Source organism: Denticeps clupeoides, chromosome 3, assembly GCF_900700375.1.
Source record: "Denticeps clupeoides chromosome 3, fDenClu1.1, whole genome shotgun sequence".
Lineage (NCBI taxonomy): Eukaryota > Metazoa > Chordata > Actinopteri > Clupeiformes > Denticipitidae > Denticeps > Denticeps clupeoides.
This window is the reverse complement of record NC_041709.1, coordinates 26030709-26102157: the sequence shown is the minus strand read 5'-3', so window position 1 is coordinate 26102157 and position 71449 is coordinate 26030709. Positions and strand designations below refer to the sequence as shown.

General features: G+C 40.6%; 4 protein-coding genes, 1 long non-coding RNA gene and 1 other non-coding gene across 15 annotated transcripts in view; 2 read left to right on the top strand and 4 right to left on the bottom strand.

Annotated features, from left to right (window-relative positions):
- The first annotated feature begins 17912 nt into the window (after positions 1-17912).
- LOC114786965 (uncharacterized) lies at positions 17913-18848 on the top strand. Its single transcript, XR_003749271.1, has 2 exons — positions 17913-18065; positions 18417-18848. It is a non-coding gene; the product is annotated as an uncharacterized LOC114786965 (long non-coding RNA).
- Positions 18849-23944: 5096 nt separating this feature from the next.
- Positions 23945-31717, bottom strand: odad3 (outer dynein arm docking complex subunit 3). 5 transcript variants are annotated; one of them, XM_028973878.1, is made up of 13 exons: positions 31599-31717; positions 30961-31073; positions 30523-30600; positions 30277-30441; positions 29880-29981; positions 29415-29540; positions 29141-29263; positions 27561-27716; positions 27314-27474; positions 26997-27153; positions 26764-26913; positions 26493-26577; positions 23945-24211 (listed from the first exon to the last, which is right to left on the bottom strand). In XM_028973878.1, exons 1-13 carry the CDS (start codon positions 31642-31644, stop codon positions 24081-24083), a joined length of 1593 nt encoding a protein of 530 aa, XP_028829711.1. In that variant the 5' UTR covers positions 31645-31717; the 3' UTR covers positions 23945-24080. The 5 variants fall into 5 exon arrangements, with proteins under 5 accessions (XP_028829711.1, XP_028829712.1, XP_028829715.1 ...); XM_028973879.1 differs by having other exon boundaries at positions 30277-30438; XM_028973882.1 differs by lacking the exon at positions 30961-31073 and having other exon boundaries at positions 31599-31689.
- Positions 31718-36201: 4484 nt separating this feature from the next.
- Positions 36202-36365, top strand: LOC114787243 (U1 spliceosomal RNA). Its single transcript, XR_003749373.1, has one exon. It is a non-coding gene; the product is annotated as a U1 spliceosomal RNA (small nuclear RNA).
- Positions 36366-37921: 1556 nt separating this feature from the next.
- slc44a2 (solute carrier family 44 member 2 (CTL2 blood group)) lies at positions 37922-58071 on the bottom strand. Of its 3 annotated transcripts, none has more exons than XM_028973553.1 (22): positions 57922-58071; positions 52186-52234; positions 51591-51664; positions 51393-51477; positions 50792-50876; positions 50554-50664; positions 50370-50430; positions 49626-49755; positions 49451-49534; positions 49092-49204; positions 48358-48489; positions 48110-48209; positions 47931-48023; positions 47480-47564; positions 46743-47005; positions 45162-45256; positions 44912-45015; positions 44077-44150; positions 43924-43994; positions 43448-43533; positions 42057-42141; positions 37922-40735 (listed from the first exon to the last, which is right to left on the bottom strand). In XM_028973553.1, exons 1-22 carry the CDS (start codon positions 57998-58000, stop codon positions 40257-40259), a joined length of 2538 nt encoding a protein of 845 aa, XP_028829386.1. In that variant the 5' UTR covers positions 58001-58071; the 3' UTR covers positions 37922-40256. The 3 variants fall into 3 exon arrangements, with proteins under 3 accessions (XP_028829386.1, XP_028829388.1, XP_028829387.1); XM_028973555.1 differs by having other exon boundaries at positions 37922-38291; XM_028973554.1 differs by lacking the exon at positions 57922-58071 and adding an exon at positions 53205-53314.
- An 8916-nt stretch (positions 58072-66987) lies between these two features.
- On the bottom strand, positions 66988-70276 carry acp5a (acid phosphatase 5a, tartrate resistant). The gene is made up of 6 exons (XM_028974888.1): positions 70124-70276; positions 69372-69462; positions 68997-69196; positions 68665-68789; positions 68236-68581; positions 66988-67742 (listed from the first exon to the last, which is right to left on the bottom strand). Exons 2-6 carry the CDS (start codon positions 69460-69462, stop codon positions 67482-67484), a joined length of 1023 nt encoding a protein of 340 aa, XP_028830721.1. The 5' UTR covers positions 70124-70276; the 3' UTR covers positions 66988-67481.
- Positions 70277-71430: 1154 nt separating this feature from the next.
- ilf3a (interleukin enhancer binding factor 3a) overlaps positions 71431-71449 on the bottom strand; it is a 13249-nt gene continuing 13230 nt past the window's right edge. For all 4 annotated transcript variants that reach the window (XM_028973867.1, XM_028973866.1, XM_028973865.1 and 1 more), the window contains exon 20: positions 71431-71449. This exon is cut by the window's right edge and continues 421 nt beyond it. The gene's annotated coding sequence lies outside the window, so the exon portion shown is untranslated.

Below are 71449 nucleotides of genomic sequence, written 5' to 3'. Positions count from 1 at the left end.
AGATCCCTGAAGCTGTAGTTGTTACGGTGGTGGTGGCTGTGGTGGCCCTCTCGTTCGCATTTAGCAGTTGTCAGGAACCAGGATTTATCTGCTTCTCTCTTTACTGGAGTTTGCTGGTGGTCTGTGTGCTTGATTCTGTGTCTCGGAGAAAACAAACAGAAGCAGCGGCAGACAGTGGCATTGAAAGTGAAAGTGAAGTGATTGTCACATGTGATACACAGCAGCACAGTGCACACAGTGAAATTTGTCCTCTGCATTTATCCCATCACCCTGAGTGAGCAGTGGGCAGCCATGACCGGCGCCCGGGGAGCAGTGTGTGGGGACGGTGCTTTGCTCAGTGGCACCTCAGTGGTACCTTGGCGGGTCCGGATTCGAACCGCCAACCTTCTGATTATGGGCCCGCTTTCTTAACCGCTAGACCACCACTGCCCCGACTGATACTGAAATATGTGGTAATAGTAGTATATTGGTGCTACAGTGGCCCGGTACCCTAACTAAGACGGCCTAACTAGGGTGAATTTAACACTGTCTGTGTCTAACAGGGTGACTGTGTGATAAACTGGACTTTATAATTGACAAGTGGAAGTGAAGTCATTGTGATTCTCAGCACAATTTATTATTATAATTGTGTCAAAGTGAAGGAAAATGAGTGTCGGGGACTTTAACAGAAGGCCCAAGAAAACAGATTTTCAGTTTGGATTTAAACACTGAGACTGTGTCTGAGTCCCTGACACTGACAAGCAAGTCGTTCCACAACTGCGGAGCTCTATATGAGAAGGATCTGCTCCTAGCTGTGACCTTCTGTAATTTTGGTACCAGTAGTGACTCCGTTGATCAAAGGGGGCGTGGCGGGTCATACAGAACTAAAGGTTCACTTAGGTATTGCGTGGCGAGAGAATTTAGAGCTTTATAGGTCAAAAGTAGGATTTTGTAGTCAATCCTAAATTTGATGGGTAACCAGTGCAGTGATTATAAGACTGGGGTGATGTGGTCAAATTTCCTAGTTCTAGTTAGAACTCTGGCTGCAGCATTCCGTACTAGCTGGAGTTTACTCATGCACCTACTAGAGCATCCAGACAGTAATGCATTGCAGTAATCAAACCTTGATGTAATAAATGCCTGGACCAACTTTTCTGCATCGTGCATTGAAATTATATTTCTTATTTTTGCAATATTTCTAAGGTGAAAGAATGCTATCCTAGTGACATTATCTACATGCGAATTGAATGAGAGAACACACAAATAAGCCATCCTAGATCTTTACTGACAACAAAATCACAATCCTCCCAGACCTGGACAAAATTATCCGGCAACTCCTGGACAGTCTGTGGTGCCACATTGGTGGATGGAGCCAGACATTATTTTCCAGTTTTGCTCAATTGGATTAAAGTCTGGGAACAGGCGGGCCAGACCATAGAATCAGTGCCTTCGTCTTGCAGGAACTGCTGAAACACTCCACGTCTCCTGATGTACTGGCCTGTCTCCTTGCTCTGGACACTACGTTGACAGACACAGCAAACCTTCTTGCCACAGCTCACATTGTTCCATCCTGGATGAGCTGCACTACCTGAGCCATTTTGTGGGTTATAGAAGTATAGGAACTGAGAAGTGGTCTGTGGTCTCCACCTGCAATTGTCCTGCTAATTGTCTCTAATTTCCAGCTGTTGTTTATTCCATTTGCACAACAGCATGATTGTCGGACCGTTTGATTTCACAGAAGTGTGGTTGACTGACATTGTGTTGTTTGAGTGTTCCCGATATTGTTTGGAGCAGTGTATAAAAAGAAAAAATATTTATGTGCATGGTAGGCAATGGCATGCAGAACCAGGCAGAGGTGGCCCAGCGGGTAAGGAAGTGGACCCGTAATCAGAAGGTTGCCGGGGCCACCGAGCAAAGCGACGTCCCCACACACTGCTTCCCAGGCACCTTTCATGGCTACCCACTGCTCACCAAGGATGATGGGTTAAAAGCAGAGGACACATTTTGTTGTGTCACCATGTTCTGTACTTGCTGAGAATCACAATGACTTCACTTCCACTTCTGCCAAAAAGCTTTACTTGACTTCTACAGCTGATGCAAAACACTGCAGCACACACCTTGTTTTATTATACACTAGGGCTGCACGATTTGGGGGAAAAAAGACATATTGCAATTATTGAGATCAATATTGCGATATGCGATTGCGATATGATAAAGGGCACTTGCTTGTATATCAATGAAAAGTTGCATACAAATTACTAATAGTGTAATGTTTAATTTCAAAGTGAAAATACAAACTACTTATAACAACTTGAAATGCCCAGTGCTTTCAAAAAACAATATTCTACTAAATTAAATAATCACAAAAAAGTATTTACTTTAAAAAACATTATTGTCGAATGACAAACCCTGGTAAGGCTAAACAACTGTTTTGATTATATTTGGATATTATAAAATCCCGTATTATAGTTCTTACGTTGAAACAAAACGTTGTTTGGAGGCTGACTTGAACACAGGGATGCATAGCTTCGCTAGCTTAGCCTAGCTTAGCTAAGGTTAAGATTTGTAAACTGAGGTGAATTTCTTTAGGAAACCTTCAAAGTTTGAGAAAAGTTAACTAAACAGCTAAGAACAGTCTAAATAGTTAATGCCTACGTTTAGCCAAAACGTTGTTTGGAGGCTGACTTGAACACAGGAATGCATAGCTTCGCTAGCTTAGCCTAGCTTAGCTAAGGTTAAGACTTATAAAACGGGATTTTATAATGGCCAAATATATTCAAAACGATTGTCCAGCCTTACCTATGAAATGTAATCCCCGGGATCTGGTTTGGAGCATACAGCGGTTTGTACAGCCCCAAGGAGAGACATTTTTATGCACTTCTCTCCATAGACATGTATATGCTTCATTCCACAGCAGAGCCTATCGCAATATGGCGGCGACGTTGACGTACGTGTACCCATATGTCTATGTGAGTCACGAATCTGAGGTCTCCATTGAACCGAATCGAAAGTCATGTGACCAAACACGTCACATTTAAATCGCATCTTTTTGCGTTCATGTAATCGCACAGACTGACATCGCGATTACGATTGCGATTAGATTAATCGTGCAGCACTATACACATTTACTAATTGGAATGATGTGTGTAAAAAAGTGTGGGCACTTTTTACCTGTGTGGTGCATGTTAGTTTATGACTTTTCTTCACGGGCGCCGACGACACATCACTTATACTGAATACACATCCCCCCGTTGCAGTCATTAGCTAAGCTTTCTCAATTAAACACAACACATTGTAGGTTATCAGTTTCATTTATTTATTTACTTCCTGTTAGCCACCCTAGCGAACAGTGAGGTACCCACTGCTTCAGCTTCAGTATCCATTTATAGTTCCACACAATTATGCATACAAGATTCATGTTTTCCTGGTCAGGCAGCATAAATCTTCTCCAAGGAAATACGCATCCTGGGAGAACATGCCTTTATAGGCCAGCTTGAGACATGGGAAAATGGTGTTCGGGGGGGTAAGTGTTTGTCTTCTGTGTTTATTTTGTTAATGTATAAGTGTTCTTTGTATGATCTGAGACATGTCCTTTGTCTTATGAAATGGTAAATTGTGGATATGTTATGTTGATATATAGAAATCTAGAGTTGACCTGATTATGATTGAGGAGTTTTAGTGTTAGATTCACAAGCTGTGAATCTCTCTCTCCAAATTCAAGATTTGTTTGTCAGTACAACTGTATACACAGTATAACCTGTATTGTAATACCCCCCCCCATAGTGCAGTCATAAAAAAAAAACAAATATATATATATACACACATTAAACTAAACTATACCAACTAAAACTTAAATATTGTACAGGTTATCTCTATAGGAGAAAAGAATAACTTTTCTGAGAAATGAACAGGTTGAACAGGACATAAATGGACAACATCATGTAGGATGCTTGTGAGTGGATATGTTGGATATTTCAAACAGGACAGACAAGACGAGACAAACGTGCAGGAATGTGCAAAATTAGTTGAGATGTGCAAAAATAAGGTGCATAAGCCTGGAAGTACTGTTGTTGAGTTATCAGTGTTCTGGTGATAGCATTGAGAGCTCTGACTGCTTTGGGGAAGAAGCTCTTGCAGTGTTTGGCAGATACAGTTCTGATGCTGCGGAACCGTCTGCCAGATGATAGGAGGGAGAACAGGGCATGTGAGGGGTGGTGAGAGTCCTTAATTATGTTTTCCGAGCTCGATGGATGAGGTGTTTCTCATAGAGATGGGTGGATGTGGAACCCCGATGATTCCCTCTGCTGTCTTCACTATCCGCTGCAGGGCCTTCTGCTCAGTGACAGTGCAGTTATCGTAACAGACAGTGATGTAGCAGCAGAGAACACTCTCAATGGTCCCCTGGTAGAACGATGTGAGGATGGGAGGAGGGAGGTTCTTCAGCTTTCTGAGGAAGTGCAGACGTTGCTGGGCTTTCTTAGTGATTGAGGTGGTGTTGAGGTTCCAGGAGAGGTCGTCTGTCATGTGCACACCCAGGAACTTCACACTGCTGACTATCTCAACAGCAGTATGTTTCTTCCTGAAGTTGACAACCATCTCTTGGTGACATTGAGAGTCAGGTTGTTGCTCCGGCCCCAATCCACCAGATGTTTTATCTCCTCTCTGTAGGCAGACTCATCGTTGTTGGTGATGAGCCCCACAAATGTTGTCATTTGTGAACTTGATGATGTGGTTCGAACTGTACTGTGCAGTAGGGCTGCACAATATATTGAAAAATTATTGTTATCGCGATATTAGTATACGTGATATCTGTATCGTAAAGAATTAATGCTGTGTCTGAAATCGCATACTATATACTGTAGCGAACGGGCTCCATGATGGGGAGAGAAGAGACAGCAGCCCACTAATTCCCCCAACGGTGGGTAAAATCTTGCCTCACTAACCCCACAGGTGGCCCTTATGCAAATTAGGCCAGCCCTATTGGCTGCCAACGCTACAATACTATATTGTAAATTAAAAACAGTATGCGAGGCGAGTAGTACGTCCAAATTCGTAGTATTCGAAAAACAGTAGACGAGATGTACCCAGAGGACCTACTACTTTCAGCCGAATTCTGTAGTAGGCATTCGATGGACAGTTCACTATCCCATAAGGCAGCGGGAGAGGCGGTGTCATATTCGAAACATGGCGGGAAACGGCTCTTTTCAAGTGTAAGTACCTTAAAGGAGAACGTTGTTCATTGTGGTTAAATTACACTTGTGAGAAAATGTCCTCTGTAAAGGTAAAAAAAATAACATCAACGAGTATGTCCGAATTCCATTCATACTACCCTCATTCATTCTATATAGAACATACTGATTTAACGGTAGCACAGTACGAACAAATTCAAGTAGTATGCAATTTTGTATAATGGTAGACAGTTGTTTGTATAGTTGCATGTAGTATAGACATGATTTTAGATATGTGACCCCACCTGTGAAAATTAGATTTGGGGATTTTAGCCAGATTATGAAAAATGGATGTAATGTTTGAAATGTAATTTCTAACAGGTTAACTAGCGAAATTTGTGGTTTTATTCACCTTACCTTTCCATTTTCCACTGGAAAATGGGATTACTTTGGGATTACTTTATGTGCAAAAACAAATGGTGATTTGGGTGTTATTATTTTAGGAACTATTGTTCCATCATTATAAAGTGCATAAGATCAATGAGCATCCGCGGAAGTCACGTCAGGTAAAGCGCAGGTAGAAAAATGGAGACCTTAATGATGGGTGTGAGTGCTATGGGCCTGTAGTCATTGAGGCAGGACACAGTTGACTTCTTTGGCACTGGGATGATCTTGGCGGTTTTGAGGCAGGTTGGTACCACGGCTGAACTCAGCGATGTGTTGAAGATATCTGTGAAGATGTCTGCAAACTGGTTAGCACACTCCCGTAGCACCGACCAGGTATGTTGTCTGGTCCTGCTGCTTTCGTGTGTTGACTATGCAGAGGGTTATCCTGACGTCTCCCGTGGAAAGACAGAGGACCTGGTCGTTGGGAGATGGAGTCCATTTCTTTGGTGGCTCCCTGATCTTTGCCTCAGACCATGCGAAGAAGTCTTTTGTCATATGTATATACAGGGAGTGTAGAATTATTAGGCAAATGAGGATTTTGTCCACATCATCCTCTTCATGCACGTTGTCTTACTCCAAGCTGTATAGGCTCGAAAGCCTACTACCAATTAAGCATATTAGGTGATGTGCTTCTCTGTAATGAGAAGGGGTGTGGTCTAATGACATCAACACCCTATATCAGGTGTGCATAATTATTAGGCAACTTCCTTTCCTTTGGCAAAATGGGTCAAAAGAAGACTTCACAGGCTCAGAAAAGTCAAAAATAGTCAGATATCTTGCAGAGGGATGCAGCACTCTTAAATTGCAAAGCTTCTGAAGCGTGATCATCGAACAATCAAGCGTTTCATTAAAAATAGTGAACAGGGTCGCAAGAAGCGTGTGGAAAAACCAAGGCGCAAAATAACTGCCCATGAACTGAGAAAAGTCAAGCGTGCAGCTGCCAAGATGCCACTTGCCACCAGTTTGGCCATATTTCAGAGCTGCAACATCACTGGAGTGCCCAACAGCACAAGGTGTGCAATACTCAGAGACATGGCCAAGGTAAGAAAGGCTGAACACAAGCTGAAACATCAAGACTGGGCCAAGAAATATCTCAAGACTGATTTTTCTAAGGTTTTATGGACTGATGAAATGAGAGTGAGTCTTGATGGGCCAGATGGATGGGCCCGTGGATGGATTGGTAAAGGGCAGAGAGCTCCAGTCCGACTCAGACGCCAGCAAGGTGGAGTACTGGTTTGGGCTGGTATCATCAAAGATGAGCTTGTGGGGCCTTTTCGGGCTGAGGATGGAGTCAAGCTCAACTCCCAGTCCTACTGCCAGTTTCTGGAAGACACCTTCTTCGAGCAGTGGTACAGGAAGAAGTCTGCATCCTTGTTCACCTGATCTGAACCCCATTGAGAACCTGTGGTCCATTATCAAATGTGAGATTTACAAGGAGGGAAAACAGTACACCTCTCTGAACAGTGTCTGGGAGGCTGTGGTTGCTGCTGCACGCAATGTTGATGGTGAACAGATCAAAACACTGACAGAATCCATGGATGGCAGGCTTTTGAGTGTCCTTGCAAAGAAAGGTGTCTATATTTTTTTTTTTTTCGAATGTCAGAAATGTATATTTGTGAATGTGTAGATGTCTTCCAAAAACATTCAACTTTGATATGAGTTTTTTTGGGTTCATTGAGAACATGGATGTTCAATAATAAAATTATTCCTCAAAAATACAACTTGCCTAATAATTCTGCACTCCCTATATATTGATGCCTATGATGGACTGTTTTTTTTGTTCAGTATGTTTTTGGTTTGAATATTTTTTTTACACTTCCCGCACTGTAAATAAACCTGCACCTTTTTTCCTTTTACTTCACCTGGTGTGTATTTGTAGTCCTAAAGAACACAATTTCTTTGGTCTTTTGGATATTGAGCTAGGTACAAATTAATTGGAAATTTGTGATTGCTAGTTTGTCATCAGAGTTAGTTGGACAGGTTGGGAAAACGCTACTACCCATAATGGCAGTAGCAGGCTAAAGCTATTTTATTTCAAAATAAAATGTTAGTCGTTTCAGTGTCTTTTATAATATGGTATGTTGTCAGTATTGCCAGATCCTAAATGTTGAAGTATATTACCAGCAACTTAAAATAATTTTATTTTGAGAGAAATTATTGTTATTATTATCTGCTTCAATAAAACCCTCAAACCCTTCGAGCGGCGAGGTTAAACCGGGTGATGGCGTGTCACCTTACACACACTCAGTCCATGTGTACTTTAAGAGTATAAAGATCATGATGTAATAGTGGATTAAATCATATTTATTTACAATTTCAGGGGTAGCATGGATTTATGGGGGCTGAAACAGAGCGCAAACTTGAGGGACTGCGCATGCGCAGTTCCGCTAGGTAGCACAACTCGATAGGCAGTATGTTTCGACAGAACACCTGTGTTATGCGTGGTCCATGCAGTGTGGAATTACCAAAATTAGAGAGAAGATAGAAAGGGGATAGCCTAACATATGAAACAGGAAAAGACCCACATGTAATCCATTTATTTTAAAAAAGTAACTGTATTCTCATTTACATGGTAACTGTAACGAAATACAGTTACTCATATTTTGTATTCTAAATTTGTAACGCCGGTACATGTATTCTGTTACTCCCGAACACTGTCTATATTAAATGATCTCGCAGAGCGGATGTAATTGTACACAAGGCCATATGTGGCCCATGGGTCACGGGTTTGACACCTATATGTTACATTGCACATTGATTGGCTATAAACGTGATGATCTATAAATATTGGTCACCCAAAACAATTATATTCTGAATACAGTAGTAGATGGAAAACCATTAGTCCATTAAAAACGCATCAATTTATCAGTGAGTGCTCAGTAACACTTAGTAGTAGAATGTTCCGGATAGGGGTATCTGATAAATGTCGTGAAAGTACATATATGATTATTTAATACAAACAAAATTGAACAAATATTAGGCATTAGAGCCACAATAAATCACTGTACTTTTAATTGAAGGTAACTTTTACTTACACTTATTTGAAGGCAAATACTTTTACTAAATATAGAGTATATTGGAGTACAATTTTTTCCCTGGGTAAGTCTGCTTTGTACATGGTTTGTGCACTTCATCCTGTACGTCCTGTTTGAAATGTTCTTTTCAGCCTTCAATGGCCTGATCTGTTTTTTTAGATTGTTGATTATCTTGTTATGCATCTAGTTTATTTCTGCGGCTTAGCCTTTTGGTTAAGTCAATGCATTTAACTTCTTTCTCTTTTAACATACGATCTTTCTCTTTCAGGCAGGCCTCCAGTTGTCTTTGGCGCTACAACATGGACTGTTTATTGACTATTTCTGACTTTTTATCGTCAGAGGATTCCACAATTCTCCACTGGTGTATATTCTGTGGATTCTGAAGTACATCTTCGAGAGCTCTGCGCTTGTGCTTTTCTTCGTATAGGGCTCTCTCCAGAGAGCCAATTTTGCACTTGAGCTCTTCAACGCAAGAGGCTGTTATAGAAAGCTTGGCATTTTCTCTGCACCATTCCACTTTCTGTTTTTCAAGGAGAATGATTGTTTTCTCATCACAATTGTTCTGTGTTGAGGCCTTGTTTAGCTTAGATTCACAAAGCTTCAGCGTTTTTCTAAGCTCTTCCATCTCATTATTACGCTTTGTCAGGGCTTTCTCCAGGTTAGCACAGATGTTTTTCTCATGGTCAAGCTATTCATTTTGACTTCCAGTCTGTTTTATCAGAGTATCTATGTGAATTTGCATGTTCTTTTCCTTAGTATGCAATTCAGCGTTTTTAGCCTTTAGCTCATTGAACTGATCTCTAAGCTTTTTTTGTTCTTCTAATAAAACAAGAAGGTCCTTCTACCGTTTCTCAGATAAGTGATTTACCCTAACCAAATCATTCTCCTTTGTGCTGATCAACTCTTTCAATTTCTGAATCTCCTCAGTGGCACCATTCATCTGTTCTTGCAATTCAGCAAATTTACCTTGACTCACTGCCAAATTTTTGCTTTGCTGTTTCTTCTCTTTTCTCAGGTCATCACAGAGTCTCCACTGCTCACCCATCTCGAAATCAGCCGTGACCAGTTTCTTCTTGTAGTCAGAGATAATCCGATCTTTGCTAGCAATGTTTTTTTCCAGCTGTGCCACCTTTTCTGTGAGTTTGTCTCTCTCCCGACAGGTTTGGAGATGTTTTTTCTCCAGTTGTTTAGTGTTGTGAATCTGCTCCTTTGTGTCTAAGTGGCTGATGGTTAGCTCATTGTTGAGTCTCTTCTGATGCTGTTCCATGGCCTTGAGAAGATCGGTTTGCTTCTCTTCAGTTTTAGACTGTATTAACTGCTTTTGCTTTAGTGCATCCCTCTCGTTTATCAGATAATTGACGGTCGAGTTCAATGTTGCTGAGTTTTTCTTGGATTCATTTTGCTCTTTTTCTAGATTTGTTAGTTTGAGATTCATGTTGTCTCGCTCTTTTGTCACTTTGTCAAATTGCTGTTCTGTCTTCATTAACAATGTCTTTGTAACTTCAAGCTCTTTGGACAGCGAATTGTTCTCCATTTGCAATTGTTGTTGGGAAGCTTTTCTTTTCTCAATTTCATCTTTATATTGTTAGAATTTGTCCTTTTTTTATCCCAGCTATAGAAGCTGCATTTGCAGTTTACTGATGTCATGCAGGTATGATTCCTTTTCCATGACAGCTTCATCATAGGCGGTGTTTACCTCCTCCAGATTTTGTTCAAGGCCAATCCTCTCCTCTTTGTACGTTTCGGTTAGCTATTTTACTGCCTTAATCTCCAATTGACTTTTTTCTATGGTTTCCTTTAGCTTAGACAAGGTATTTTCCAGCCATGTTTGCAGACCAACAAGTAGCCTGTCATATTCTTCAGGCAACATTGTCCTTATCTCGGTGCCACCATTTTCCTCAAGAAGATCATTGATTTGCTCCACATAATTGATATCTTGGGTCTGGTCATTCTCAAGACCTTGACTTGTACTTTTATACTGAAATGATTCCATGTATCCATGTAACTTTTCATCACATTTGGGTTTATATAGCTGTGTCATTCTTAATGAAGAATATAATAAGAAAGAAGTCTGACCCTGCATTGCGCACAGAGAAAAAAGAACTTTTACATATAACCCTGGACATATTGGGGTTTTGTTCAAATTGATGCTAATATTGTTGAAATTGTAAATATGTTAAATATGCAAATTGCCTGTGTGTTGAATTTGATATTTGTGTATTTTTGATATGAGAGGTGAGGTGGGTGATTTTATATATACACACACACACACACATACAACAACAGAATCAAGCACACAGACCACCGGCAGACTCCAGTGAAGAGGCAGCAGAGAAATCCTGCTTCCTGACAACTTCTAAACGATGACTCAGCATGAAATGATCCAGAGGGTCACCACAGCCACCACCACAGTAACAACTACAGCTTCAGGGATCTGCAAATGGACCAGTAACATCATAATGGACATGTAATGTAGACCATGACACTGGACTACACTCTGGACTTCTCCAACCCTACAACTGTAGGGCATATTATTTATTTATTTTTCTTTCTTTCTTGTTGGACAAATCATCACAAACCCTGTACTGACACCATTTGCAGGCTCACTCTACCCTGGAAGGGGGTCCCTCTCTGTATCACTCCTTCCCAATGTTTCTTCCTTTCTTTTTTTCTCTCTCCTAGAGTTTTTTTTTTTTTTTTTTTTCTCTTGTGTGCAGAAGAAGGTTCAAGTGTGGGGGGTGTCAACTGTGTAGGGCTTGCCAAAGCCCATTGAGACATACTGTATGTGATTTTGGGCTATATAAGAAATAAATGCACAAACACACACAAACAGTACAGGCCAAAAGTTTGGACACACCTTCTCATTCAATGTGTTTTCTTTATTTTCATGACCATTTACATTGGCAGATTCTCACTGAACGCATCAAAACTTTGAATGAACACATGTGGAGTTATGTACAGTTATGTGAAATAACTGAAAACATGTTTAATATTAGAGTTTCTTCAAAATGGCCACCCATTGCTCTGATTACTGCTTTGCACACTCTTGGCATTCTTTCGATGAGCATCAAGAGGTTCTCACCTGTTTCTGGAGCATTTACTTGCCTGGGTGGGAAGCCACTTTCAAAATATCTTTCAGAAGATAGAGTTAGGCACATTAGGCAGGAGAAGGAAACAAAACATCCTTCTCTTGGAGCATTGTCAGATCTATAATGAAGAAGTGCTTGGAGCTGTCAGAACCCTCCCTGTCCCTCCAAACTGGATGGAGTCTGCGCCTTCCTTCCTTGTGTGGAGAAAATTTGGCATTGTCGGCAGGATTCATGGAGGACATTATGACTGATGATTGATCACCCTGCAAATAATAATTTTGCAGATTCAGTGCATGGAATTTCATGAGGATCAGGATGACCCTGCCTCATGTGTCACTGCTGTAATCCAAGAATCTAAGACCAGGTGAGTTAATGAAATATATATTTTTAGTAAGGATGAAAATATCACGGGAGGTTGAATAAATGGGATGAGGTCAGGACAGGTGAATATGCAGACCTGAACAACTTGTGGCAAAAAAATTGGGTCTGAAGGTTTCACTGGTAAGATAGCGACTGTTTATCACTTTTTCACTGTATAAGGAGATAAAGGCCAGGCTTGGAGACGTCCAACTGTAAGCAGTCTGATGGTTCCTCAGGAGTTTCCCCCTATTTGGTCACAACTAAGAGCCTGGCCGGCCTTAAGGTCGATAGAGATCTGGACTCGGCCCCTTCACACCAACCTGTCTACTCTGTTTCCTTTAAGCCTTGGAACAGTTGACAATGGACGATCTCACCCACTGGGCTAAAAAGGTTTTCAACAATCCGGAGTCCAGCCTGAGGAATTGTCAATATACCAGACACCCCAAAGATATACTGCAGGAAAAAGAAGAAAACTGCAGACATGACAGCGACAACTCAAATTCCAACCATGGGGGGAACCCAATGTCAAAATCAAGATCAAGCTGATTGACTGGAAAGGGGGGAGGAACTAACACAAGAACCAAATTCCACATTAACTGCTCACCTGAACTCCTTGAGGTCCCATCACCGCCAATTTGGGTTTCCAACCTATCACATTTTCCTTTATACACCATTTCACCTGCAGGATCTGCCATAGTTCCATCGGTAGATCCGTGCGACGTGCACACCCGCTGACATACCCCATGCACACACTTATGTGCATCTTTCACAACCAGCCTATCAGCATGTCCCCATTTTCACAATGACAATGGAGTCCACCCAAGTTCCATTTATGGTGGTCTCAGGGGCCACTCACTCTGTGCTCAGTCAGCCTCACATCATGATGTTAAGCATCCTGCGATACTTCCGAAGAAATCTCATGTGTCAGCCCTGCTCGTCAAACATCATTATGAGCACATATACCACCAAGGAAGAAGCACGACCATGAATTAGTTGCGTGGAGATGTGAATATGAGGTTTTAGTTTACCTCGATGACTTTATTGTCTTTGGAGATTCTTTGGAACAATATGAAGAATGCCTACAATATGAAGAATGCCTACTTAAAAGTGTCTTTAGACAAGTGTGTGTTCTGTCAGATGGAAGTCAAATATGTGGGACACATTGTCTCGAAGGATGGCATTGCTACAGACCCAGACAAGGTAGCAGCAGTTGCTAATTGGCCACAACCCATTGATTTCTTAGGTTTCTGTGGTTATTACTGCAGGTTTATCCAAAATTACTCCGCGATCACCAAGCCACTTACAGAACTCACAAAAGGATACCCTCCAATGCAAAAAGGAAAGACATCTCAGAAAGAAACCGCTGGGGAGTACTTCAAGAAGTCTGAATAGTTTGGGGACCGATGGACTGTGGAATGTACTCATGCGTTCAATCAGATCAAGTATGCACTTACCCATCCACCAGTACTGGCCTTTGCTGACCCAAGCAAACCATATGTACTACATGTGGATGCCAGCCTGGAGGGGCTGGGCGTGGTTTTAAATCAAGAACACCCAGAGGGTTTGAGACCTGTTGCATACACCAGTCGAAGATTGAATAGTGCTGAACAGAGATATCACATTCATCAGTTGGAATTTCTGGCACTAAAGTGGAGCGTGGTGGGTAAGTTCCATGATTACCTTTATGGGGCTCCATTTACTGTAGAAACAGACAATAACCCACTCACGTATGTTCTGAAGTCTGCAAAGCTTAACGCTACTGGGCATAAATGGCTAGCGTCATTGGCTACATTCGATTTTGACGTGTGTTACAGACCTGGATACGAGATTCCACTGATACAGCAACTAGAAGCAACTCCAGAATGTGTTCCAGAACTGCATGCTTTTCCTACCCGATTGGACCTGAATTCATTGGAGTTGATGACTCAAGCAGAGTTGATCAAAGCACAGAAACAAGATCCTGTAGTGGGCTTATTCTTGAAGGCTAAACTACAAGGGACATGGCCAGTTGGTACTGGAACTGACCAAGAGATTGCATTATTCAAGCAAGAAGCTGACAAGTTGATTCTGAAAGATGAACTGCTCTTTCGTAAAAGTGAATTGAGGAGAAGTGGAAAAAGCACAATTGGTACTACCACGTCGGTTTAGAGGCACAGTGTTGAAAGCATTATGAGGCTGCACATCTTGGGACGGACAGAGTGGTTGATCAGCTGGGAGACCGGTTTGGCCAAGGATGTTGAACAGTACATTAAGTTGTGTGGATACTGAGTGACACGGAAAAGTCCATGTGAAAGGGCTGCTCCCCTGAATCAAATCAGGAGCAGTGGACTCATGGATTTAGTATGTATTGATTTTTTGACCTTGGAACCTGACTCTAAGGGTCTGGGTAATATTTTTGAGATCACAGATCATTTTACTCTCTACGCACAGGCTTTTGCCACCCGTAATCAGAAAGTGGGCACAGTGGCCAGAGTGCTAGTGGACAAGTACTTCGTACATTACGGGGTTCCTGCTCGTATTCACTCGGATCAAGGACGAGACTTTGAGAGTCGCCTGATCCGAGAGTTGACAAACATGATGGGTATAAAGAAATCAAGAACTACACCATATCATCCTCAAGGTGATCCTCAGCCTGAGAGATTCAATCGGACACTGCTGTCCATGTTAGGGACCTTGAGTGCTGACAAGAAGCTAAAGTGGAGTCAACACCTTGGGCATGTGGTGCATGCTTATAATAGCACCAGAAATTACGCAACAGGATTTTCCCTTTATTGTTTGATGTTTGGGAAGGAAGCAAGACTTTCTGTGGACATTTGTTTCAGTACTTCACTGGACAACAATGACATGGTTACTCATTCACAATACGTGAAAAGTTAAAGATGAGTTTGCAAGAAGCATTCCAGCTTGCTACAGCTGTGGCGAATAAAACTCACCAACGTAACAAGAGATCATATGATAAAAGAGTGGTCGCTCAGTCTTTAGATCCTGGGGATCCGAGTGCTATTGAAAAATCTTGGATTGCATGGGAAACACAAACTTCAATCTCGTTGGGGTTCTGTGCCATATCGTGTGAAGAGGAAATTGTCGAACTTACCTGTATATCAGGTTCAACCGGAAACAGGAACTGGTAAGATGAAAGTTCTACACCGTGATCATCTACTACCTATTGGAGAGGCAGTGAGACTTCCATCCACAGTAGAGGTGACTGAAGCATCTCAGAACTCCAGCCATCGACAACGTCGACAGAAAAAACAATGTCCAGATACTGAAACCCAGAATCAGGAAAGAGGAGTAGAATCGTCAGAAGAATCTGAGGGTGGACAGTCTTACATTGAATTTAGATCAATGCCATTTGATTTGCATTCTTTGCCTCAAGGAACAACAGAAACGGAACATATCCATGGTGGTGAAGAATCACATGTAGTTCTGGATCAAGAAATACTAAATGGACCTGAAATGGATTCATCTGGTCTGGAAGACGAAGTGTCTGAAGAACTGGACACTCCAATAGAAGAGGAATCTGAGTCTGAGGACGAAGCTGGGAATATACCTTCGTTAATCATAGAAAGGGAAAGACTAAACCTATGACAAACCCGGACAAAGTATTGATCAGCCACTGACAGTAGACAGTAGTCACTACACCGGGGTGTAGTGATTCATATAGGATCAAGTCAGTAAGATACAACTTAGGTTATACACACCTCATGCCACGCCATTTTATTTATTTCACAGAAACTGATAAATGCCTGGATAAGGTGTTTATTTATTGTATGGAGGAATAATGTGTTGTATTTGCATTTAATTTATTTTTTATATATGTAATGTATTTCCTTTCGGTAATATATGTACTACCTGCCTACTGTGTGTGAGCGGTGGGTGATTGGGGGAGAAGAATATGTATATAATATATGTATATATATTCTGGTAGAAATATATACATAGCTCATGTAGCTCATTTATAACCGTCGGAACATATTGTACTAGTGGGAAACAGTGACCCATTACTATAGCGGGTATTATAGTTAAATTACGAGCGCGAAAACCGAGCGGTCAATACGACACCGACGTGGCACGCGGGTCACGGAAGGGAAGACGCACTCGGACCGAGCGAGCTCTGCTGGACACCAGGACCGTTCCTGAGGTTCCTTCATGTCGTTCATTTGTTGAGTTTAATATTATTTTATCTAATTGTTCATGTTCTGATTATTAATATAGTATGTAAATATATTTAGTAAATTCTTTGTTTGCGTTAGACTACTTGTGGTGTTAATTTGTGAATTTAGTGGTTTTCCTTATTGGTAAGTGGTGGGAGAAAATGAGCATATCCAAAATGTAACAATTGTTTTAATAGTTAAATACTTTATTTAAATACTTTATTTCTGAACCTCAGTTCAGAGGGAACACAGGGAGCGTATCCCTGGCTGGGCTAGGGGCGCTACACTAGGATGTGGAAATATGGTCTTTTGATGACCTTGCCCTTTTTATGCCACCAGACAACTCTAAATAAAATGAATAAATCAACAAATAATAAATCACAAAACCATTAAGAGTGTGGCTTTAGCCGGTTCCCCTATCTGCGTGTGCATACATTGTTGCAGCCCAATTCCCTTCCCCACTCCCCGTTTCGAAGTAACCTTTCAGGTTTTTTTATAATTCTAAATTTGTCTTTTCATTTAAAGCTTGCAGTTCATTAGGTACATTGTTGAGCATGTTCCTAGCCTTTCTGGCCCAATAATCGCATTCTGCAAAATTTCCTAACTCCTTGTAACACTTTGCAATGTTGATCTTTATGCTCAAAGAGCAGCCAGAACTGAGCCTTTCTGCCTTAAGAAAGTTGTACAAAGCATGGGAAACTGATGTCAATTTATGATAATGTGGAAAAACGGTAGACACATAAATGTTCTCCGTTGAATTTAGTGTGGACATATCATAGCACCAACAACCCAGCAAGTAGTAACAGACAGGATCCTCATGATCCATGATGAAAAATCTGTCTAAATGTTGCTTGAGGATGTAGTTGGTTTCGATTTTCTCAGGGCCGACACTATTTTTTATTTTGAGACTGGTAAGAATGGCAAACTGCCTGTGACATTCAGCGCTGAGTCTTTTCCTCATCAAAGCGATCTTGGCCTCATTACAGCCATTAATAGCATAAGATTTCTTTTCCTCTGGATCCTTTGTGATGTAGTACATGTCAATGTAAGACCGGCCCAGGCGCCACAAGAACTCAGGGCTTTTGCTATAAATTTTCTTATAGTGTTGAAGAAGGTGGAATGCTTCTGTTATTCCTGTGTGATCACCCTCATGCAAGAGGTCACACTGCTGGAGTATTGATTCTAGATCTTCCTCTTGGGTCTTGTTTTGGCTCTTCCTAGACTTCGCAGTTGGTGTCTGGTTCAAGGGCTCTATATTTTGTTGTCTGCTCACAATCTTGGACATGTGGTAACAAACTGATGCGAAAAAAACAGTAAAAACCAGCCCTTTTAACCCAATTTGGTTTGGAATTAACATCTTCATCCGAATTCATTGTTTCAAGCCCTCCACTTAAATGAGCAATGGATGTTAATGTAATGTAAACAAGAAGTTTAATGTAATGTAAACAAGAAGTGGATAATTCCTTAATTTAAAGAATTAAATATTCTTGGCAATAAAATCCATGTTTGGGACAAAAACAAAAGAAGAATCACAAAAACAAAAGAAGAATCACAAAAACCAAAAGAAGAATCACAACAGCAAATTGACCAATCGCAATTACATTAAGAAACCGGAAAGGGTAGGTACCAGTCAGGAGACATCACTGATTGGACGACAGTCTTTCGTCTTTGGAACCGGACGTTCCTCTGCCTGTAGCGCATTTCGTTTGAACGGCGGAATGTTTTGTTCAGACTGTGGGAAAAAGTTGGTGGAGGAGTCACCGAACTTTTGCAGCGGCTGTGGCAAAAGGCTTTATGACGCATCTAGTATCGGAGACACTTCACGCCCATCGAGTAAGTTAACAAGCATGATAAAAGTTTTGTTTTTATGGTTGTATTAGCCTAGCATTAGCTAGAGGGCTGTTCCACGAAGCGAACTCGGAAAATCGAGGCTCATTTGAAAATGCACACCGCTGTCTTGAGCATGACTGCTCAAGACCTTTCTAGTAGTGAAGGTTTGATGGCAGTTCTAGTGTTAAACAAACTCCACAGCAACAGGCGGCATAAGGAGGTCCTAACACTTGGCTTTTGGGCAGATTATCTCCTTGATTCTGATGGATGCCTTTTTGTTTATAGTTTTATGAAAGGAGTGGTAAGGAAATACATTTTCTGTAATGTACTACAGTGTTTACTTTCTTCTTTCAGAGAAGGTAACAGCAGTGTGTCTGGAAGATTTGATGATGTTTGCCACAGGGCTGACAGCAGTTCCACCGGCAGGAATGACACCACCACCATGCATCCAGTTTTTCAGTGATTCGCCTTTTCCAGTTGCAAACACCTGTACAAATACTCTGAAGCTTCCCATCTGTGACTCATACAGCATCTTTAAAGCCAACATGGACTTTGGAATTCAAAATGCTCCAGGATTTGGATGTTCTTAAATCACCAAGGTCATGTTACAGTCACTATGTTATCCTGTCAAGTTCAGCTGCCCTTGGCACACTACTTAACACATTCATGTGACAAGCAACTTCCATCTTGTTAAAGACTTGTTTTATTCTGAATATTGTGTATGTTGGAAAACATATGCTGGACACTATTTATAAATGGTTTTATTAAAGAAACATTTCAAATGTTTCCTTGTGGTTAAATGTTAATATTTAAATCCATGCCAGGTGCTGTATATTATGAACAATATTATATTCAATTTAGCAAGAGGGAAAAGAACCACTACGTACATTAAAAACTGAAGGAAAAACAGAAGGGCTGGAGCACTCCATTGAGTCCAAAGGTTCTATTAGGTGCAAAAAAGGAAAGGCACTAAAGTGTCAACACAGTGTGTGTCTTCGTCAGAGTAACTCTGACCCTTCTGTTTTTCATTATGGCTGTCCATCAGCTGTAGAGCAATTCATGAGTGGATGACGCGCGGAGTGCCTTATTACACATTCAAAACTGAAGTTCAGTTAGTTGGTGTCTAAAACCCAGCTATGTCCATCAGGGCCAAATACAGTTCTGTGGCTGATTCCCAGTCTTGTGGCTGCTGCAGTGTGTTTTGTTGTAGGGCCTGTTGTAAATATTCCTCAATGTTTGGATCACCACACAATCCAACCGGTAGCCTCTCCTCAGGAAACACATCCAGTTCCCTCTCCTCAACAGCAAATCCACAGTCTCCTGAACCATATCTGCAAAATGAAAATAGAACAGTGAAGGATTTTTTTTGCTGACAATATGGAACTATATAAATCAACGCATGCAGTGACAGGTTATAAACTGCTCTATCATACTTATGTGTAAAATTATGAATATATATTAACCAACTTAAGCAATAAGATAACAATTTGCATTTAGTTTAATGCAAAAGCTTAATTCATTTTTTTAAGAACTCAAATACCTGTGAGGCAAGAGATAGAGTTCGTTTGGAATCCCCCCTGGACAAGATGCAAGTCTGCTTGGCCGGATCCTGTGTTTGTTCCAGAGGTCTTTGCATTCATCCAGGTCTGTCTGTAGAACCCTGCTGAAGCAGAATCTCAGCAAGCATTGGTGTTCGTCTCTTAGGTCTCCAAACAAGTCCATCCAAAACTGAGACCTGGGTATATAATTAGTAATATTTAAGTATCAATTTAGCTTTGTTCTTGGTCATTTTATAGTGTTTGAAAAAATATATATCCCCTGTTACATTTGTCTAATTTAAAACATGCCACAAACGGATGTCAAACAAAGTAATGCATATTAGTTTTCCATAAATATTGTAGCGACCCAGCAGTAATGTTATTGTTAAAATGCTGTATTTTTTTCACTCTGCCCTGTGTGTTGGTTGTGAGGAGTGGAGAGAGAGTTTGGTCTGAGTTGCGGCGTGTTTTTTTTTTTTCATATTGTATTGGCGTGGTTAAATCTAGGCAGGCATGCTCTTTGCGTCACAACAGCTGACAGTGACCATTTTCAGTTCCTGTAATAAAGTGACGGCTCTTAACGTCTATCTAATCCAACTTCTCAACACGTCCAGCAGGACGCTACTATATTCTCTTAAATGCATGTATAAAAACGATCTGATCAGCTTTTACTGTAGCCTACATCTACCAGACACAAATGTACCCACCTTCCTCTTCTGAAATAAGACCACCATGACTCGATGTGCTGATTCCCAGTAGATGATCCGTAACTGTGGCTTGACGATCCAGCATAATAGTCCGTGTGCGCGTGACGGATCGTACACTGTACTGCTGCCATAGTCCCATTCTCAGTCCCGGGGTCTGTTCGTAATCTCATTGGTATCACACCAAGACTCTTTACACAAAATATTCTCGAATAGCGAGAGCTACGTTTGGGTCACTGGTAATGTTCATGTTTTGAAAAATGCGCTACAGGCAGAGGAACTTCCGGTTCCAAAGACGAAAGACCGTCGTCCAATCAGTGATGTCTCCTGTTGCTGACTGGTACCTACCCTTTCCGGTTTCGTAATGTAATTGTGATTCTCAGTTTATTTTTGTGATTCTTCTTTTGTTGTTGTGATTCTTCTTTTGTTTTTGTGATTCTCAATTTGTTTGTGTGGTTTGCACTTCAGGGCCACCGTAGTAAACTCTTAAATCTGATATTGTGAATGCATGCATTGAACAGTTATTCGGGGGAAGATATTTCATTTTTTGCAAGAAGCTAGCTCACAGCAGCGGAGCCATGAAATGCAAAAAAAAGTATCTTGTGCACACAAGTTTCTGTACCACAGTCTGTGGACCTTATCGCACTGGGCAGTGGTGGCCTAGTGGTTAAGGAATCCTGATCCGCCAAGGTGCAGCCAAGGTGCCACTAAGGTGAGCAAAGCAGTGTCCCCTCACACTGCTCCCTGGGCGCCTGTCATGGCTGCCCACTGCTCACCAAGGGTGATGGTTAAATACAGAGGACACATTTCGTTGTGTCTCCGTGTGCTGGGCTGTGTATCACAATGACAATCACTGACACACATCACCCCAAGGACAGAAGAAGGCACTAAAAAGTGATGTGAGCACAGCCGACTGTGGACAATCCCTGAGGTTTCTTTTGTTTAGTTTTTGGTGTTTAGAGCCTTGCCGGACAAGAGAGGAGGATCTAGATTGAGTATGTTATGCATTAATGTTGTTTATTTTATTGGTGGTTTATTTATTGGTGGAACATTGGTGGTGTCCTTGTCTTTTCATATGTTTAGTGTGTTCCCCTTTGCCCTTCTTACATTTTTTACACGGTTTTGCTTTGTGTGCAGTATAGGGTTGGGTTATTAGTAAGTAGAATTAATTATTTGTGCAGTGCTGTTACTAATTTGTGGTAACTGTCACCTACCGCAGAATTTTCACTGTGTGACAGAATGCAGCAGAATCCATAGAAAGAGGAAGAGAAGACAGACGACGGCTGCAGGCACCAGCGGGGTACACTGGAGTGTCTGCTGTGGGAGAGGGTCGAGCCATGGCAAGGTGAGTCGTGGTGGGGGAACGACCCCCGTGTTCAGCGAGAGTGGTGCCACCCGTGTGTATATGTGTGTGTGATTAAGTGTCCTTGAGTTGGGGAATAGAGAGTTTCTGGATGCAGTGTATGTTGTAAATGTTCGTTATGGAGGGAAAAGAGACTCCGGTGATCTTCTCAGCTGTCCTCACTATCCAATGTAGGGTCTTGCGGTCTGATGTGGTGTAGTTCTCATCCAGGCAGTGATGCAGCTGGTCAGAATGGTCTCAATGGTCCCTCTATAGAAGGTGGTGAGGATGGAAGGTGGGAGATGGGCTTTCCTCAGAGGAAGTGTTCTTTGTGTTGAGAGTCCAGGAGAGGTTCTCCTCTAGATGAACACTGAGGAACCATCGATGTTCTGTGGTGAGTGGTCTTTTCGTTCTCTTCTGAAATCAACTGTAATCTCTTCAGTTTTGTTTACTTTCAGAAACAGATTGTTGATGCACCTTCTCTCTGTGCGATGACACATCATTCTTGCTGATGAGACCCACCACAGTCGTGTCATTGGCAAGATTAATGAAATGGTTGGAGCTGTTGTTTGCTGCACAGTTGTGGGTCATCAGGGTGAACAGCATTGGACTGAGCACACAGCCCTGAGGAACTCCAGTGCTCAGTTTGGTGATCCAGTATTTCAGTCAGGAAGTCCAAGATCCAGTTGCACAGGGTGGTCTTCAGGCCCAGCAGGCTCAGATTCTGAAACAGGTGCTGAGGAATGATGGTGTTGAATGCTGAACTGAAGTCTATGTGCAGTATTTATGTGTATGTTTCTTTATTGTCCAGATAGATGAGGGTCAAATGCAGGCAGGTGCCGATGGCATCTTCTGTGGAGCAGTTGCACTGGGTCCAGGGTGGAGAGCAGCAGGCTGTTCACATGTTTCATGAACAGCCTCTGAAAGCACTTCATCATGATGGATGTAAATACAGTATAGTAATTCTTACAACATGACACTGAAGACTTCTTCAGCACAGGCATGATGATGATGGGGGCCTTGAGACACGTTGGAACAACAGCGGTGCTCAGTGAGTCGAAAGTGAGTTGAATCTGTGACGAATTTCTCACATCCGAATTTCTCACATCACAACACAGCTCCTGATCACTGGGAGGAGGGTTTCCTCAGAGTCACATTGTTCTATGTTGAATTGTGCATAAAAATCATTCAGCGCATTCAGTAGGGAGAGGTCACTGTCACAGGCAGAGGTTTTAGTCCTGTAGTTTGTGACTGCGTGGATGCCCTGCCACATGCGCCATGTCGCCGCTGTCCTGGAAGTGGCTGTGATTTTTCTGGTCTTGTGCACGTTTTGATGCTGTAATGGCTCAACACAGTTTGGCCTTTGCTGATCTTAGGGCCACCCTTTCTGAGTCTCGAACCTTGAGCAGTTCACATACCTCTGCAGTCATCCACAGTTTCTGGTTGGATCATGTGGTGATTGACTTGAAGACTGCGACGTCATCAGTGCATTTGCTGATGTAGCTGTTGACTGATGTGTCCATATTTATGATATTGTTGCCGTTGGTTGCAGCCTCCCTGAACATTGAGTCAATGCACTCAAAATGGCTCCTGCTGGCAACGTGCTCACCTGCTTCAGAACCAGTTTTGTACATCTAAAGAGCAGTCTGTATGCTGAAACTAGCATAACAGTGATGTGGTCTGATTGCCCGAAATGGGGGGCGGCCTCAATTTTGAGATTCATGGCAAAGGCAAAGGTTTTCAGTTTTTTTTTTTTTTTTTTTTACATTTTAATAAGTTTGTCAAAACCTCAAGTAAACTTTTTTTCATGTTGTCAAGTTTGTAATTGTTCATTTTATTTTTATAGTGTGTATGAAAGAAGGAATTGGGGTTCTGGGGACCTGGCTTGTCTTGGACACAGGCCGGGGGGGCTTCAAGGAAAAATGATTGGGAACCCCTGATTTAGGGGTTCTAGAGCGTATTCGAGTGGACCGCACAAAACACATCTTTTGGGGAAAAATGCTAATATAACCTCCAACCTGACCTATAACCCCAAATGTTTCACACATAACAACAATGGCGGATTACATGTTCAACAAAAGGAATTCTACTCAGGCTGTACTTTTTTCATGAAAAAAAAGGCTGGTGAAGTACAACATGTTCCAGATGCCACTTACAGGTGTGTGGGCGTTCTCTGTGTCTCCTGGTGGATTGCAAAATTTCAAAACACACTCCCATGTGAACGCAGGTTTTCTAGGAATCGACAACCTGTTTTAGACAGGGCCTCAGATGTTGCAAAATAATGCAATGACACAGACACATGTTACTATTGTGATTTATTACTGTTATTGCTTTTTTTTATACTGAATTTGATCATGCATATAATACCTATTCTGTATGTAACAACTTCCTCTCAGATGCTGCATTGTATATACAGTACAGTAAAGCATAAGGTTTAGATCTTGCTCTTCTTCTTAGTGCGTGTTTTCCTTTTGGCCTTGGAATCGATGATGAGTTGTGATTTGTGCTTGAGGGTGGCCCGAGTGATGACATCACTCTCGTGGTCGGCACTGACGTCGTCATCATCTGTTGTTTACATGGTGAGCAAGAAAGAACCAGAAGGAACTTTAGTTAAATTTACCTCCACTCTCACAGCATCCAGACATGCATCTCATCAGTTCCCCCTCAGGAAATCAATGCAAAGAAGGAACTGTGAAGATAATGGTCCTGGAAATGGTCCTGATATTTCAGGGGCAGAGGTGGCCTAGCGGTTAAAGAAGCGGCCCCATAATCAGAAGGTTGCCAGTTCGAATCCCAATCTGCCAAGGTGCCACCTATGTGCCACTGAGCAAAGCACCGTCTCCACACACTGCTCCCCAGGTGCCTGTCATGGCTGCCCACTTCTCACCACAGGTGTTGGTTAAAATCAGAGAACACATTTTGTTGTGTGCACCGTGTGCTCTGCTGCAGTGTATCACAATGACAATCACTTCATTTTCACTCTTCACTTTCATGGCAGGCTGTTATTTCAGAACAGCAGTCGATTAGGACAATAACTGAACAACAGTCATTCATAAACAACATAATTCTGTAAAAAGACAAAAATTACCCAATGAGAAGATCCAAATTTTCCATACTATCTGTCATGTTGTGTCCTGTCATTGTCAGAGTGTGCGTGGTATGAGAGACTATGAGCAGGGGTGTGAGTACGATGTCTGGTCGGTGGGCTGGCGCGGCCACAGGGAAGTCCTCAAGTGGTCAGGGTCAGCGGTTTGGGTCAGCACTGAGGTGTGGCCTGAGTCTAGTGAGTTTAACAATGACTGTTTAATGGTTATGGCCGTGTATAAGTGAACCTTCCCTTTTCCCATTTCCACTTCCAAAAACTGAGAAGCTGTAACAGCAGCTCCTTCCTCATTTCATACGGTCGCTCTGGTCAGTTGGGTTATATTTCAGGTCATTGTTCAGGTCACACACCACTGCTCCTGCTCACGCCTCTCAAAATGCTGTCCCAAAACAGCTGCCATTTTCCAAGCAGTCACAAACTACAGGACTGTGAACTGCCTGTGACAGGGACCCCTCCCTACCAGATGAACTGAATGACTTCTATGCACGATTCGACACACTGAACAACATGACGAAGGAAATCCAATCCTCCTACCAGTGATCAGGTGCTGTGTCTAACCATGGTGGGCATGAGGAAAACTCTTTGTAGAGTTAACTCACGAAAGGCTGCTGGACCAGACAACATGCCTGGAAGATCCTCAGAGAATGTGCAAACCAGCTGGCAGATGTTTTCAACATCTCACTGAGCACAGCCATTGTTCCAACACCTCTCAAGACCACCACCATCGTGCCCATGCTGAAGAAGTCTTCAGTGTCGTATCTAGACTACAGTTCAACATTCAACACCATCATTCCTCAACACTTGGTCGAGAAGCTGAGCCTGCTGGGCCTGAACACCTCTCTCTGCAACTGGACCCTGAGGAGCTCAGTCCAGTGCTGTTCACCCTGCTGACCTACGACTGTGCAGCAAAGCACAGCTCCAACCACATCATCAAGTTTGCCAATGACACGACCATGGTGGGTCTCATCAGCAAGAATGATGAGTCAGCGTACAGAGAGAAGGTGAGTGCAGGCCAGAATTAATAAACGTGAGAAGAGGGAGCTAATCAGTGCCACCAAATGAGCTCACAAAATAGCTCATTCTGAAGCTCGACTGTTAAATCAAAGTTCTAGACTAATGCACATAGAAACTCACAAGGACTCATAGACAAACACCACATGAAAAGGTGAGGAATGGGTCACTGGATGTGTGCAGCAGGGTTTAATAAAACAAGGCAGGGCTCCTTGCTGAACCTTTCAGGCATGAAAGCACCTTCAGTCATGGGCTTTAGCGAATAGCCACACGTCCCACATTGAGATGTCAAGCAAGCCAAGAAAACTGCGGGTATTACCAGTTATGTCTCTCTGTTATTGTTGTTATTACTGCTTGTATTTCATGTATAACAAAATATATTAAATATTTCTGTTTAATAGGACTAGAATAAATGTGTTCCCCCAATGCACTGATGCGCACTGGGAAAACCCCACAAATATATAAATGTATATAGATGTATTCATGATTACAGTGAATATGTGATAATCTGAAAATCTAATTAATACATCTCAAACTATTATAATATTTCCTTCAACCAAATATGTTAAAATATATTTCAGTACAGTCATTACTTGGTTATTGGGCTAGAAGATTTACTATTTGATTTATAGACACAAACATCCTTTTGGGTGCTCCTGATTTTAAGAAAATGAAAATTTCTTGTTTATATTATACATTTCAAGCTGTTTATATGTTTTGGGAGTCTCTCACCATCGTAGGGATCCTGTTTCTGGGCCTCGGGCTGCTGGATGCGGGTATTAGAAAGAGGCAGATGCCTCTCAATGCTAGACAAGAACTGGCAAAAAAAAAAAACCCTGTTAGTACCAGTCAAGTAACAGAAACAAAGACCAGCCTGCCCATCACGCAACAGGGTTTTAGACAAACACACACTCACATATTTTAAATCATAATGATTCTCATTTAAAATATGAACATGAACTCCCATGTTTGTGGAAACACACACACACATACATATACACACCTCTTCATCTTCCATCTCTTTAGTGATAGTTGCCAGGTCTTTGCCATGTAGCTCCTCCTGCAGCTGCAGCATTTTCTTTTCAACCTGGACCAAGAGTTGCAGGATGTACTCCTCAGAGTTGGGATCCACTTGTACTTTTTCATCAGCAGGCTGGGGCCGATAATAATTCATAAGCTAATTAGATCATTTCAACTAGGCAGGATTCACAATCAGCACTCTGTTTTGCACTGTACCAGTTGGATGTGCTCCAGCTTGTCGCTGAGATGTTCTACTCCAGCCTGGACGGTGATGAGGGTGCGGCCGAGCGAGTCCACATGCTCTTTTGCTGCATCCCGCCGCTGCAGCTCCACCTGCAGATGTTGCCTGCACTCTTCCAGCTCTTTCTGCCGACTGCCAAAAACACACACATAAACACATGCCATTGAGCAATGCTAAGACGTGTAGAGATCACTCTTCTAGTGATTGTCCTCTGCCAAATCTGTTGTTATTGTGGGTATGATGGACATTTCAAAATTTCACACTGAAGCAGCAGAACTTGCAGCATGTGTACCTGGCAGCTTTCTCCTCCTTTGAGTACTTCATGTCCTGTAATTGGCCTTGGAGCTGCTCTAGTTCCTCTTTCAGCTGCTGCAGGGTTTTCTCGTTCTCTACCTTCAGGCTCTCCAGCTGCTTCTGGGTGTTCTCCTGGGAGACATACCACTCCACAATCTCCTAGAGACACACAGAACACAAACAGAAGTTGACAATGAGTTCACAATGATGGGCTCATGGATAAGTAAGTAAATGTGAAAGGGGACCTGTGGGTTGATGAGTCCGGTGGCCTCTTTGATGCGCTGGAAGGGTTCATCGCTAAGGGAGATGGGGAGCTGTTGCTCCTCCTCCTCCTCGAAAGCGACGGCACTGTGGGGGGCTTCACTGCTTAGCTCGTCCTGCTGCATAGCTGCACGCTGGGCCTGGGAGCAGAAGATCTTGATTATGTTACTTTCTCTAGTTCTGCTAATATCTTCCTAAATGGAACCATGTTTTTTACATTATTTTCTGGTGGTCTAATCCATTGCTGTTGTGATGAGATGCAGTGTTGGACAGTTGTAGTTACAAATCAATCTTAAAAAAACTTTGCCAGTTCTAAATCTTTTTATTTCATAGCCATGTGAGGCTATATTATAATATCCATACCTAGCTAAAGTATGCCTCGGATCCACAAGAGAACTTAAATTATGAAGAGGGTCTATTTGAACAAATCCGACATTATGTTTTGCTTTGTGTTGATGTTTCCAAAGTTTTTGTGTTACAAAAGTGACTTTCTTTTGGTGGGTGACACCTCCCCTTGTGCAAAAGGAACCCCTTAGTAGGGGTTAGTAGGAACCCCTAAGTAGTAGAGTGAACTTCTTGGACAAGGAATTGACAAGTGGATCAGATCAGCATCAACAGTTTTTTTTTTTCAGTGCGCAGCACCAGTATGTCGTGGTAAACAGAGATTTTAACTGTAAAAACAAGACAGATAAATGCGACTGGAATGAGGTTTCTTTGCAGGGTTGCTGGAGTTGAGAAGCTCAGCAATCAGAGAGAACCTTGAAGTTGCGCTGCTGACACCCGGCATCGAGAGGTTAGGCATGTCATAAGGATGCCCTCTGAGAGGTTGCCCCACTGTGCAGAGACCCCAAGAAAAGCCCAGGACCCTCTGGCAGGATAATATCTCTTGGTGGTCTTGGGAACGGCCTTGGGATCTCCCAGGATTGGCTGGACACTGCTGATGTAAGGGATGTCTGGTCTGACCAGCTCAGCCGGTTGCATCTGGAAGAATCATCTGGGTGAAACTGACTAACTAGTAGTGAAGTGATTGTCATTGTGAAACGCTGCGGCACAGCACACGGTGACACAATGAAATGTGTCCTCTGCTTTTAATCATCATCCTTGGTGAGCAGTTGCCAGCCATGACAGGCGCCCAGGGAGCAGTATGTGGGGACGGTACCTTGATCAAGGGGACCTCAGTGGCACCTTGGCGGTTTGGGATTCGGACCTGCAACCTTCTGATTATGGGTCCGCTTCCTTAATCGCTAGGCCACCACTGCTACCTAAGTAGAGGCTGTAAATCAGTATTATTTTTTGTTTGTTTTGTTATACTTTATTATTCCCGAAGGAACTTGCTTCTCTGTATTTAACCATCACCCTTGGTGAGCAGTGGGCAGCCATGACTGCGCCCGGGGAGCAGTGTGTGGAGACAGTGGCACCTCAGTGGCATTTTGGCAGATTGGGATTCCAGCCTGCCTCCCATGGCCCCATTTTTGTGACAAGCAAGACACAAGCGAGCATAGTTTCTAATCTACCCGTAAAGTAAACAATGAAGAAACAAATGCATCACCGGGATAAGCCTCACCCTTCTCTCCACCCTCTCAGCCTGGGCTTTGTGCTCCTCAACCTGCTTTTTCAAATGGTTGAGAGTGCGCTCCCGCTCTCGGCGCTCCTGATATACCAACTCCTCCTCACGCTGCAACTCCGCCTGAGAACAAACATCATACTTCAAATACATTGACATTGAGAACATGTCTATCTTATGATATGAAGTTGTTGTGCGATTTACTCTGGAAAACTGCTTAAAACATTATCTGACGTTTCTGGTCCCAGGTCAGCTAATATCTTAAAAGTGTCACCTTTGCCATCTCCATGGATTTCTGAGCCTCACTGTTGGTGACCTGAAGCTCTTGCAGCTCCCTTTTCTTCTTCATAATCTCAGTCTCGAGGCTGTCCAGCTGAGGCTGGAATGTTAGGCTCTCCTCCTGTACAGAAATAATGGAAATTGTTAACAGCAGTAGTGCTAGATTGTGGATTACAGCCACCATGCTACCTTCAAGACTTCCTTAAGCCACTGAGTGCCACTGAGCAAAGCACTGTCCCCACACACTGCTCCCCGGGTGCCTGTCATGGCTGCCCTCTGCTCACCAAGGGTGATGGTTAAAAGCAGAGAACACATTTCGTTGTGTCACCGTGTGCTGTGCTGCAGTGTCTCACAATGACAATCACTTCACTTTTACTTTCAGCCTATGTGTTTCCAGCTATTGAATTCATGACTATTAAGTAAACAAAGACTTGGTGTTATTGGTCCATCTGTTCCTTACTTGCATATGGGCCTTGATCTTCAGGTAACCCCTTGTGATGTTTTCAGCAGCCTGATACTTCATGTTGACCTTCTCGAGCCGATTCTCCAAGATCCGCAAGTTCTACAGGCCACACGGACACACACAGCACACACAAGCCATGTACAGCCATTCTGATAGCAGACAGGTGTGAGGGGGGCAATTACCTTTTATGGAGTGGTGAGTTCAAATAGTCATGGTCAGTACAAATTTGGCAAAAATAATGGATTTTAAAAAAAGGTAGAGGTGTAACACACATACAAATAGACAAATGCATTGCATTTATTAGGACTGTGTCTTTATCAATAGTGGCTCTGGCGCTGTATGGCAGGAGAATATTTTTATTGACAAGGGCGGCCATTTGTAATCAATGTGTCACCTTTTGTTCAGCAGCCTGCTGGGAGTTTAGCCGAGGACTTTTACTTCCGGCCTCCAGCTGCAGGTCCTCCAGGCGTTTCTGCAGTTTCTGGGTATCATGCTTCATGGCGTTCAGCTTCTTCTGCTTGGCAAACACTTGGCCTTTCACCACATCCAGTGCAGCCTGCTGAGTAGAAATTGCTTGTGTGATGTCTTGAAACTGCGTTGTATAGTATGTGTCGTGTTTTGAAGCCTAATTATTTCCCACCTTTACAGACTTATTCCTGAAAGCTGCTATCTCTTTGCCACGACCTTTAAATGCTTCATCTATCACCTGCTCATCTTTCTACAAGGCAGTAACACACAACATGTTAGTTTATTACATCAATACAGTAAACATCAAGACATACTAGTGCATCTGAAAAAGTGGCGTTTATGTGTTTCTGCTATTCGCCGTCTGATGTTGATGTAATATGTCATGTGATTCAGTTCAATTCAATGAACGTTATTTGTCCCAGAGGGGCAATTTAAAAGGTACAGTGTGCACTAATATAACAGTTGTGAAATATATTTCATGTTGGTGTCATATATCATTATTGCCATGACATGACCCATAATTATTTGGTCGTCACATCTGTCACTGGCCCGTACTAGCGTGAAGGGCTGTTTTTATCTGTTGGGCATCTGATGACGGAACTTCATGGACCTCTGCCAGTTTCCTGCGAAGCCTCTCGGTCTCCTGTCTCATCTGGAGGATGCTTTCTCGGTTTTTCTGTATTGTGGCCTGAGACCTTTCGTAATCTGCTCTGCTCTCTTCCTCTGTTCAACAGAGATCATGTTGTAAATTATGCTCACCTGCTACTTTGCATCAGAAACATGCCATTCACATCCGCGCTGTATAGGTATCCCATTCCTCCATGGTGAGTGGTGGGTAGCCCCAAAAATACCCAGCAAACAGCCACTCTGGGGTCGATGCAAACTGTGCATCAAAACTAACTCTAACTCTACTTTTCTCTGCCCCACATGATGGAAATTTAAGTAATAAAATAGGAGGAGTTGGTAACTATTAACACACCCCCCCCATCTGCATGAATAAAGTATTGCCTGTTAATATGCCTGTCACACAATCTGTAGCAGAAACAGTGTTTCCAGATGCGTGATCATTTCAGCGTAAAAAGTAGTCCATAAATGTGCCAAACAAAACGTAATTACACAGACAAAAATCAACTAATAAAGCTTTGTCTCACATAGAGAATTACAATCTAAAATAATGGCGAATTACAGTTAAGACAGAAACTCAGCCAGTACGGTATTTAAGTAGGATTCAATGTGGCTGAAACTTACCGAGAAGCTTTATTTTGCGTTGGAGCTCAGATTTGCGGTCAGACATCTTCAGAACAATGAAAAAAGCACAAAACTGTAGCTGGCGTTTCTTCACACAGCAACCTGCGAGCCGTAACCCAGCAACCGACAAACGCTCCTGATCCAGTCCGAATTCCAGTCCGCATTTTCACTGTGGAGTGAGAGCAAAAACATGGAGTGGCTGCCAGGCAAACTGGTGACGAAGACTGACTCCATCCTCGCTCTCCACACATGAGAACAAGTAACACTTGAACTATATACTATTCGATATTACTCAGTACCACTGCTATGACTTCATGCTTGGTTTGTGCTCTCACATGAACTGACAACTGTGGGACCGTATATAGAAGGTGTGTGTCTTTCCAAATCAGGCCAACTAAGCTGCAGAAGTGTCTAAAGGAAAATCAGGGCAAACAGGAGGCACCTCAGCTCAATTTTGAGCTTCATGGCAAAGGCTGTGAATACTTATGTATACTTGTGCTTTCTCCGTTTTTTATTTTTAATACATTTGGCAATGCCTCAAGTAAACTTTTTTCACATTATCGTTATGGGATGTTGCATGTAGAATTCTGAGGAAAAAAAGAATTTAATCAATTTTGGAATAAGGCTGTAACATAACAAAATGTGGAACAAGTTAATGTGCTGTGAATAATTTCCAGATGCACTGCATATGCTTGTATTGTATTCCATAAATTACATTACTCAAACTAAACAAGAGCTTTACACTCTAATCCTGTAATATTCTTTTGGGCAGGGCACTTTCTTTTATTTCTTATATCAGCCAGTCTGCTCATTTTTCAGTAAAGATAACTGATATAATTTATGTTTGCTATAGAAAGAACAAAAAGCACAGTTTGTTAATTGTTGAACATTTTCACAGTTTTGGATACTTTGATTTTATTTTCTCTTTTTTATTGTAATGTTTGAGTTGGACCTTACAATTCAGAATTTGGTTCTTTTGTGCTTAAAAATGTTTTATGGGGTGGTCTGAACATAGTTTATACATTTATACAGCATAAAAGTTGAATAAAAACTACTAGTGCTGCATTGGATTTATGATTTGTCCTTTTTTTTCAATTCATTTTCAAGTAATTAAAAGTAAATGTAACAGTTATTTACATTTAATGTTCTTTGAATGGTCAATCCTGTTTACTGTTTTTCCGCCATCTAGTGGTGAATTACAGACGGAACAATTATTAAGGGTTAAGGTTCCAGCCGACCCTTTTTTATATATGCACCCGTGCGTCTGCACACGCGTTGCTGCAGATTGGCGCCACTGAAGAAAGGAGAAATAAAAAGTTAAAAGACAGAGGAAATAAGCAAAGTAATGTTGAGAGGAACTACAGCCATAAGAAATTATTTAGTCTCTCATGGATGTCAGCTCACGAGGTTTGTTGACTTAAATATTTTATTTGTGATTAATGCATTGTTTCAAATGTATGAGGAAATGTGCAAGAACTTAATGCAAGGTTTGTCTTTGTTTTCTTTGTGAGCAGTTCTCACGGGTTGTTGAGACCAGAATAAACCCCGTTTTTGACTCTCGTGCCTCCGTCATTCCGTGAGGGTGCTACATAAATTCTAAAGCAATTAATTTTTTACTTTTACTCAAGTAGATTTTTTGATGGGTATTTTTACTTTTACTTGAGTAGAATTAAAGCAAAGTAAAGATACTTTAACTTAATTACATTTTTCCGGTACTTTTTCCACCTCTCAAAACAACAAAGCCACCGCTTCCACCTTCACCTATGAACCAGAAACCCGGGTTCAAACCCCAAACCTAGAGTACCTACAGGGGTGGGTAATGGTTTAGGCCCACATGTTTACGGTTACCATGCCACATTTTCATGGATCTACAATTGCTGCAATTGTTAGTTACATATATACACACATAGTTATTATATGTTGTTTTATATGTGTTAACAGAATACAGAGCTGCAATGCAGCTTTGTAAAAATCTGTCCCACAGTCTGTAGGATGGAACATGGTGGCCTGTTGGTGTCACGACAGAGAGCCGACGGGGGAACGAAGCGCAGAGGCTGGACATAAGGGAAACAATGATTTTTAATAAATACAAATAAACATAGTGGTCGAAAACGGGGAGAACAAAAACGAACCTGCAGGTGTGTGGCGGTTGCCAGAACTCAAAAGGTAGCCAGGTAAAAAACAAAGTTCACTCAACTGAGTCCACTAAAATGTCGCCGCTGCAGAGGGGCGGAGCCACAGGCTTTTAATAGCTGTCCGGATTGGCCCCAGCTTCTCACTGCACCTCTCCGCTGGCAGAGCGGCCAGCTTCCCTCCCTGCAACGTGCAGGGAGGCGGTCCCGGAGCCTCCGGCGACCATTCGCAGCACTCCAGGCTACTGGGAACATGCAGCCCCTCTCACTGCATGTCCCTGGTGCCAAGGTGGGGGCTTTGCCAGACCATCCGTCTAGCCTCTTCTACATCCATTGGGACAAGCAGGCCCTCTTCCTGCCTGATCCAGCTGGGTCCTCATGCCTACCAGGGGGCTCTATGGCACTCCACCCCTCTGGAGGCGGATGCAGGCCCATGCCTTGCTTGCCCTCCTCACCGGCTACCGGAGGACCCAGCTCTGTCGCTAACCCATGGAAATAAAAATATGTATACATATACATTCGAATAGGTGATTATTGTTTGAAATGTTTATTTGCTCTCTAGACTTCTTTAGTAATGTGTACTTAAAGCAATAAAGAGCAGTTTACAGTTTGTTTAAAGTGCCCTCTATTCTTTCTCTATAGTTGATACAATGACTATAAAGGTGGTAGTAGCCTAGTGGGTAACCAGAAGACCCAGGTTTAAATCCTACTTACTTCCATTGTGTCCCTGAGCAAGACATGTAACCCTGAGTGTCTTCTGGGGGGACTGTCCCTGTAACTACTGATTGTAAGATTGTCTGATAAATTCTGTAAATGTAAATAAAGTTTATTATTAAACATTGCATTTACTTAACATTTCATTATGCAGTATAAATTGAGTTTAAACAGCTGTGCCATTAGACTGTAATATGTCAGTTCTGTGAATTTGAAATGTAACAATTGTTCCGGGAAGTAATAATTAAACACACTTTGACAAACAAATGAAAAAAATAGATAATAACTAATTATAGTAACCAAAGAATTACTTATGATTGATTACGTTGGAGTAGGTTTTTTAATTAAATACAACTGATACAAAGCTAATGTTAAATTTACAATATTTGCAAATAAAACCCTACAACAGAATTTAACCAGGAGTCCCCCAGTGCCAGAATCATCTCTGACAAGAGATGATGTAGAAAGGATGTTGAAGGAAATTGTGGAGAGGCAGCAGGCATTAGAACAGCAACAACAAAAAAAGACCACAAGGAATTGTCTAGCATATTGCAGCCAAAATCCCGCTTCCTTGGTGATGGCTCCAACATTAATTTTTTTATCATTCAGGTTAAATACTCTGCTGCTCTCAAAAGGTCTTCCAGACCTACGCAGCCGAGGATCTCATTGACCCCAGGATGAGCTTCCAGGACTTTGCTGCCACTCCTTTCTTCCAACAGGAACTAGAAAGGTCAAAAGTATCCCACTGGACATCTATGTAGATTCTGCCACTTACCACTGAAGCAAGTAATAATGTGTACTTAATTAAAGTAAATAGATATTTATAGTTTGTTTATAAATAAAGTTTTTTATTAAACGTTGCTTTTATACTTAATTGGCTGTCTATTGAATCCTATTGGCTGGTTGTTCCTGCGACCAGGAAAGGTGTCCAATGGGTAATCACACCATTTCTTTAAACCATATCCTAAAGACTATCCTACTCTTTAAATAAATAAATAAAATATCTCACTGAAGGCATCAAAACTAAAAATGAACACATGTGGAGTTATGTAATTAATAAAAAGTGGAGACCTGGCCTCCACAGTCACCGGACCTGAACCCAATAGAGATGGTTTGGGGTGAGCTGGACCGCAAACAGGCCAACAAGTGCTAAACACCTTCTTCAAGAGTGTTGGAAATCCATTTCAGGTGACAACCTCTTTTCCCATTCATTTTCAATGGTAGCGCTTATCAGTACGGATATAATATATTTCTGGCCACTACGAGTTTGTGGCGATGTGGCGACGAGCTTGACTGCTACTGCTGCTGTTCAATGGTAAGAACAATCTTTTAGGAAGAATGTAAAATGTACGATTATGCAGTCATACTTCATTTTTTCCGTGTCATTCATGGTTATGGTGACATACTAATTTAATTAACTTTACTGATGTGAGACCTCCACTGACGTTCTAAAAAAAATAATATAACATAAAAATACAACAACTTTATAAAATATTACAAATACAAAGCAGACAAAGAAAACATACATCACCCTTTGGGTGATGTATTTTTAGAGCAATGCATTTTAGAGCAATGCAAAGTACATATTTTTGAGGAATGTACAGCACTCAAGTGGAATGGATCATGCATTGCAATGTGTAGTGCATACAAATAAGAAAAGTTGGAAGGCAAAACCATAATTATGTAAATATTGTTAGAAATGCTATATATGTTCAAATAAAAAAGTAAAACGTGTTAAACTTTCGTGTTAAACTTTCATACTTACCTGGCAGGGGAGATACCGTGATCAAGAAGGCGGTTCACCCAGGGCGAGGCTCAGCCATTGCACTCCGGCTGTGCTGACCCCTGCGAATTCCCCAAATGTGGGAATCTCGACTGCATAATTTCTGGTAGTGGGGGACTGCGTTCGCGCTCTCCCCTGATTTACTGGGGCACTGGTGGCCTAGCGGTTAAGGAAGCGGCCCTGTAATCAGAAAGGTTGTCGGTTCGAATCCCGATCCGCCAAGGTGCCACTGAGGTGCCACTGAGCAAAGCACCACACTGCTCCCCGGGCGCCTGTCATGGCCGCCCACTGCTCACTCAGGGTGATGGGTTAAATGCAGAGGGCAAATTTCACTGTGTGCATCGTGTGCTGTGCTGCTGTGTATCACATGTGACAATCACTTTACTTTACTTTTAAGAATTAATATTAACAATTGCAAATTGTTCAACTGAAATTCCATTTTCAGCATGTATGGCTACATGTACATTCACCTGTAGGTTTGTAGGTTTAAACATTGACACAGGATACGTTGACACACATATTAAACAGGGATGCCTGAAGACCAGGTCCAGAACATTCCCTACTTCATGGGTTAAAGAGCTGCTGCTTAGATATTCTTTTCTTACTCCAGAGGAAGAAAAAACATATTCTTTAAACTAGTTGGTATTAATGTGTCCTAATATGAAAAGAACAAACCATTATGAATTTACCTGCTTATCAAAGCCTATTAAGTATCAGTAGTAATAATAATAATAATGATACGTAACTTTCCTATCAGGACACCATGGCACACCCCTTCCCCCTCCACGTCACAGACAGTAATAAATGACTCTACCCTGACTCTACCCTACCAGTGTAGTATCAGGGTAAAAAACACAACCACCAATGAAAAGGCAGCCTGGAATCTTCATGTTATTCTGCTACTTGTAACAAAATCTTCTGTAGCCTAAACTTTTAGAGCCTGTTCACTGACAACACCTGTTCAGAACAACTAGTCTTCCGTCATATTTCATTATCACAGGATGACTGACATATTCTCACATTATGAAAGTGAGGTAAGAAGTGATTGTAATTGTGAAACACTGCAGCACAGCACAACGAAATGCTCTACTTTCAACCATCACACTTAGTGAGCAGTGGGCAGCCATGACAGGCACCCAGGGAGCAGTGTATGGGGACGGTGCTTTGCTCAGTGGCACCTTGGCGGCTCAGGATTCTAGCCTTCTGATTACAGGCCCGCTTCTTTAACCGCTAGGCCACCACCTCCCCATAATTTTTTTCTACCAAAAGTTTGAGCAATTAATAACAACACAAAAAATAAAATTATTAACGAAACACCCCAATTCCTGCTGCCCATATGACCCCCAGATGTGACTGGGCATGGAAGGGTACGGGGTTAAGTCGAATCTCACTCTTTCCTGTCCTCAAAACTTCAGAGCCCTGCGTCTAATTAGTCTTTATCTGCTATTAGGGGGAATGTTTATTTTTTGATGTGTCAAAAAAGCTCAAGTTTTTTTTTTGTATTTTAAATTTGCAATTGGTTTATTTAAATAATAGAATGTCCAATACAAAACTTCACTTTCTTTTATGAAAATATCTACACCAGCAGAGTGTACTTCACTTTGATGCAAGGGGACGCCACGTAAAATGTTGCCTAGGTTTCCAAATTTGCTAGGGCTGACCCTGCATGACGGTATAAAACAATTCAGAATACGTTTAATCTGATCATCTGTTTAATTGTTTAAAGCATTCAATCATCCATTTAAAAAAAATATCCAACTTAATTATGTACAAGTTATTATGCATTCATGTTACGGACCCTAATAAGAAATTAATGACATGCAAATGATAAAAGAGTAAAAGTTACAGCTTTGCAAGTAAACTACAAAATAGAGTTTTCTGTACATTGGCTTTAAACACACACAACAACTGCCAGGCTTAGTCTCCATCCCTGAGTGACATCTTCCATTACATCACCACTTGCTCACTTGCTCCCTTCATTCTTTTTATTGAGTATGCCGAGTAGGCTCTCTGACATCAAGTAGGGTCTCTCGGACGAGCCATCGTTGCGCTCTACGTCCTCCACTGTGAAAGCGACACATGCACTGAGTCACCAAGTCATTAAAACATCGAACTATTTCTCTACAGAAACAAGACAGCTCAAGCTGAAAGACGTATTTGCACTTACCTTTGCTCTCCTCCCAAAGTGTATGTAATTGTATGTGCTGTGTGTGTAATGAGTGGGACTGACAGTGACAGAACATGGCGTCGTGTCCAGGTGTGCTTCAACAGGTACGTTATAAAGGTGCAAGATTACAGAAAGGGCTTTAGGATTTAATAAAGGTTGGATAAGCACTTTAACAACATGCAGAGAAAGAGAGAATAAAACAGGCAGAGGGTCCGATTTCACAGTTACAGCAGCCAATAGTACCATGACAAACACGTAATATAGCTCGTATTCAGGAGCATTAATAAGCTACACCAGCGTAGACATACACACACACACACATACACACAAGTGAAAGCAAAATACAAGACACTTGGTCACACATCACTAAACCAGTTCACCCGTTTGGTGGCAGCTGATATGAGTGTAAACACAGAACACTTTTTTTCCAGCATATATAGTACAATCTGACATACAGATACATAATGGTTAGGCACAGGTTTCGGAGTACACACCCTGCTGGCACACGACCAACCTTCAACATTGAAATGGGTTTGAGTTAGTATTAAAGAGGAAAAAAAACACAAAACACTAACAACATTTTAATCTAATGTTTGTTAAAAAATGTAAATGTTGAAACTGCAACAAGATCTGAACATCTTCAAATGCCTACACAATACATCCAAATTTCAATTGTCATTAACACCACTGCTATAATTTTAGTAAATTACAATATTGAGGAAAAGGTCATAATTAAAGTCTAAATAAATAAAAGTCAAAAGTAAAACAGAGAGTGAAATAATTTTGTTTTATGTTGATGATTATGGCTGATTGCTCATGAAAATCAGAAATCCAGTATATCAAATGATTACAATATTGCCTACAGACTTACAGAAATGTCCAACTTCGGAAAAGTATACAGTTTTTTTGTAGCATTTTGATTGTAAAACACTGAGAAATCTTTGTTTATATATTAAAATGTAATTGCTATTCTGTTCAGTGTTAACTGCTAGATTTTTGTTGCCCAAATAAAAAAAGATGATGAAACAATGTTGCAATATCTGATAAGATGGATTCACAATATTGATTTACTTGTGATTAATGTCGACTGAGAACACGCCTTAATATTAAAACTGCAATATAATCAATATAAGACACTTCAGTTACATCATCTCATGCGGTCTACCATGTGAAAAAAGATCATTTTGACCAAGGGACAGGGAAAGCATTGAATAGTTTTTAACTGTCAAAATTAGGGATGCAGCAATATATTTGGCTGTATATAGGCATAATATCGGCCAATCACCAAAATGGCTCATATTTAAAAGTGATGGTGTACTTCCACACAAGTCGCTATTCGACATCTTTATTTTGTCTTTGTAATTATGAATAATTATTAATCATTTCATGTTTACAATATTAAAGGTTTACCTTATTAAATGTCATGATTTGTATCATCGAATTTCAGAATTTAAAAATTCCGTGAGAGTGTGAATACCTGAAAGACTAATCTTTTCAACTATTCAATTACTTGAATAAATTGTTGTCCGGTAACACATAAATTGTTACCGGACACATATTTATTTTAAACATCTGTAATATATCGTATGGTATTGGTGCATCCCTAGTCAAATTAAAACATTTGTGTTGTAAACAGTTACCAGTAAACAGTATTTGTTTACCTAACAAGACCTTACATTATTTATTACGCCTCAGTTTTGACCTCTTACACTGAATGGCTGAAAGGAATCCTGGGAGTGATGAAGTCTCACAGTGCTTCAGGTGCTGATGTAGCGCCCGATATCTCCACCAATGAGATTTTCATACTACTGCTCACCTGTGGCGATATCCCAGAGTATTGCCCCTTGGTACCCTGAATGAAACTAGTCCTGAGGAGTTAGCGGGGTCTCCGTTTCTTGAGGTCCATTTTCTTGAGGTTTCACTTCTTCAGGTTCCTTCTCTGTAGCTTCCTGTGGTTTAGGCTCCTCCTCCTGCACTTTCAGAGTTTCAGGTTCCAACTCATGAAGTCCATTCTGTAGCACAGTCTTCGATAAAGATTCTGCAGTCTGAGGTTCTGGCTCCTGGGGTTTGTCTTCTGGAGTCAACATGGCCTGGGATTCGTGCTCTGGTTGCTGGTTTAGTGGCTGCTCCTCTTCAGTCTCCTGTTTCAGCACATCTTGCTGTTTCAGCTGAACTTCTGCCTCTTGCTGTAATGGTGTCTCCTCCTCAGTTTCCACTTGGACTTGGGGTGGAACATCAGTCTCATCTGAGTCAAGCACTTTCTTTAAGAGGATCTCATGTAGTTCTGAAGACATGTAATACGGCCGTTCCACAGAGCCGTCATTTCGCTCCATGTCCTCACCTAATATGTGCAGGTTCGTTTGTATTGGGGATGTGAAAGCATTTAAATGAATGGGAATTACAAATTGGGGATTGGGTTAACAGAAAAAAGTGAGAGAAAGAGATGAGGGGAAGAAGAGAAAACAGCCGTGAGAAACAGGATGTTCTAATGCAAGGATGGGGAACAAACATCCATGGAGGAATGACCTCTTAATCAACCTCTCAATCAACATAATAAATCTGTTTAGAACCACAGGGGAAATGCACCCACATCCATGGATCACGTTCCCCATCCTCAGTGGGAATGTTAAATGTTTTCAGAAGACTTGAAGGTGTCACATGCAGTTTTGAAAAGCGAGCAGGAACAAAGAGTATGCAAAGCAAGTTCCATAGAGTTCACCATTCTGAGCAATGCAAATAAAGTAACATTTAACTAGTCTTCACTATTACCTCTCCCTAAAAGAGAAATCTATCAGGACATGAGTTCTTAAAATAACAATTTCATGACCATATATAATTACCAAGAACCCCCCTGAGAACTACACCCTCCGATATAATGGTAAAGGGTCAGCCAGTTAAGGGTCTATTTTCAGTGTTTATCCAAATACATTTTTTTATTAAAATGCAATCAATTACATGTATGCACTGCTTCAGGAAGAGCTCAAATGAAATCATAAAATGTTATGTCAGTACAAATGTTATGTTTTACTACAAATGAGAGCGTTTTTTTTTTTTTTACTGTTTAAGAAATTGATTAAGAAATTGTGCTGTGATTTACTGCAAATGTGTATTGATTACCAATTATTGCAATCTCATATCATCTGACAATACATAATCAGGGTTTATGCAGGTTTAAGGAAGCTAATTTTAAGACTTTTTTTTAAAGCCACTTTAATCTAAGTCCCTGCATCTGGGTCCATCAACTACATTTACAATTTGTTTTTCGCGACAGACACTGTGAGGGCCAGTAATATATTATTATTTGATATATTAATTTTCCTTCCAAATGTCTGTTAATTTTTAGCCTTTACCAGTGTTAACAGACTCATATTAACAGTCTAGGACCACCCCCTGTCATTTCCATGCACACGCTGCACTTATTAAACCGGGAAGTATGCAGCATGCAGTGACCGGCGGATTACTGACAGATTGTTTCATTTGATTTACTGGGTCTGTGGTACTTTGAAGACATTTTTAATGATATTTAGGGCCTTAATTAAAAAAATAAAAATTTAAGACTTTGTAATAATCTGTGGAAACCCTGCATAATAATGTGATTTTCTGATTAGTAAATTGATGTTTTACAACATATACTAACAAAGGACACAGCTATTAATACTTACAGAAGCAGAGGAAGAGTGTGTCCACACACATGGCATAGACACTAAAGAAACCATGGGCAATCAGATAGGAACCAATCACTATTGTCTGGAAAAATCCAAAACACACTCAGCATTAATATCTTATAATACACCATGGCACATCAAGTAGAATGGCACTCATATATATATATATATATATATATATGAAAGAATGCTATCCATATATATATATTTTACTGTATTGGATATATATTTTATCCATATATATTATACTATACTGTCTGGATACTCTAGTAGGTGCATGAGTAAACTCCAGCTAGTACAGAATGCTGCAGCCAGAGTTCTAACTAGAACTAGGAAATGTGACCATATCACCCCAGTCTTACAATCACTGCACTGGTTACCAATCAAATTTAGGATTGACTACAAAATCCTACTTTTGACCTATAAAGCTCTAAATGGTCTTGCCCCACAATACCTGAGCAAACTTTTAGTTATTTAAGACCTGCCAAGCCCTCTTCGATCAACGGGTGCGGGGTCACTACTCGTACCGAAAGTACAGAAGGGAGCAGATCCTTATCATACAGTGCTCCGCAGTTGTGGAACAGCTTGCCAGTCAGTGTCCAGGACTCAGACACAGTCTCAGTGTTTAAATCCAAACTGAAAATGTGTGTTCTCGGGCCTTCCGTTAAAGTCCCAGACATTCATTTCACTTCACTTTGACACAGTGTCAATTATAAAGTCCAGTTTATCACACAGTCACCCTGTTAGACACAGACAGTGTTAAATTCACCCTAGTTAGGCCGTCCTAGTTAGGGTACTGGGCCACTGTAGCATCAATATACCGCTATAACCACATATTTCAGTATCAGTCATACAATGCCACCGTCTGCCGCTGCTTCTGTTTGTTTTCTCCGAGATACTGAATCAAGCACACAGACCACCGGCAGACTCCAGTGAAGAGACCAACAGATAAATCCTGGTTCTTGATAACTGCTAAACGATGACCATAGCCACCACCACCGAAACAAATACAGCTTCAGGGGTCTTCAAATGGCCCAGTAACATCATAATGGACATGTAATGTAGACCATGACACTGGACTACACTCTTGACTTCTCCCACCCTACAACTGTAGGGCTTATTCTTTTATTGTACAAATCATCACAAACCGTGCACTGACACCGTTTGCAGGCTCACTCTACCCTGGAAGGGGGTCCCTCTCTGTATCACTCCTTCCCAAGGTTTCTTCCTTTCTTTTTTCTCTTTCCTAGAATTTTTTTTTGTGTGGAGTTTTTCCTTGTGTGCAGAAGGGGGGTGTCAACTGTAGGGCTTGTCAAAGCCCATTGAGACATACTGTATGTGATTTTGGGCTATATATGAAATAAATGTTGTTGTTGTTGTAATCTTACCAGAATGGGGACCCAGTAATAATTGAGGTTGATATCATTAGAAATCTTTTGTATCCTCCCAGAGAAAAAAAAGAATGAGCAGATTCCTAAAGAGAGAAACACATTACCAATGTAAGCATTGCAAAAATAACAGTAGGCCCTCAGACAAGATCCTGCATGCTTGTCTTCAGAGCAGTTTGGCCCTGTTCCATTGCATGGTAGCAACTTGAGTCAACTCGGTTTGTTGTTTCATCGGGCAAGGTTTGTACTGGTCTTCTAGAATCACAACAATGACTAGGACCTTCCATCATTCAACCAAACCACAACTGCTTAACTTCAGCTGCCCACCTTTTAATCTGCATGAATATGACATCTGAGCTACCTGACCTAACTCATAACACATTATCAGTGTGATAGAAGACCTTCCACCAGGTGCATGTGGCACACTTCCACAACCATATTAGTACCTGGTATCAAAAAAAGTCCTTCCTACTTACCCACAATGCCAACAATAAGAAGTTTGCCCAAAAACAGGAGGAAGTCAGTCACTTTGTCAAGAACAGCCACCCTTAAATAAATAAAAACAGAAAACAATTATGTTGATGCTGAAACAAGACTCTTGAAGTCAGTGCTGTGACGTTAGCACTCACCTCAAAATGTTCCTCATCAGCAGGAAGAAAGCGTCTCGAGCGGATGTGCAAAAATTCTTACCGTATATAGCCACCTGTTCAGGAAAACATGGATAAATGATTATCTGTCAAAGACTAGAAAAAATGAGCAGTGCTTTCATCATTTTCAAGTTTCATGCTACACATCAATGTGGCAATAAATATAAACAAACAACCTCCCATTATGAACAATATAAGTTTTGATTACATGTTTTCTGAAAAGTGATACATGCAGTATGGACAGTGAATGAGGGAGTGAGATTTTGCTAAGCTAATGCTAATAAGCTAAGAAGCTAAACGTACATCATATGTAAACATCATTTAATATGAATTGCCCAAATTAATTTGTACCAAATAAGTATCAGCTGAGAGGAAAATCTTTAAATAACATATATAATGTGAAAGTGAACTGACTGTCATTGTGATACACAGCACAGCACATGGTGACACAACAAAATGTGTCCTCTGCTTTTAACCATCACCCTTGGTGAGCAGTGGGCAGCCATGACAGGCGCCTGGGGAGCAGTGTGTGGGGACGGTGCTCTGCTCAGTGCCACCTCAGTGGCTCATGTGAAGCACTGGATAAAGGACTAGGAGCGTAACAATGTATTGCTGTGCTTCAGTATTAGCGATTATAAACATTTAGCTTAATATTAAATTAATATTAGCTGTAGTTTGAACCCTTATTCACATATCAAACATAACTGTATTTTTACACCCCTTGAAAGAACAGGAATAATGTCTGAATTTAGTTGCATATCGGTCCCTGTGGAGCCTTACAGTATTATACAACAGACAGAAGAGCTCATCCACACACCATGATGTAGGCATTCCTGTTTATGAACTTGATGCACTTCTCCAGGCACCAGAAGCAACACTTCAGACAGCTAAGCAGGAATCTGGCACATTTATTTTGGGCTCCTTCACCAGAAGAAAACAAAAAACATTTATTTTCACACTTCTAATAACTGACTGATAAATAACTCACCCAATTGACTAATCAAATGGAACTCTACACCAGGGGCGCAACAAGTTGTCCATTCATGTGGACCCACTGGTTTCCTCACCTTTTAGCTTTTGATCCAGGTACTCAAGGATGACCCTGATGATCTGCACAATGGCAAGAATGAGCGAGCCGAAGGCCAGAGAGCCAGTGTGGTACCTGAGCAGGAGAGGAGAACACCAAAAATTGTTAAAAGCCTGATTGTGAACCCTCATCAGGGTTCCTCACAGGCACGCAAACACACACATAGACATGCACTTCTTGTTGTTCTTCACGTATCATTGGCCTGTTGCTAAGCGCTACCATTATGTGCTAAATAAACAGGATCAGTTGGCCCTGGATCAGTTTACATGCTGCATTATAGATGCACAGCCATTTATCCATTTATCACTTATGACACCATGTGCTAAACCTCAAAGGGGTTTAATGAGAATCAAGATGATTGATCTCCAGTACATATACTAATTTAGTTGGTGCTGTCTAGGCTGTGTAGTGTAATTTTGTTCACTTTGAGAAAACTGTAGTGCGGTATGGAGCAGAACACTTGGATTACTCCCCTAAAGTGTTGGTCAGTGTTGGCCTTACATTTCGTCTAAAATCTATCTTTAGTCTTTAAATCTATCTTTAAAATCTTTAGTCTTGACTCAAAATAGGAGAAACAGAGAAGATAGAAGAACGAATCTGTGCACACAAGGGCCTACAGACTCCTCCAACTTTGAACTTTTTTTCATAAAAACATCATTAGTTCTTTCTCCCTAAGACACAGATAGCTGTCACTTCTTGGTTCTTTCTGCTAATTTCACAAAGCTCACAAGACATACAGAACTGGCCCAAATATAAAACAATTACTTTTAGTCAAGGTCTAGACAAAAGTCAAAGTGATTGTTTTTGTCATTGTTATGCACAGCATAGAACAATGTGTCCTCAACATTTAACCCTGCATCACCCTTAGTGAGGAGTGGACAGGCGTGACATGCGCCCGTGGAGCAGAGTGTGGGGATGGAGATTTGAACCTGCAACCTTATCCACTCCCTCACAAATTGTCTGTGAAGTCTGTAAGCTCTTCCCATGTGCTAGATGTAGTAGTTTCGGTCAATGTCCTTGACTCTGATTCTATGATTCCAGGCTTGAAATGCAATCAATGTAACGTATCTTGTCCACATCATTATGTTTTGGTATATTATCACACCAATGGTGGGTCAAACTGTTTTCAGTGGCACTGAGCACAGCATTACACAATCTTTAATGATGTTTGTACATGAATGATTGAACTGAATGATTGGCTGCCACATGATTTAAAAGGAGACCTCAGACTGTGTTCAGGAGGACTGATAAAGGTTTTGGTTGCGGTTTGCTGAGGTTGCTGTATAGAATTTGTTTGCCTGTGTGTTTGATAGTTGTCTCCTAATGCCTTCCTCCCTTTGTTAGACCTCTGTGTGTTTATTTGTAATGTCTTGTTGATTGCTTGTATATAGCTCTGTAAATATAATTATATAAATCACAGTAAATTAACACACTTTTGTACAGCCTTTGTGCGTCTCTCTAACCCTTTCCCAATCCCATCCATGTCACGTATCTCTACACCCATAGATGTGACAACTTAAATACTTCAATACACAAACCAATTAAAACTAGTAGGTCGCACCTCAGAGCTCGCCCAAGGGACGAACATATAGGAAAGGCTGGGATGTCATCTGGTTTCTTGAAGGCCCAGTAGTATGAAGCAAAGGCCCCTGCGAGGGTCACCTGTCCCAGTGCAGTCACAAAGTTGACACACCAGAAGAACAGGAAGAGGTTGTAGAACTGCAACAAGATGAGGTACTTGTGGTATGACGTCTCTCCTCCATAGAAAGCAAACCGGCACTCAGCATCAGGGCAGACCTCTATGATGCTGGAGTTTTGGAATGTCTGGATAAAATTACAAAAAATCTTTAATGCAATAAGCAACACACAGAGCACTTCCTGCTCGCCCTTATCCACTCCATCAGCCATAATACTGAAAACAACACGACCATGCTTTATTTTTAGAGAGCTGACAAACTTGACAGCTGTGAAACTGACACAAATGAGTTTGATTAATTAAAACTTCATAATTGAAAACCTTTTTTACATGCAAGAGATATGCACAGTATGTTGTGGACAATGGATGGGATCAGACAATGCAGGAAAAAAATGTTTGGTTTGATGACTCTACAGAGTGTCCTTGAGCAAGTGTGTGGCCACGAGACAAGTTAATGAGGGAGGGAAAAGCAAAAAAGAATCAATACAATAAATCACAAGGCAACAAGTACATAAAATAATAATGCAATTAAATAAGAGTAATAAAAATGATTCACTAACTGAGCTAAACATCAGGGTTGTTCATCGCTCATGCTTGCTTACCTTAGGGTTGCAAACCTCCATGGAATAATTACACTGAGTGGTGTTGAAAACTTTATATATCTGTTCATTGGAGGTGGACAAGAAACTATGGATTTAGTTAAGGAACCAAACCAGCAGAAAGTAGAGAGATTAAAAAATATATAAACAACTATGTAATTAAGTACAGAAATCCAATAGCATGATGCTATATTTAATGCATTGAGCTAAAGAATTAGCTTTATTTATTTTTCCCTTTTACTGTAAATGTAATTATTATTATTATTAAAATGAACAAAAGTACTTGCAGAAAGTACCTATTCCTATGAAGCAAAAAAAACAATAGGCATTATTAGTTATGATACTAGCTTCTTTTAAAATAAAAATTCAATTAAAATTGATTTACTGTATGCCGAAAACTCCTAGAAAAATAATAATAATAAGATGAACTGGAATAACAGATTCTGAAAGATACACTGCAGTGACGGCCCAGTATGCAATCACCAGTGCTAGGAGGGCGAACGTCAGCAGAGGGTAGAAGAGCGAGGACATCACATGACCGATGGCCCTGCAAAAGCAAATTGTTTGCAAAATGACGTCCAGTCAAGAACAAACAGACAGAAACCTATTACACATTAAACCCGCTGCTCTCACCTGCTGGCCTCCTTGATGAGAGCGATGGCGATAAGAATCCTCTTCCTGAGGAAGATCAGAAGGATGATGATGACCACTTCCACAATGCTGAGAATAATGACTAGGAGGTGAACAAGAATGTTCTATTAGTCACAGTGTGATGCTGTGGAGAACTTCTCTAGACCTCAGCAGGGAGTCACTGCTTCACTATGTTGTTCAGCCTATGTACTTAACAGTGAAACCACACAGAGAAATGGTAAAAATCTCACTGAATGCCAGCCAAGTCTGTTGGATCTGCAGGTAGATGGAGAAATCTGTCTGAAGGCCCAGGTCACGCAGGGTGACATTACCCCCAGGGGTGCCCTTCAGATGGGCGTACTGCATGTAACAGTGGAAGATCCCTGGGGAGAAGTCAACATACCACCAGTCCTTACATTCAGTAATGCCTCATCAAGTCCATATCAGGAACACACTGTAGATACCTTCACAAGTCACTATAATGAATTTACAGTATAATGCATAGCAGCTGCTACAAGAATGAATAAAGCGAATGTGGTTGTAATGTCAGTTGTTTCAATGTTCAAATCATTAGGTTCATAAAACACTTATCTGCTACATCTATATGCTGATTAAACATAAATATTTTCTACAAAAAAAAATAACAAAGACTCAAATAATGTTTTTTAAAAATGATAAAATAATAAATCCCACTGTATTAATATCAGGTAGACTTTTTATATTAGTAATCACTAGCATCAATTGTAAAAAAAAACTGAATCACATTAATCACAACAATAGGCTATGGCTCATCCCCCCACTTCTGGATTTTTATTGAGTGGTTTTCTAATGGAGCGAACATTTCCCTGGACACATTTAACTGCAAATGGAATAGACAACGTCATTAATCATAATTCATACACAATTCTCTCACAAGAAAGAATCAATCCAAAGTCACAGATGAGCGTCATACAAAACATTAGCAAACACTTGGTGGTTTCTTTACCGTATCCAATGACAAGAATAACCATGATCATCATGACCCAGACCATGATCCCAGCCAAGTAGCGCAGGAGTACGATGAAGATCAGGCTGATCACCATGGCAATGAACAGGCCACTGTAGAGGAGAAAAAATCTGGTGATGACACAGGTTCAAGCAACATTCCCTAATTCACTTTCTAAAGAAAAAAAGGATCGATTACAGTTTTATACTGTTTACAGTCACAATTTCACACGACCACTGAACGGAACAGGAGTAGTCAGAAAAAAATCAAATGCGACATTATCTCAACAATGCAACACAAGTACCACGTCATTTTACTTTTTTTAAGATATTCTTTTTACTTATTTGCAGAAGACTCACAGCAGGATCCAGTGCCAAGACTGAGTGTAGTCTTCAAAGATCCTCATGGCTACCTGGCGAGCTTCCACAGCAATGTTTGACTTTCTGCAAAAAAAACACATAGCTTGGCAGTCACCTCAAATGCCAGAAGTGACCTCAGCTGCACGAATAGTGTAAGACAAGGATTAGGACTAACTTTGTTGCTTCTAGCAGGTCACTTGCATTCCGTGTCTGGCCACTGTCATCCGTAAAGGTTGTGCTGTTTTCACCCACAACGATGACCCCTCCAGGTTTGGTGCCAAGGTTTGGCAGGCACCGTCTGGAAACTGTTGAATAGATTAGTTTTATTACAGCGTGCAACATCTGGATCCCAGAAACCAATTTACTCTGTGCCAGAAGAATAAAATGAAGAGCAAAAAAAGACTAGCATTAATTTCATATTGCTATTTAAAATACAGGGTGGGCCATTTATATGGATACACCTTAATAAAATGGGAATGGTTGGTGACATTGAACACATTTTATAAGTGGTCAGAAACTTCTAAATAACTCATGAAAGAAGCACACCATTGTTTTTCTTGTGAAATTACCAATAAATTTGATCTGTCACATGACCCTCTTCCAATTGAAAAAACAAAAGTTGGATCCAAGATGGCCGACTTCAAACTGGCCACTATGGTCACCACCCATCTTGAAAAGTTTGCCCCCTCACTAATATACTAATGTGCCGTTAATATTACCAACCATTCCCATTTTATTAAGGTGTATCCACATAAATGGCCCACCCTGTACAACAAAATCTGTTTTAAAGCTTTAAACTCTGATGTAGATTCATTTCGGTTCAAATATTTTTTAAGACCCAAGAGACCCTGAGAAAAGAATAAAAAATTATTACACATATTCAACATTGTCACACAAAGAAAGAAGTGTTTTTTCTTACATTTTTGGCTTGGGAAGAGCATGGCAGGACACAAGCCCTCTTTCAGGATGGTAGGGGCATTCTGAAAACCAACACCCATACAACCACTACTGCACATGAGCACGCTCTACAAGGCTAGTTACGGGACGACTCTTACACTTGATCTATCTCACAGTTGCATTTGGCATGATGAACATGTACTGACCATGAAAGAGATGTTGGATTCTTTGCAGAACTTCTGGTAGTAGTTCATCTCGTTGTTCTTCAAGGCACTCACCAGGGTGAGGAACTTGTTGGGACATTCCTCCACACAAATCTGATCAGAACATTTTCTCAGATCATTGCCCATATTCATCACCATTGTTCTGATCATGGGAAGACTTCAAAGGTAACTCAGCGGATGAAGTGTGACGTTTAACATGAGGGTTTGGTGGGGCTCTAACCTGTGTGGTGGGGCACTGGAACTCCAGCAGGGTCAGTGGACTGGCACACTTCAGGATATTGAAATAGAAGAGTAATGTCTTGTTCCTGTACAGAACGTGAAGGTGAGATAGAAAGTGCCAACATTTCCAATGCAGGTAACTAAAGAAAGTACTGCTTGACATTCTGGATAACAACACAACAGTACAAGAAGCACAGAATGTGTCTGAGCTTAATTAAAATTCTATATTTAATTTTTTTTATATTTATATATATATTTTTTATATTTTCAAGTTTCTATTTTTAATACAGCTTCTATTTTTATTATCACACCAGGGAAATCACAATATGAATATAGAAATTAATACAGATTGAAAGGTGCCTTGCTCATGGGAACCTCAGTGGCACCTTAGTGGTTTGGGATTTGGACTGGCAACCTTTTGGTTTCGAGTCCACTTCCTTACCTACTAGGCCACCACTGCACCAACAAGGTACACTCCCATTCCACACCCGTCACACTCCCATTCTAATTTCCCCAAAAATAGCCTACTGTGTTCAGACAAGGCCGCAATCAACCTAGCAGAGTCTACTAAATGTCCAGAAACTGCTGGAGTATGTACTTACTGTAAAGGTGTCCCCACTTGCCCACAAAACTGGCCGCTGCTGTCGGTGGGGTATATGACCTTACGAGGGTCACCATGAGACCAGGCTGAGGGAGAAGTAGAGTAGATTCATTTTAGTTCCAATCCCCAGCAGTTACCGCTGCAGCTGTTTTGGAAACAGTGGCTCTCATACAGACTAATAATTATAATCAGAAATTACCCAGAATTCCCACTGCAAAGTAGCCCAGCAGGGCAAGAACAAAGAGGATACAGCAGAGAATGTCAGTGCAACCCCTGTCAGGCATAAAAAACATCAATAAATAATAAACCATATCAATACAAATAACATGACTTTTAGAGCAGCAACAATACGCAACCACCGATTCCAAAAGACATAACCTGCTGCCACACTGACACTGGTGACAAAAATTTATTTCTCATTTCACATGGAAATTATGGAACCATTATTAGTTAGTTCAGGCAAACAATGCATCCATTTTATATAGGGATATTTTCTATTTACATAACCCTGAAGACATTTTGTAACACACCTCAATAAGATCTAATGGAAATATGTAATACTAGTCTAAAATTTATATTTTTGCTGATATGACACTGATTCAGAATGATACAGGAAAACAGGGAAATGATACCTAACCAAAGGTAAACCAAATGTCCCAGGTGCTTAACAAGCAGAATGCATATTGGGTTTGGTCGGTACCACTGTTATATTGTTGGACGCAATTGTTGGATATTGTTGGACAAAATTGTTGAATATTGCAGGCAGCTTTATCAGAAAAATATATTCCTCTTACCTGTTATGAATGGGGCCTTTAAATGTAGGGTCAAATTTCCGTGGGTCCCCTGTAAAGACATTATGATGAATATGATGTGGTAGAAGCCTAGTGGGTAACACACTCGCCTATGAACCAGAAGACCCAGGTTCAAATCCCACTTACTACCATTGTGTCCCTGAGCAAGACACTTAACCCTGAGTGTCTCCAGGATGACTGTCCCTGTAACTACTGATTGTAAGTCACTCTGGATAAGGGCATCTGATAAATGCTGTAAATGTAAAGTGTAAATGTAAATGATGTACACACACACAATTACCATCTGTTCATGTTTTTTTTGTCACTTCAAAAGCTGAGATACATTTGGAACAACAATATGCATTTCCTGCCAGGACAGACATGCCTAGCAACAAGCAATATAACTGCGCGCCAGCCATGGTAACACGGTTACTAGGGCACTCAGTGACAGACTGTATTAGAGGATACACACACACACACACACACATATACATAAATCTCCATCACCCCTACTGCTATAAGGCTGTAGAAGCTATGCCTTTCTGGTGGAGCAAGTAATAGCATGCATGAAAAACCAAAAGCTGTCCTGCTGCCTGTTTCCACGAGGATGTGTGTCATTTGCAACAACAGAAAAGATGGAAATGAGCATGCTAGATGCAGAATAACACTGTAGGCTGCCATGTGTTGCCAAGAGATAACGTTGTGTCTGGAAAGTTATGAGCGGAGGCAGCAGCCCAGACTTGCACCTTCATACATGCCTCGCACAATATGCCGCTAACTGAGGCAGACCTTCCTGTGGTCATGACTGTTATCTGTGATGATGAGCTTTGGTCTTCTGAGAAGCTGAAATGACAGTTCCTCACCAGAAATTATTTACTTCAGCGCATCAACCGGCATGTAATGTTTTCTACTGTACTCTACTCTTTCCATTTTTAACAATAAAGCAGAAAAAAATCACAACCTTCTCTCAGCTGATTTCCAGCTTCTTTCCAGCAACAAACTATGTAAAAGTAGAACATTACCATGCTTGTTGCTGTATGCCTCTTTGGTCATATTCCACTCCTTTTCTTCCGTCGTCAATACTTAAACTTCTGCCACACTTTCTTCTTCCTGTTTTTCTAAATGGCTTCCTTCCTAGTAGTGATGTATTTCAGCTTCCTGTTCCTTCAAGATGCAAAGCATTCGTGTTTTACAGGAGGCAGAACTGTGGATTTTCACTTGGATGTACAACAATTTCCCATGTCTTCTGGATTTTTACATTTATTTTATTTGCCATGAGACTGGAATCAGACAGGACTATTTTTGTGGGACTGTGTGTATTGTATTGGAGTGAGATGAATTTGACCAGACTGAAATGAAGTTGAAAGTACTAGACCAAACTTTTCCCAACCAAATACTGAACAAATTAAACTCAATGTTATGTTACCAAAGTAATATTATATAGATTGTACTTGATTATCCTAGTTTTGGTTTAATGAAAATGATGTGCATTGACAGTAGAAAACCTACATATTACAAACCCTACAGTAGAATACACACACACACACACACACACACACACACACACACACACATATATATATATGTATATACATATATATATATATGTATTTATATAATTTCTGTATATGTATAAGTATGTAAGCATATACAGACACACATTCCCTTTGTGCTTCTATGTGTATTCCCTTTGTGATATAAAACTATTTGGAATAATCTGAAAAAATGCTGCTCGGCCGAAGCTCGAACATGATTTATTTAAACAGGAAACAAAACCAGGCTCGATGGTCAAAGCACAAAGGGAATGAAACACAAAACCAGTTGCATGTGACGATTGTCAGAACATAAATGTGTGTCCATATCAGTGCAGGAACTGACTCTGGTTCATGCAAGCACCCATTTATAGGGCCCTAGTGGAAGCTGTACATCATTTGCTGTAACCGCATCAAAACACCAGGTTTATTGTCAGTTTATAAAAACGTGATGTTCTGGTTGACAGAAATAATTACGTACCAGCAAAAAAGGTAGCTATTTTCTCTTCTGGAAGACATAGATAACTGCAATTCTCTCCTGTGCCGTCTATTTATGTAAACCCTGAGGATGCAATAGATCTTTTGTGATTGGTTGCCAACTGCATGACTACTAATTGTCTGAATTTAAAAGAAATGAACTGGTGTTGCACTATCCAGTGACAGCCACTCATATTCACCCACAAACAGGCAAAAAGCAAAATGATTGAAGTGCAAAATCCTGATTTAAAGTGAGCTGTTTTGTAGCTTATATGATATATGATTTAAAAGGTTCAGAAATAATGAACACCCACAAATAAATTCTTTGACTGTATTCTAATTGGGATTTTTTTTTTTGCTCCAGATTTGATGGGCTGAGATTAGGACTCTGAATGCGGCCATTGTGCAACACGGCTGGGCGACATGAGCTACAAACACTGGATAATGATCTTCATCACAATGTGCCCTATTCTGACTAACAAATCTGCAGACGAGTGCAAGCAACTTATATAAAGTTCACAGAGAACGTTAAGTGCAGTATATAGGTGCTATTATCTACCTGCCAACACCAGACACAAATCTTTCTTCTATAATAATAAGGAATAGTTACAATATGAGAAAACCTGCATTTTAATTAGTGATACAAATTCTACACAATGACTTTGTGTTTGGGATTAAAGTGTTGATACGTGACTTCAACAGGATCTTACAGGTTTGAACAGAAAGCTAAGAATTCTCTTTAGGTTTTGGCATGCAGAGCCATAGTGTTTGTTATTTTTCTTTAGTAAATATGGAGTATTCTAGTGGCTCCTACTGTCTCCACTCCTGATAAACCGGCTGAGTTTTTCTTCTGCACAGCACATGGTCCTTGGAATGTACATGTAGATGTAAAATAAAAATGATGTGTGTTTGGCTGTTCTTGTCACTGGACAAGTTTTAACCAGAAAAAAAAATGACAGCGTGGATGTAGAGCTTTAATCAGGTCTTAAAGGTTAGAAATGAGCCCGACAAGTAGAGCTTTTTAAAAGCTCGAACCCGACATTGTTGTGGTGGCGGATGTCAGCCAACATGACTGTACATCATTTTTTTTCAGACTTTGCTTTCATATAGGGCTGCAACAACGCATCGATTAAATCAATAAAAATCGATCAAAAGAGTCTTCTACGAATTTCATAATCGATTCGTTGAGTCGGAGACGTTTGATTATTAAAAAAAAAATTGTTGATCACGGAGAGCAGAAAACACACTCGGACTCTCTCCGCACTGATGCCTGTAGAGTTCATAGACAGAGCGGAGCAACAATGAAATGAAAAAATACAACGCCACATGGGCCATAATTTTTTTTTTTTTTAACGCTGCTTTGAACGGTTTCCTGATGTCTACCTCAGTGGAAGCATGCAGCAAGCACTGATCTGCACGTGCTCAACACGACCACGCGTTTTTATACACGTGCTGAAACAGACCTGGTCAGAGCTCCCCTCTCATGCCGTGCTTCACCAAGGATGATGGTTAAAAGCAGAGGACACATTTCGTTGTGTCAACGAGTGCTGTGCTGCAGTGTTTCATAATGACAATCACAGTGTGATACACAGTCTGCAGTGTAGTGTAGAGAACAAGTTCTGACATTCAAACAAATCCTGTTAAATTTTCTGATTTGTATTGTTCTTTTTTAAAATAAATTATTTATTGTTCTGGCAGCATATTTAAAAAAAAAAAATTCTATACTTGGCAGATGTAAAGCATACATGTGTGTTTTTTGTGTTAGTCCATTTTTATTTTATTATTATTATAACAGCTCAAGGAGCAACATGTTCATGCATTTTCTAAAGATTTTAGTTCTGTTTTTGAATAAAGGGTTGGAAATTAATGCTTTTATATTTTTGTTTTATCCGATTAATCAAAAAAGACAGATGAATCAATCATTAAAATAATCGTTAGTAGCAGCCCTACTTTTGTAATCACCAGAAGCAAGCCTCCGTTTCACTGCCTCAAACACCTCTCCTGACACATCATTACACAGTACATGCAGTGATAAACGTATTGGCACAGCGTCCCCTCTCCCCTTTCTTTTTATTCAATTTATCCTGTTTAAATTTCAGCTCAGTGAAACGCTTTAAGCACCAACACGTTTTCAGTAAATTATAACCTTTTAACTTTCTTTTAGAATTGTGCTTCAAATAAAGATCTTTATACTAACCAGATGGTTAGTTAGTTTGATGCACCTAACTTTTGTGCTGGTGCAGCAAAGAGAAAACGTGCAACCAGTTTAAAAACAATTTGTCTAGCTCTGTATGTGCTACATGTCTGTCTCCAGTGTATATGGTTATTTCCCCTATACTGATCCAGATTTTTATATCTACTCTGGGGCGGCCCCGCATTCGCTGTAATACAACAAAACCACCTCTCACATCGTTTCCCTAGTTGTGTTTTTAGATGATATCAAAAACATAGTACTTGTATTTTTTCATACCGCAAAATATGAAGGAAACCCACACAAACAAACCTTCTACGGGCCCTGATTACAGGAGGTAAAATGGTGCTATGAGCCATTATCATAACAAAATCTACTTTACATATAATGAATTTATCACATATGAAGGTTCGCCATTTAAAAATAAATGACGAAATTGTGTGAAATTGTGTTATTGTGTTATGAATTGCATCTGTAACGCGTGGGGTTCTAATGAAATGCCATGTTGGGGTCGGGTCGAGATCCGTTACTGAGCCGTAAAAATTAATATATAGATGATGGCAGAAATAGTATTTGAAGCATATGTAAGACACATTCCATAAAAAAACCAAACAAACCAGAGATCCTTCACACACACATACACACACACTCCAAACATAAATATCCACGTTGTACGAACATACACATGCAGACATGCACAGAAACAACACTTTAAAATACAAAACACACACATTTCATACAGAAACAATGCTGAACACACACAATATATAAATATACATAGGCAATTAATTTCACACATGTAGAGAAAATGCATACACACACAGAGACATCTCAAACACACACACACACGCACACACACAATCTATATATACACAGTTCATGTAAACACAAACCACACACACACAAACTATACATACACAGTTCATGTAAACACAAAAAAAACACAGACGCACACACAAACTATACATACACAACTCATGTAAATACAAACCACACACACTCACACAAACACAAACTATACATACACAGTTCATGTAAACACAAAAAAACACACACGCACACACAAACTATACATACACAGCTCATGTAAATACAAACCACACACACACACACTCACACACACTATACATACAGTTCATGAAAACACAAAACACACACACACACAAACTATACATACACAGTTCATGTAAACACAAACCACACACACACACACACACACACACACACTATACATACACAATTCATGTAAACACAAACCACACACACACACACACACACACACACACTATACATACACAATTCATGTAAACACAAACCACACACACACTCACAGCACATAAGCGGTCGCCGCCTCGACAACTGAGACACACAAAAGACCCCCAGTGTCCCTCACACACGTCCATACGTATGAATATCGCGACATAACGCGACGCATTGTTTAAGTCAGAGCCACGCTGTCCCCACCCAACCGACCACCCATCCCTCCATCCGTCACCACTCATTCCTTCCACTCTTCACCTCCTCTGCGCGCGCACTCACCATATTTGGCCTCGGGATTTGCGTCCTCCACTTCCATGTGGATTTGATTATTACTGCTATTATTCTTATTATTAACCATGCGGAAATATCAGCGCGCCAGCAATCCGCGCCGCGGGTTCACTGAAGACGGACCATCTCCAGCATTCCAGACCGTCAGCAGGGAGGGAATTGACCAATAGCAAGTGACGGAGTCCGTGACAGACAGCTGCGCAAACCAATGCGCGAGAGGAGTGGGCGGTACACACCAAGACGACTAAAATCAAACAATGAAGAAAAGGCCGTTCCCCCGCTACTCCACTGGAATGTGCGCGGAGCTCAGGGTGTTGGGCGCTGGCCTTTCTCTGGGCCTTTCCTAACGAAAAAAGTACAGGGATTGGACTGCTGAGGACTGGGGTAAAGTCATTTTCTCTGATGAAGCACCTTTTATATTGCTTGGTGCATATGGAAAAATGATTGTCTGGAGAAGAAAAGGTGACGCCACCATCAGTCCTGTCTCATGCCAACAGTAAAGCATCCTGAGACCATTCATGTGTGGGGCTGCTTCTCATTCTCAAGGGAGTGGGCTCTCTCACAATTTTGCCTAAAAACAGAGCCATGAATAATGAATGGTACCAAAACATCCTCCCACAGCAACTTCTCAGTTTGGTGAAGAACAACGCCCAGGATTTAATTGAGAACTTGGTCAATCCTCAAGGGGTGGGTGGACAAACCCACAAATTCTGACAAACTCCAAGCACTGATTATGAAGGAATGGGTCGCCATCAGTCAGGATTTGGCCCAGAAGTTGATTGACAGGGCGAAATGTAGAGGTCTGGGAAAAAAGTCCAACACTGAAAATATTGACTCTTGGTGTAATTGTCAATAAAATTAATTTAAAAGGCTTGTAAACCAGTATTTGTGTCATTCTCAAAACCTTGGCCACATCTGTAGAATAAAATGGTGAAAAGAGCGATGTTGTTTCTAACTGAATGCCTTTTGGTGATCAGCCAAGAAAAAGACATTTCACTACAGAGGTTATTAGAGCGTTGTTACTACTTGAGAAATTGGCTTGCAGGGATAGCTAAGGCCAAGTTGTGTAGAACATTTTCATGCACAGAGGTGCTATGTAGAGTCAGTAAAAAGTCCAAGCAAAAACAACGAAATACATACAAAACAGAACAAAATACAAATAAATGGTAATGCAGAAAAGTGCAGAACAACATACAAATAAATACAAAAATGCAGAACAGCATACAAATAAATGGTAATACAAAAGACAAACAGATACTAATCAATCTCACTACTAAGAAATATCATTATGAAAAGTGTGACTGTGAATCAACCCCTAAATTAATGAAATAATAGGAAACTTACGTATACTAATTACGTATTTAGAATGACTATCTCCACATTTTTGAGACACTACACCATGCCTTTAGGAAAAATGGATCATTTAGAGATACTATTCTAAATTTCCTATTGTTTTAAGACACTAAGTCATTGTTTCAAGAAAGTGACTCCTGAATTTGACTTAGATCTATATTTCATGCTGTTGGCAGTGATGGGCTTAAATATTCCTTTAAAACTAATTATAAAAAGAACCAATGTTTACATGAACAAATGTTAGCAGCATTTGTTTAAATTTTATTCATAATTCTGATTAACATACATTATTTGGATTCTTTGGGAAAGAGTAGGATGAATTACTGGTAAAGGACTCTTGCTGACACGTTTTCTGTAATACGATCTGATTGTAACGTGTGGTGTTCTTGCTGCATCATGTGCCCTGGTGCTTGAGACGTGTTCAGGCAACTGGGGCGTGGCACCTTCTCAGTAGTAAGCCTACACTGCCGTGTTACATTCCCATTTTGCTAATGGTTTCTGTCTGGTGTGACAGGCAAAACATTGACTGTATAACAGTTTTTTTAATTCATAAGCTTACGGCTTATGGGTCAACTTTATGCATATGGTTCAATCCCAAACAACCAAGAGGACCAACAATTTCTTGGACTATTCTCTGTACTCCGCTCTATTCTATTCAGTGGGCACTCTTTCTTGCTGACATGCAGAATGGCACAGATGAGCGTAAAATGTTCAAGCTTCAAGTTTCAAGAGCTTCAAGATTGGTTTATTGTCAGTACAACCATATACACAGTAAACATTTCTGTACAATGAACAGGAAAAACAGGACATAACTGGACAACATCATGTAGGATGCTTGTAAGTGGATATGTTGGATATTTCAAACAGGACACAAGACACAATTACAAACATGTACAAAAAGTGCAGAAATGTGAAACATGAATAGAGATTTGCAAAATGGTCAGTATGTTATCAAGTGCATAAGGCTGGAAGTGTATTGTTGAGTTTATCAGTTTTTTGGTGATGGCAGTGCATTGAGTGCATTGAGAGCTCTGACTGCTTGGGGGAAGAAGCTCTATAGAAGAAGAAGCTCACCCCATTCTTGTGTCAGGACTGCATGTGTGAGTGTCATGAAGCATCAGGTGGATATGAACTTGGTTTTCAGTGCCTTAGCATTCACACAATAGGGCAATGTTAAACATTTCAGCACACCTTACCCAGAGCAGCAAAGAAGCGGCAGAAAATCAAGAGTGTAGGAATGCTGAGCAAAAATGGAAATAAGATTGCTTACAAGTTTTGCCCCACCAAATTTTTCAGTGTTTGACCAATATGATCCGGTCTCTGTCATATGTAGAGCAACTTATTTTTAAAATGAAACCCTCGGGTTCCCCTTTATTCTTCCTCGCCTTTTAAAAGAGGCATTCATTAACAGTAGCCTCAAAGGGTTCAAATCATATCTGTGTGATAGAAGCCTCTGCGTCCCTATTAAGGACTCCTTCAATGGCGCTTCCATGGGGGGCCACAGGGCTCCATTCTGGGTCCACTTTTATTCCCATTTGTACTTACATCCTCTTGGAACTATTTTTTGAAAACACAGTGTTTCTTTTCATTTATGTGCAGATGACTGTCATGTATACTTTCCCCTTAAGTGTAACAACCTCCCCTCAACTGTCTGACTGATGTCAAGAGGTGGATTGCCTTAAAATTCCTGGACCTGAATGAGACTAAGACAGAATGTATGCTTTTTCATAGTGGTGACCCCCGTATTGACCTCACTTCCTTAGCCCCTTGTCAAAAATCATTGATTTCAAACCTAGGTATTAAAGTGGACTGAACTCTGAAAATGGATGCACAGATTAACAATATTGTAAAATCTTGCTATTTTCAGATGAGGCGCCTGACCAAACTGAAATCTGGAAACAATGATTCACGTTTTCATTACATCCCGCCTTGTCTTCTGTAATTCATTGTTTTTTGGGATCAGCCAGACATCTCTAGCTAGTACAAAATGCAACTGCACATTTTCTCACTGGTACAAACAGGCAAGATCACATAACCCCGATCTTAGCCTCACTACACTGTCTCCCTGTCTGTTTTAGAGTCAGTTTAAATTTTTTTTTATAAATCACTGAATGGCCCAGCTCCAGCCTGTTGGTCAGACCTATTCCATTCTTACATTCCATCCCGTTCTCTCAAGTCTTCATACCAGAGGCCATTGTCTGTTTCTAGGTCACATTACAAGCTCAGAGGTGATAGGGTGTTTGCAGTGGCCACCTACTAATCAGTGTCAGACAGGCTCCGTCCATCACTGTGTTTAAATCTGGTTTAAAAACTCACTTTTACCCCCTGCCTTTTAACCCAGTGTGAGGTGGTTCTTATACGGTGTTCTTAGCCTAGGGTGGTAGTAGCCTAGTGAGTAACACACTCGCTTATGAACCAGAAGACCCAGGTTCAAATCTTACTACCATTGTGTCCCTGAGCAAGAAACCCTAAATTGCTCCCTGTAAGTCACATTGGATAAGGGTGTCTGATAAATGCTGTAAATGTAAATGTTCTTATGCAGTGTTTTATGTGTTTTTTATGTTGTCTAAAATATTCTCAGTCTTTTTCAACCCCTTGTTTAATTCAAATTGATGCATGTTTCTCTTATTTTATTTTCTGTTTTCTTTTTATTCGTAATTTTTAAATGAACTTTTTGTGTTCCTTTGTTGTGTTAAAGAACTTTATAAATAAATATGGTATGGTATGGTAAACATGACAGATGATGATATTTCAGAGGTTATATATAAGACGTAGCTTGTGGGACATGTTAAGCTTGGTTGTGGGTGTGGTGCATGAGAGATGTCAATTGTGCACAATATACAAACAAAAGTCCAATTATGCACCAACAAAAAGGGCTGAGTGGGTAGTTATTTCCTCCTATCCAACACACAAATAGCTAGTCTTCTGTAAATCCTGAAGACAGACATAGTGAACATGGCCCCTCTTTTACAGGACCATGAAAATCAGGCCCAGGTAGTCAGTTACATTTCCTTAAATATGCTAACGTAAATTTTGTGAACATATTGAATTTTGGGATTTAACAGCCCCCAAAATGTAATGAAAATATTTTATATTGCATCATTATTAAATTGTTCTTATATTCATGTAAGCTAATGCCTCATTGCCACAAATGTATACCCATAAAATAAGGAATTAACTCTTTATGCACTTCACTGCCATTACTCTGACCCTGGAGGAGGAGCACCGGGATTCGGAAGTGGATTAGGCCTGGATTACGACTGTGTGGTAATCAGGATGACAACTCAGATCCACTGCATCCTGATGGTGTCTGCTGGGTTGGATCAAATGAAATAATGCCTGTGGATTTTGAAATACTGGTAGGTGATGGCAATTATAAATACATAAGAAGACCACATGTCATTAGTTTGTGATCAGTTGCAGTTCTGTTACTTCAGAATGCCTGCTGGTATAAAACCTCTCTCCACACAGGGGTCATCAGAACCGGAACAGAATCTAAGACAAAACCATACATAAATACCAATGGAGGAACACGTCAATGCACTTCTGGTGTGAGGGATTGCTTTACTGGACAGCAATGGATCCTGTGGATTTGCATAAGTTTAATGTCTCCCTCAATGGAGTCATTTCGTACCAGTATGGCATTTATGATGGACCCCTGTATCACGAGTACAAGCCGCCCCCGCGGGACCTCATCCAGTTACCAAGGGCAATTCTGTACTTGCTGATGGCAGCAGTGGTTGTTGTCGCAGTCGCTTATGCTATAGTTGGTCATCTCATCAAGGACTTGATCCTCGACATCCTGGGTAAGAAAATTCAACATTCTGCAATGTTTTATTGTATCATGGAAATGTATACAAATAAAATTTCTTTGATGGTGACAGCATTTTGATAATATCCCAGTATATATTATATTTTTACCACATAAAAATAAATAAATAAAAAAGGTATGGTACTTTAAACACATCTATTTTTTTTGGTAAAAAGTACTGTGTTGACCTCAATAGAAAATGCTTTTAATAATTAAAATCTGAAAAAGTAATGTAAAATACTTTTTGAGGCAAAAAATAAGTATGTAAAATGTATTATAATAACAACAAATCAATACAAATGAAAACAGAGACTGAGAAGTTGAATGAAAAAGAAATGAAGTAACTAATGACAAATGATCAATTCATTAATTAATCAAATTAAGTCATTAATTTAAATGAATTGTAAAAATTGGTAAAAAAAAACAATCATAAAAGGCAATTTATGTTTTACTAGTTATGAAAAAATCATGCTTAATTATGTTGCATTATTACAAATTCTCTGGTTTATTTTGATACAACTGATGTCTCACTGCAGACTGTGTTCTGGGCCCAGTTGAAGACAGCTGTAAAGCAGGACGTGACTCCAATGCCAGCCCAGCACACATGCCTCCCATTCTCACCCACTCCCACCCCAATGCGTTCCACGTGTGGGACCAGGATGATGTGGTAATCCCTCTCTCATCCTCCGAGGAGAGCCCTCAGGCCAGCCCTCTGATGGCTGTCATCCCATACATCCCTCACTTTTTCCCATCATCTCACAGCGTGACCAACAGCCCATCCTTCACCCAGTCACATTCGCATCATGGAGATAAGTACGTCTACCCATGACTGGTGACCCAGACTTCAGATGGCACAATAACTGATCTGCGCCAGGGGTCAGAGTGGGTTCAGCATTTGTCCAGCCGAATCAGAGCAACATATTCAAATTCCATTGGAGTTCATCTAATCTTTAACGTTAGTGTGTATGGGATATAGTGTGTGAATCCCTTCATCTCGGAAAAGCCTTGAGGACTGCACCTTGCATGAGTGGACTTTCCTCTTCAGATGCCTTCACACAGTTATCTAAATAAGTGCCACGGACTGGACTAAAGGACCTATCTCAAGGTACCTGAAATATCTTGTCCCTGGATACACCTTGACAAGCAGCCAAAGCTGATTGAGAGCAGATGTCTGTTACAGAACAAGATGAGGCTGGTAGTGCCACCAGCGAGCATACTGGGAATTTAAATGAGTGAAACAGGAACATTATCAATATGCTGCTATACAGTAGTGATGTGTCAGTGTGTATAGGTTAAAAAAAGTATTGTATTCCTAATATATGACCAATGCAGAATCAAGAGACCTCACAAGGCATACAACAATCCCCTGTGTAGGCTATCCTATAAACCTTGGGGTAATATAACATATTGCAATGTAATATGTTATGTTACCTCATGGTAATCAAAGCACTATGAACAGAAATGGCTTCTACAGACAATATCTTAAAAACATGCTAAAAAAGGATGGATATATATCACTGGTGAAAACAAACGCAATGCAGCCATAATGTATATGGCTGACCTGGCCCAGGTCCGACAGAAATCAGCCTAAGCCCGGCTCAAACCAGACAGAATCTGACCAAGCCCGACCCAACTCAACAAGTTAGAGTTTTTAAGAGCCTGGCTTTCTTTGTGTAAGCTACGAGCACAGGACTTGGGGGAAGGGGAATGAGTGCGTTTAAAACATAATTTACTGGGCTTACCTCCTCAGCATCAATTTTAGCATCTCTCTCGTGATAATTAAAATGCATCACCTGTGGCCAAGATTTGCAAATCAAATAAACATTTCAATAAAAAAATTACATGCAACAAAACAAACATACATCATGTAAAAGTCTTTTACCAATCACCGAAACAAATTTACAAGCAGCCAGTCATATGGAAAGGATAGGTTCTACAGAGCGGAAGTTTATTTGCTGACCACTCATTTACTGTGCGGGCTCGACCCGACCCGACTAAAATTATAAAAATTGACTTGACCCAAGATTTACAGCTAATTTTAGCATAGACAACAGTAACGCTGAATTGGTGATATTGTGATCTCATTGTAATTGTGAGTAACATAGGTCAGTTTTATGGCAAGATTGACATTTACCTTGGGTCAAAATGAAACAGTGGAACCAATGTTAGTTGGAAAGTAAAATAATACAGTCTGCAACGTTGTCCTCAAATTGTTTTGATATTTCAGTGAAATTAATAGTTTTAGCAATCACCACATTGAGCATTATTTAGCAAATTACAGAATTTTATAAAAAGAAACTGGGCCGAAAGGGAAACATCATGGGCAGGTTGTCTGAGGTAATCGTCTTACCTGCCAAGAATTATAGAGAAGACTTCCTCCTCTAAGGCAATTACATATGATCTTCTTTGTTAGTCTGGATAACCACCTGTTCCAGATATCTCCCATAATGCCTGACGATGGACTGAGCCACTACATTATCTAGATGCCCTCATTCCATGTCAACTCACTCAGTTGAAATCATGACACTCCAGTTGCGTATTCATCAATAACATAAATGATTTGCAACATGTAGTTTTACAATGTAATTTTTCCAATATGTTTATTTCTTTAATTCTGTGTAATACTTAAAAAGAAATGGTGCTAGTCATGCAGTCCTGATGAATTTCTGTGAACTTTTCAGTAATAACTAATTAATAATCCAGAGCAGGTTTTGGGAGTCATGCTGACGATGCTCTTTTGCCTGGGTGCAACTCAGGTCATTTCTAGGATTACGGGGATAAGAGGAAGGCTCTTGTCGTAATCTGTACAGTCGTGCCCCTTTGATGGGATTTGACACATGGCAAAAGTACGGGACAGAACAGGCAGAGGTGTGATGCTGTAAGTCACAAGCATGCATTTCCTCTAAAACTAGGAAACATATCAAAATAGAGAGCCAAAACTACTTAATAGTAGTGTAGTCAAAGGATTTGAAGCATCTTTAAATTTTTGTCACACAGGACCGTTTCATATGTAGCTAGAAATGTGAATGTTTTTTTTTCCTCCATTGTTTTCATGTTCAGTTTATAAAGGGAACATAATAAAAAATACTAGCAGAAGTGTTACACTAATAAGTCATTTCTCAATATAAATATTGATTTGATACTACTCAACTAGTCCAAAATTCCACCAATGAGATAAACAATGAGATAAACAGGCTTTTTGCTGCATTCCAGAATAGCAGGACATTGAAAGGATCCCACTTGGAGTGTACTAGGTACAACCTCAAAGGCAAACAAAGTTAAACTCAAAAAGAATATGGATGAGCGTGATAAGTTAATCTTTGCTTTGTTTTTGAAGATGCACTGGCTGTGACCAGTACAACCTTATCACAAACAAATACACAACAGATGTCTAGAATGACCAATAAAATACAGAGAAAGATCATTTAGTCTGTTAGTTGATGTTCTAGCATTCGCCGTGTCAGGCTGCTGTTAGGGAAGATCAATTAACCCTGATGCGCTGACATTGATTGTTAACATAGTGAACTTTTCCTAGTCAGAGGTCTGGACTAATTTAGGACTTCCTAGTTTTCTGGAAAGCAACAGTTACTGTTGCTTGTTCTGTACTTTGATTGAAGCCTATTTATTCACATAATATTTATTGACCAAATTATTTGTCAAATAAATAATGATTCAGTTGTTCAAGGCAGTGACGTGAAACCCTGTTTCTATATGAGCGCACATTCATTCATCTCAAACACAACTGGACCAGGATGAGGTTTCATGGGGGTTTCAAGTCCAAAACACAATTGAGATCAAAGAAGACATGAAAACTGATATTAGCATGTATGCTAAGGGATGACTGGGTGCACAACAACATATATCCTTTGACCAAGCAGTATATAGTCGCCATATTATTTTAAATTACATTTTAATGGAAGTGCACAGTTCATTCACTGCTTCCGCCCAATGGATAGAAGCAGCGGAAACGGAACAATTAACTGCTTTAAAGTGCCTGCTGCAATCTTGCGAACCACAGAAAAATCTGTATCAAAAGTAGGGAACTTCACATCGCTCCTGGTAACGTGAGGACTACCCTAATTGGAAACAAGGCCAATGACAAAGTGCTGGAAACAAGAACATGTTGCTGTTTGGCACAGTGTACAACAGTTACGCAGGTTTTCAAGAAATAAAAACCACTAAGTCACAGTGAACATTAAGTGAAACCAGCTTAAAGTCAGGTAAACATGGGGGGATTCATAAAGTCAGCACTTTAATATGCTTTAAACATATCTTACAAAATGTTAAAATATATTTTCTTAAAATACCTAAAAACTAAATCTAAAAGAAGTGATATGATCCCAATCACTACACTGTAAAAATGCAATATAAAAAAAAAAAAAAAAATCTAGACTGAATCAGGTCTGTGGAGATCAGAGTCTCTTTTGGGGAGGACCACTTTATACAGAGATGACCCCTTGGCCTCGAGGAAAGTGATGGTCATTTGCTTCTTGGTGATTTCAATATGGGCGAAGCCGCCCATGGTGGAGGCCTTGCCGGTGAAAAACTTGAGGGAGCCTTTGGGAATGTGGTTTCGGTGTCTTGTGTCCGGGTCCATAAAGTTTCCAGCCCCGCTAACCACATAGCCAATACCAGACTCAGTCAGATACTGAAAGAGAAAAACAACCTGATCTTAGGCAATGCTGTAATTCTATTAAGATGTGATTTTGTAATCCTTATAGAATATTCACTCGTTTTGAACTTAAAACCTGCATAAAGGAAACTTTACTTTTCATTAATTGCATTTAACATTTTAACAGCAATTCTTCAGTCAGTCATGTACAACTGCAGCCTTATTTATATTTAAATAACATTTTAATGCTTTTCTTGAATTAACATGTTGCTAATCGAGGTACACATCCAATTTTTATTCTCAGTCAGTGACTGCTCCTTAACCTCCAGTAGTCACCATTAATAGCTACATGCTAATGGTTCCAACGTAAAAATTATGCTAATTGAAATAGAAGAGCAGATTACCATATAGGTGTATAGGTGCTCTGTACTACTAAACAAGACCAAAAGATCGAGAACCAGCATTTTTCCAGCACATGTTTGAAGCCCTCGTGATGACCCTCCCCACACACAGATCCACTGGCATTCACCTGCAGGTTGTGGTCATGGCCGCAGAGATACACGTTGGCCTTGTACTTCTGCAGAAGGGGACGCACATACTTGACCAGGCAGTGGGTAGGGCCATGCTCAGATATAGACCACACTGGGTAGTGGCCGGCCACAAGAAGAAAGTCAGCCTTGGAGCGAGCCATGCGGTCCTTTAGCCACTCCAACTGCCGGTTGGCCAGGGCAGCATTGAGGGGCCCACGGGGCTGCTGGTCTGAGAAGTCGTCAGAGTTGCCGCAGAGCATTACGGTGTCCAGCATCAGGATGGTCAATTTACTGTCGGTCTGGGGGATGCGGGCATTCAGCTCGTAGTAGTAATATGGGAAATTCCTGTGAGAGAACCAGTGATTTGAGCAACTCCTGCTTGAGCACGATGTGACCAGATTATCCAATCAGATGTACTGGCTGCTCACCATCTCTTGGACACCTGACTGTACTGGATCTGTGCCAGGACGTTCCCTGCATGGTCATGATTTCCAGCAATAACGTACCATGGTATGTTGAGCGAGTTAGCAGTGTACACGCTCTCAAAGGTCTCCTACAGGGCATACACAAACACAAAGATGTTAAGATGAAAAGAGAGGGGTGGAGGCCTAGCAGGTAAGGAAGCAGACTGGCAACCAAAAGTACCAAACCGCCAAGATGCAACTGAGGTATGCTTAAGCAAGGTACGGTCCCCACACACACCACTCCCTGGGCACTGTTCATGAGTTAAATGCAGTTTACCAAAACGACATCCACCCACCTGAAACCGGGGATCTTGCAAACTCGTCACACCTTTATAGTAGAAGTTGTCACCAAGGGCGAGAATAAAGTCAGCGCCCATCTGTTCAGCAACTCTAGCCATTTCCTTGGCAGTGGCAGTCTCAATTGATGTGGTGTAGGGCTTATATGGGACACCACCCCAGTCCCCCACCACCAAGAACCGGACTGATGACCTGTTACCTACAGAGAAACCAGAGCCTTAGTGAGGGTAATACCTGGAGTCCAATACTTATGCACTTAGTGTACAATACACAAACATTACTTTATAAGCACACCATGTATTATGGAGTGAGGATTAAGGTTTCACAAGTTCTTAGTACAGAACATCATCAGAAAGGTGGCCAGCCTCACTTACTGTCTTTGCCTCCTAGGTCAATGAATGAGGATGGTTGGCAGGAGACGATGGGAAGAAGCCATACAATCAGCATAACTAGCGAATGTGGCATCTGTTCAGAAAGCACAAAACCCCAAGTAAACACTTAAAGTTCAAAGAGGAACTCTGTGGACAAAGCATAACTCTGCAACAACAAAAAAATTGGGGAACTAGGAACCACAACATCAAACTGGTCCAACTTGGAGATTTCCCTTCACCACAAGCATGCTGCCGACACAGTAGCCAGCATTTCCCTCACCATTCCCATTCCTCTCCACATCTAACCTCCTCCTGTGCCCAAACCTGCTTGCCAACCCCTTTAAAAGCTACTCACGCTAATGTCTCATCCACCACACCTGTAGCAGTCAGCTGACCTCAGTGAGGAGCAGAGATGCAATCGCATGGGTGAAGAGTTGGTGTGAAATACGAGGAAGAACCAGTCACCCACACAGCAAGCAATGAAACAGAAGTTTCTGTTTTTATGCCATTGGACCTCAAAAACAAATTCATTCTCAGATCGAAATTCAGCAGTACATCACTTTACCAATAAGGAGAAGTGGTACAAAAGCCCAATTATAATAAAAAAAAATATGACCATATTGTTGTTTTAGTCATTATATTTCAATAAAGCCCCAGTAACAACACTTCTGGCAAGATGCACAGGAACATACTCGGTATAAAATACATGGTTATAGAGCAATAAGAATATTCTAAATATTTCACCCTGCACCCACCTTGACTGGATAGTTTTCCAGATGTTCCAAACCTTTCCCACTGTCCCAGTCCTATTCCTTCCTCCACTGAACTGAATTTATATCAGTTCTGCTGATGTGTGTGTGTGTGTGTGTGTGTGTCAGAGCACGAGGGTTCCATGTGGACTGAGTGAGTTCTCACTGACTCAGTATATCTGTGGTGGAACATATCTCTGGGTTCATGTGACAGATAGAGCCAAAAAAGTTAAGAGATAGATTTTTCTTGAGGAACAGACAATGACAAAGCACGCACACACGCACACACACACACACACACATTCCAATAACTTGTGTGTGTGTATATATATATATATATATATATAAGTTATTGGAATGTGTGTGCGTGTGTATATATATATATATATATACACACACACACACACACACAATTATGTATGTATAAAATATATATAAAAGTTGTAATGACACACACACCCACATACATATACATATATATATATATATATATATATACACACACATACATATATTAAAATAAAAAAACAAGTGTTCAACGCTTTCACCAAATCCATGGTGATCAGTTCTACTCTAAATCTGTATTGGGTACTATCTCAGTAGATAAGAAAATAAAGACTCTTTGCTCATAGAGATAAACAGACAGTCAGAATGACAGAAAGTCTATAAACCTTGTTTGAACAGAACCCAACAGCCCAATAAGAGCCTTCATCAACTTTATCATTATAGCTTACCCAAACTAAAACGCTCATTCTTCAAACCGAAAATGTTCAGTTTTGAAAAATTGAACTGTAACTTTGGCATGTGCAAGGTCAAGTACAACATGTAGTAATGCAGATTTAGTTTATGGTCATTTGTTTTCATAATTTAATTCCATAAGGTATACCTTACATGCTGATTATGTCTGAAAAGCGTTATTATTAGCATTGAAGCCTTAATTAATCAAAAGCTTTCAAAATTCAATTTCTAAGTCAATACTTGTTACTTTCTTATTTAAATGACCTTTTTCACTACATCATACTTTTTTAGATGCACTAATCTGATTTCCATACGTAAAAAATACTGTCTAAATCTTCATGTAATGAATTTGTAACAATGAACACAGACAATATGAAAATAGAAATAGTTTTATTTTTACAAACCTCTTAAAACATTGACAAAAGCAGAAAGAGGTGAAGGTGGTCAAGCCATTCAGCTACATTCATAATAAACTGAAGACCACAGCACAGGTTAAACAAGTAAAAAAAAAAAAAAAAAAAAAAAAAATTCAAATTTAAGAGATTCTTGTAAATAAGCTCCACCTCTTCTTTAAAACAACAAAAAAAACAAAAC

Excerpts from the sequence above, each read along its gene's own strand:
- acp5a (XM_028974888.1), bottom strand. The coding sequence starts at position 69,462 with ATGCCACATTCGCTAGTTATGCTGATTGTATGGCTTCTTCCCATCGTC. Across the intron at positions 68,790-68,996 it reads TGCAAGATCCCCGGTTTCAG|GAGACCTTTGAGAGCGTGTA; the intron begins GTGGGTGGATGT and ends TATGCCCTGTAG. Across the intron at positions 68,582-68,664 it reads AGTCAGGTGTCCAAGAGATG|GAATTTCCCATATTACTACT; the intron begins GTGAGCAGCCAG and ends GTTCTCTCACAG.
- slc44a2 (XM_028973553.1), bottom strand. The coding sequence starts at position 58,000 with ATGGTTAATAATAAGAATAATAGCAGTAATAATCAAATCCACATGGAA. Across the intron at positions 49,535-49,625 it reads GACCTGCTAGAAGCAACAAA|AAAGTCAAACATTGCTGTGG; the intron begins GTTAGTCCTAAT and ends TTTTTTTTGCAG. Across the intron at positions 47,565-47,930 it reads TACTGGGCCGTCACTGCAGT|TTTCTTGTCCACCTCCAATG; the intron begins GTATCTTTCAGA and ends CTAAATCCATAG.
- odad3 (XM_028973878.1), bottom strand. The coding sequence starts at position 31,644 with ATGTCTGACCGCAAATCTGAGCTCCAACGCAAAATAAAGCTTCTCG. Across the intron at positions 30,601-30,960 it reads TTCGCAGGAAACTGGCAGAG|AAAGATGAGCAGGTGATAGA; the intron begins GTCCATGAAGTT and ends ACTGCCTTGTAG. Across the intron at positions 27,154-27,313 it reads AAGGAGGAGAAAGCTGCCAG|TCGGCAGAAAGAGCTGGAAG; the intron begins GTACACATGCTG and ends TGTTTTTGGCAG.